We start from the raw sequence: 59,215 nt of genomic DNA on the forward strand, positions 1-59,215 counted from the left end.
AACTCAATGACCCAGTTATGCAACCAAGGTGCAGTGGAATTCCTGGTGATTGCTGAGTGCCAGCGAAATTCTGCGTAACAGCTTGCGCAAAAAGTGACTTTTCACACACACATACACACACACATAACCCCTCTTCTTCTGTGTTAATCCATGGGACACAGCCTGACCCACATACAGAAAATCCCCCCAGTCCCCTTGAGTAAGTTTCACATAATTTAGTTTCACAGAAGATTAACCTCTTGGCCTTTTAGAAAAGTATCGGACAATTTTCTCAAGTAGCCATAGTCTGGGTCAAATGCTGCTGCGAGTCCATGCAGAAGAATAATCAGTACAGCGAACTAACAGCCAGCGTGGTCTTTGATTTCGCCTTTGAACAGATCAGGTTGTAGATCTGAGTGATTGAATCTCCATTAAGTTGAGACATGTGGGAAACAGTTCCCAAGGGGAGTTTGCTGGTGATCCAGTGTCTTTTTTTTTTTTTTTTTTTGGGGGGGGGGGGGGAATTACATAACCAGATTAGAGTAGTTGGTTTTGAGTCTTGGGGGTCACTGGGGCCTGATTACCTCTTTGGCTTTACAAGCTAAAATCTGGATCGCCTGAAGCAGCTTCCCAAACACGGTGGATTCCTGAATGAGCTCCTGTTCTGTGTGAGATTTTCAGGCCACCTGGGAGCGGTCCAAGCTGAGCTTCATGGTCCCCCGATTAGACCAAAAAGTCATGGATGAATGGCTCAAAACCTGGTGACCGCGTGGATGTAAATTTTGCGGCTGTAAATATCAGTTCAAACAACATGAAAAATCCAGAGCCTGTGGTTTAAACCCTCGCAGGGGTCGTTTCTTCCAAAGATTCGGATTTGAAACAACCTTAGCTTGGCTGCCCTTGAACTGAACATGCAAATGTCATCAGAATAACATTGTCATTGGCTTACAGATACTGTTTAACAGTTGTGTGATAAAAACAGTAAAAAGTGACAATGAGGAAAACTGTAGTTGAATTTTTGTAGACTCTGAAGAGCCCTCAGTGATCTGCTGGAGAAATAAAGGCTCCTGCAGCGCCACCTACTGGTTCCTCTTCGACCAGAAAAGTGTTAAAGTATTTGACGATGACTATGACTGCTCCTGAGGACGCTCATAAATGGAGGATCCGCTGTGTAAACTGATAAATGGCAGTATTGTATAACACAGTTGTAATAATAAAATTTGTCTCATAGGACAAGTTGATAAATACAGTACGTTAATAAACACTTTAAAATGTCCTTAGAGCAAATACAGTACAATGAGTTATAAGACATTTAAAACCTGTTTAGAGAGCACCTATAAATGCTGACTACAGGAGGTTAAAGTGAGGAGTTTTGGCTAATCGCACGTCTCAGATGGCAAATATCTGTAAACAAGTGGGAAAGTTTTCATCAGTGAATCTCGGCTGAATAGATTTTGTCGGCGTCTAATACTTTGAGACTGGTTAGCATAAAAGTTCACATGATAGCATGTATTCGAAGCCCTTTGGGGAATTTGAGCTAAAAAAGGTTTGGGGTCAGTTTGACCACAGTCGTAAAATGTCAGGACACATGTTTGCATTGTTTCTAGTGATTCATGAGGTTGTTTCTGCCCAGAAGTTCATGTTGCGAAACAACCACAATCCTTGTCCCAGTCGTGGGCTTTTGTCAGCACTAAAATGCATTGTGGGTGATCTAGTCCCGACCCGAGGGCTCTAAATACAAACGTGAATTAAGCCCAAAGCATGATGGGATTTCATCATTTCAGGGTCACATTCAAGGACACGTGACCTCGCCTGCAACATGCAAATACTGTTAAGCCCTATCTGTAATAAGATAACAAATAAAATATGTTTGCCCTCATAAATAAATGTATCTTTCATATTCCAGTATCAGTCAATCAGATGTGTTTGTTTACTGGGAAACGGAGACAAAATCACAGAGAATTCTGACTAAAAGGACAAGAAAAGGAAACGGATGACCACATCGCTCTACAGGAAACTTTCTTAGTCAAATGTTAAATAAAGCATTACGAGGAATAGAGTCAGGACCCAGTGTGTGTCAGTGTTCAGGTTTTTGTATGAGAGAAGCTGCTCCATGAAACTTTATTAACTCATAGTGAAACAGAAAGTTCCAGGTTGTTCTCTGTACTGTTAACAGTAAGTCTGAGTTAAGCCAACAAAGCTGCACAGGCGTCATTCAAAGTCTGCTACTTCAAAGGAAAAATGAGTTTATTTTCACGACGTTGGCATCAGTGTTATTACTCCACACAGAGAAAAACAAAGTCTGTTAGTTAGTTACTGAGTGACGGGTTCCAACCAGAACACAGATCATATGAACAATAAAGAGGAACACACAGTTCTCCGCAGAGCCTGCATTTATCACACTGCTCAGAGAGAAACTCTGGACTTGTTATGAAGAAAACCAGCTGCAGAATTTGTTTTCAACTCAATTTCAGTTTCGATTTCAAACATTTTAAGGGGTTATTAAAGGGTTTATACACACAGGAACAAGTCAGTATTTCTGAATGTGAGTCATCAGGTGGTACTTCAGGTGCGCACTCTGTAGAAACCTTCTGCCGCAGAGGTGACACTGGTGCAGCCTCTCTCCTGTGTGGCTTCTCGTGTGCTTCCTCAGGTGTCCGCTGTGGGTGAAGCTTTTCTGACAGTAGGAGCAGCAGAAGGGCTTCTCGCCCGTGTGAATCCTCATATGTATCTTTAAGTCTCCTTTCCGGCTGCACTCTCTTCCACAGACGTGGCAGCGATGCAGTTTGACCCCGGCGTGGCTGGCCATGTGTTCGGTCAGAGCCGTCGTACTGTTGCAGTGTTTCCCACACACGTGGCAGCATTTTGAGCCCTTGTGTGATTTGAGGTGCACACTGAGACTTTCGGTGGATTCAAAGGTCTTTCCACACACGGCGCAGAGGACGTGTGCTTCCTTTGAGTGGATGCGAAAAGCGTGATTTATCAAGTGGTGATTGGAGGAAAAAGATTTATCGCACAGATGGCAACGACAGTCAGGTGCAACTGAATTCAGATGAGATAACTCCGTGGAAACGATGAAGGCGCCCTGACTTTGGTCTGACTGTGTTTGGTTGGTAAATCGTGCAGCAGGTCTTTTGTTTTCCCTTCCTTCTTGGACCTTTTCACTTTGGATCAGAGATTGTGAAGTTGAGGCGAGAGGTCGGATGAACTGTACAGTTTTAGCTTCCTCCAGCTCCTGAGACGGCTCCTCACTTTCACTGTTTTGAGTCTGATGTTGCAAAGGCGGTTTTGTGTGCCCCTGCTCATTTTTCTCCCAGACAGATGACTGAGGTAGATACGACTCACCAGCATCCTCAGACTCTTGAGCCGGCTCTCCTCCTTGTAGCTGACTGGCCCAGAGTTCATGATCTTCTTCTTTAATGTGTCGAGGCTCTGGGTCCCACTGACAGATGCTGAGGTTCGGCTCCGGCTCACAGCGCTGCTGCTGCTCAGAGGGAGTTTCCTCTTTACAGATGGACGACTGAGAGAAGTCTGCAAAAACAGAGTGAAGAATTTAAAACTGTATATGTACTATACAAAATGGGCTTTTCACAGAGACGTCTGTTGTTATATTGTGTGAACGTGATTATTATCGTGTGGGATCAAGATTCATGATACGCTGTTTTACCACTTTGTTCTCAGAATAAACAGAAGTTTCAATTTCAAACATTTTAAGGGATTACTGAAGGGTTTACACATACAAATTGTACTTTTTTAAAAATAAAACCATGTTGCTCAGTAAAATGTAAGATTTTCCTTCTTAAAGAACAAACATTGTGGCATATGCAGGGTAATCCTTGTCTCTGATTGGCTATTCCTGCTCCGACCATGCATGCATTCTTCTCCCAGACAGATGACTGAGGTAGATACGACTCACCAGCATCCTCAGACTCTTGAGCCGGCTCTCCTCCTTGTTGCTGACTGGCCCAGAGTTCATGATGTTCCTCTTTAATGTGTCGAGGCTCCGGGTCCCACTGACAGACGCTGAGGTTCGACTCCGGCACACAGTGCTGCTGCTGCTGCTGCTCAGAGGGAGTTTCCTCTTTACAGATGGACGACTGAGAGAAGTCTGCAAAAACAGAGTGAAGAATTTAAAACTATATATGTACGATACAAAATGGGCTTTTCACAGAGACGTCTGTCGTTATATTGTGTGAACGTGGGATCAAGATTTATAATATGCTGCTTTACCACTTTGTTCCCAGAATGGAAGCTGTGATGCATTTCAGGTGATATTAGCTCAGTATGATTGATATACCAGTATCAGTGTATGAGTAACTGCAGTACAGGAATGAAAAGCATCTGTAATTATCTGAAATTATTTATATTCTTCATCTGTCCTGCTCAGTACATATCTTGGTCAAATTTCCTTATTCTTAATGAGTTTAGGGATCAGTGTCATCCTTAATATAAATTCGGGTCTTATGTGTTCATCAAGAAACACTCTTGTCTTATGTTTGTTTCATTTCAATAACTGGTGAATCAGTAAACTCATCCACGCTGGTTGTAGTTTGTAATCGTTTTTAGAACTTTATTCGGTTTCTAAAACAACTAATACATCAATTAAAAAACATATAAGGAGTTAAAGGAACTATTACAGAAAACAAACAGACAAACAAACATGTTTACGGAAGCTTCTTCTGCGAGGTGGCACTTAAGCTTAATTATCCCAGTTTCGTCCGACCATGACAGGTAAAAAATAAATAAATAAATAAAATATATGTACTAAACCGACCTGTTTTCTGCTGTGACCCAAACTCCAGCAGCAGACCTCTGAGCCGTTCAATCTCCTGTTCGGAGCTCGAAGCTTCTTCTTCGTATTTTTCGATCGTTCGTTCAAAGACCTGAAATATCTCCTGAGCGGCAGCTGTCAGCCGCTCGTTTACAAAAGCCCTGAGAAGCAGGCGAGGAGACATTTTAAGATGACCCTTATATGGATGCGATTGAAGCGGATGTTTGAACAGTCAATCTTCTGTGCTGCTAGCTTATAAGCTGCGGAAGTGAGAAACCACAGAGCAAGAGCGTTACCGTCTGTCGCGGATCTGTGCTGCCCCCTGCAGGACAACAGCGGGATGGACGCCATCTGAATGCAGAGGTTTTCCATTTCACGCAGCTTTAGACTTCTTCACCACTACAATTCAGAGGCAAATATTTTACTTTTTATACACTACATTTGTCAAACAAATGTTAAGATTTTCACATTACAATTTTCCTTCCTGTCCAGTGTCTCTAGATTTAATTATTTTGAATTTGGCTTTTTCTGATAAACTGAAGAATTAATTCATTTATGGGTTGAAAAATATTCTCCTACCTCCTAATCTAAATAAGATATTGTCAGTTTATCTAAAAGCATAAATAACCTAAGTCATTTTTCAGTTTTTAAGTTCTTTCAAAAGGTTTCAGTTACTATCTGTGGTACATGTAGAGAGAATTCAGTCAGAAAATGGGCATTCAAGCATTTTTGTCTGCATTGATGCATATGAACATTCTAACCAGCAGAATGTCTTGATCGATGCAGTAGTATTATACTTTGATTAGGATAGACACAATTCAGATTTCCGTCTTACTGGGACAAACTGCAAATAATAACAATCATAGTTCTTAATGATAACAATCTTATCTCATACACAGCATAGTTGGTCCCTTTCCATATCAACAAAAATCATCAGTATGCTTGTATGTATTTGTTTCTTTGTCAGAAACATGTACCTCACCATGCAGAAATGTGTTTTTAAGGAGGGCAGCCAAAATGAAACTGGGAAATCTGGGTCAAAGAAAGCATCACAGCTGATAGAGAGCAACAAATAATAATCTAATAGTAACCTTTACTCACAGCACTCCTCTTGTCAGTGTCGACGGATAACGAACCATGTTTGTCCAACGATTTCCACAAAACAAAGTCAATGTGGACAAACCTGTAGGAATGACATTAATTGGTTAATAAAAGGTCCTTTTTAAGAGGAGCCTGAGTCGTGACCTGTGCCCGCCGCTGCCAGTTCTCTCACTTGTTCACACACTTGACCATCTGTCCCACGCTGAGCTCAGAGGAGATGAAAGGACAGTCGTGATGTGAGCTGTGCCTGGTACTGTGCTCCTCCATCTGCAGCAGGTACAAACAGGCACACACAACAATGACAAGTCTGTAAAAACAGACAGAAAGTTTGAGAATGGCTGCTTTTACTTTCTGTGTTCCTCATAACATTTAATATTCTGCACTCATTGTTTCAAAAATGTCTCAGGAAATCAGTGGGTTCTATTGTCTTGTGTTGGTTTTGGCATGTTATGGGTGTAACTATGTTAAACTGTCTGAAATAAAGGAGCAGCATCATAGGCATGTACCATAATGTTCCAACGTGAGTAACTGGGCATTTGCATACATTTCTGATCACCACTAGAGGGAGTCAAATAATTTAAGATACAACACAGAGAAAGCAGTCCCATTTAGAGCTTCAGTAAGTGTTTTACATGAGGCTACAATATGGACAATACCATAAAATCTACTGTGATTTATGTTTCACTGCGACTGTAGATTGTTCTTTGTTGTCTGTTGTGGACCTCAGGAAGACTAGTAACCCTTTAGTGGAAGCTAATGTGGATCCAATTAAAGAATTCAATTTACTGAAATGCATTAAATACCTACAAAAAAACAAGATGAATGGATGAAACTTGAAAAATGCCATGTCCTCTATTTGTTTGCCTCTAATATGCTTAAACAAACTCCTGATTACTCAGTCTGTAATCCCATTCACTCCCACCAAAAATGTCTTCTGAGCTGGGATTGAAGTTAGGCGTCAAATGGTTATAGAAATTTGTGGAACGTGTTCTTGATGAACAGAAATCATCTTCTCCTCTGTCACCATGCTTGAAAAATTTCCGTTTATTTGCTATATGTGCTGTAATATTGTGCCAAACCTTAATGGAGGGACTGCAATGACATGAACATGACGCTCTGTGCAGTCTCCCTGAATTATTGCAACTGTCAGTTATATTCAATATACTCAAGATGGATCAGTCATATGCAATTAGTGGTTTTTTTATGTGGTTCAGTGGTTCTCTGTGGGGGTTATTTTATTTTATTTATTTATTTATTTTATACATGCTGATCTAGGGTTGGGCTTTACAGATGACCTTAGGCAATACATGCTGTGGTATGTGGCACTGATCCATGCTATTGTATGTGCTTGCCCTATAGAAGTGATTAAGCTAATAAATCAATGTCAAATTCTTCCTATATTATGCACGTTAACACTGTAAATCCTGGTATGCGCAAGTAAAACTACCTATGCTGTTATTTACAGAGCAAGTGGGAAAGCTGTAATACTTTATTTAATCCATGCCTGTCACTGACTGTTTTATTTTTGTTGCTTGTTTAACTGTATTATTGGCTGGTGTTGCTTAAGTTATAATATTTGCTTTAGTACACTTTTGTTTACTTGTTTTCAATTCATAAAGAGAGTCTGTTTGAGGAAAAGAGCCTCTCTCAGTGGTGAATTAAATTGAACTGGCAGTATACAAAGTAATCCAAAGTAGCCCGAGCTTCAACATTAAAGTGATGTACAGATTAAAGCAATTATAATCCAATAATATAATACACATTACTCTGAAATGGGCCATTCTGCATAATAAGTACTTTGACTCTTGGTACTTTAAGTATAACCTTATGCTAATACATTAGTACGTTTTCATCAGTAAAATTTTGAACGCAGGACACTGTCTACACTGTTGTACTGCTACTTTTACTTTGGTAAAATATCAGAGTACTTCTTCCACCTCTGCATCTCCTTGGACTTGAACACACCTCCAGAGTAGTGGGAGTGTCTTCCTTGTTTCAGAGATTGTAGAAACAATCAAGATGATTCACCTGCTATCGGGTTCCAACAACTTACAGTATCAAACAAGAGACGGACAATTATTTTACTTTGTCCTAAATAAAAATGCGAATGACTTATTTAACTGAGCTGCAAAGCTGCCCCAAAGTAAGCTTCACGGTTTTTCTCCTCAAACTTGTTTGCGGAAGTTGTGTTATTAAACACTTGTGCGCATGCGCATGCCATGGCGTGTAAACGTTGTCTTGGAGGAAACTGCTTCAATCCTCTCCACTATCTTTGGTGCGGCAGCGCAGCACGGTGCGAAAGGGCGCACAAGTGTAGTCAGCCAGCGACCCAGCAGCAATGTCGGAAAGTGGGAGTCAGGAACCCGCCGTGGCCCCTAACGGCAGCGGCAGCCCGGCAAAACGGGCACCCAGACCGCCCGTCGGCAACAAAGTGACCGTGGTGCTGGGGGCTCAATGGGGCGACGAGGGGAAGGGAAAAGTTGTGGATCTTCTGGCTCAAGACGCGGATATGGTGTGCAGATGTCAGGTTGGTTAGCCCCCATGCTGCATTCACTTGTTATGCGTGCGTTCCCAGTTTAAGCTAGTTACCGGAAATCCCGCAGGTAGCTAACGGCGGCTCGCGAGCGAAAACAAGTCAAGTTAGCTGTCAGTTCCAGGAGGCTAGCGACAGTTTGCTAGCTAACCAACATCTCAGTCAGCGCGTTGTTATCAGTGTTTTGCTAATGTCACCTTGAATTCCTGCTAGCTGCTTAGCTCCTCAGACACCAATAATACTGTGATGAATTGTCTCTGTACATGACAAGAAGGCTGAACGTATCTTTGGCTAACAGAAGTGACCCGGTGCATCACTCCCGACGGGGCTCTTTTTGGCCCCCATCAGCGCGGTCAAGCTCCGCAGTTAACGCTCAGCTCGCTAGCAGGAGTCGACTAATGCTGGCAGCAGGTTTAGTTTTAAGACAGTCTGGCTGAATAAATCATTACATGAGGAGTTTAATTACAGAGCCGGGAGATGTTAATGTTATAGTGTATCATCTGGGATTGTAGTCATTACAGTTCCCTGATGCCTTCAATGCTGTCTTTTCCTCGTTTTGAACGCTGCTTTAGTTTAGTTTTAAAGTTACACAAATTGTGAACTAATCGCGTTATTGTAGCTGACTTAAATGAGCAGTGAATGTCTGTACTTGTCCATTATATTTCGCCACCTAATTGTCTTAGATATTGTACAGAAACTCCAAAATATTCAACTTTATTTTGTCCCTGGAGAGCAGCTGGTTTTACAGCAAGGCATAGTACAATACTTCAAAGAGCATAGACAACCAGCACAGTAAGGGCTCACCATCATTAATGACATAGCTCATTGTTATATCATGCAAAAACACCACACAGCCAAGTGAGTAGCCTTAAGACTCACTAACTGCTCCCTCAGCCTGCATTTAGAAGAAAAATGGCCATTGGGTGAAGGTTTGTACCTGGTAGTGAATCTGAGCCGAGAGCCTGAAGGCAACATATGAGCGTAGGGGATGGACGCTGTCAGATAGGATGGGTGAAGCCTTCCTCCCTTCCTACCTGTCTGTAAAACAGGTCAGATAGCATACTCTGCTGTGCTCTTACATCATCTTATTTAGTGATATTTTTGGCCGTGTTGCCGAGGTTCCCAAACCAGCAGATTAAAGAAAAAGTTAAATCAGACTCTATAAGATCTACAGAGTAGGATCACGGTCTCTTTTCAGTGGTTTTTCACAGGACTTCATGACTTTATGGAAGTCAGGGCAACTGGTGTAAAATCATTACAAACGTTGGGATCATTATGGATCATGATGGATTACTGTGGCTTTTTGGCACACCCTCTGTTGAATGAGTGACGACTGAAAAATGTAATCCAAGATGGGGCCCGATTGTTCTGCACAGGAGGAGAGCAGGCCCTGGGCATTTCCTAGCTTTGGGATGTCTTGGCTACAGAGCATTCGTCAAATGATCTATGAATTATGAAGCCAGTGTGTGATTTTTCACTTCTGATATGTAATACATGGTCAAATTTCAGTTTTCCACCCGAATCAGTTCAGCAGATTATTGACCTATATGTGTTGTCCTAATCCTGCAGGCTGCTGCACTTAAACTTATCCATACACACCTCATGCACACTGTCCGGCTTTGAGGGGCCCATACATGCATCCCCTTATCACTTCAGACTGGCTGGACAGGGACACGGGCAAAACAAGACAACAGAGCACATACATTGATAACATTTACTTAACGACGTCAGAATGTCCAAACAGACGTGGCTTTCTCACCAAAGCCAATCTAACGTCAGGATTTAAGGGGTGTGTTGAAAGTGCGTGCAGCTGTAAAGTGAGGCTTCGTCTTAAATGGATTGTGGATGATCTTCTATAGGTGCTCTGGAGTCACAACACACGCAGTATAATGAGAGTGGTGGTCGAGCTGATGGCGAGATGTTATTCTTCACCTTCAGTGTTTCAGCACTTAAAATTATTGTGATTGTTGTTATTTATCTTATCAAGCTATATGACCTTTCCACTAACTCTATATCTGGACTCGGGCAGCATGCCGGCGCTTTGTGTTGCGTTTGCTTGCACCCTGGTTTTCTCAAGCAAAACGGGCGGATAGGAGACTCTGAAGTGCCTCGAGTCGATGTCCTTTGCCCACTGTGTGCTGGGAGGATTCCTGTTCCTGAGACAGTGAGCGTGAGCAGTGTAGGGAGGACGGAGCCCCAGCTTAAAATGTTTAAAAAGCTTCGGCTACGATGGCCTCGAGCCACATACTTGAACCACATCTCCTCCAAGGAAGCTGGAACCTGTAGTGGACTGCTCATATTTGGTCTTCTGGTCTCTCGTGTGGTTTTTAGCTGTATACAGTCGACTTGTCTGGACTCAAAATAATAGTAACCTTATGTTCTGGCAGTAGTAATTGTCTGGGCAGTAAAACGTGTGAACTCGTAGTGAGTTAGCACAACAATTTGGAGTACTTCCTATTTTTGTTGAACAGGCTTCAAACCCTCGCAGCCTCAGTAGTTTCTGTGGACACTTCGCTGTTTCTGAGTCTGACTCCGACTGAGGAAACAAGCTGATCTGAGCTAAAAGCAAACAGGCGATAAAGTCAGAATGACAAGCTTACTGTACGAGACTACTACAATGTTTTTGCGTCTTTTAACCTTTTTACCACCAATACCAAAATACATTTTCTATCTTTCTATCTATCTGTCTGTATATTTTGCCTGTTACTGTGCAGTCGACGGCATAGAAACAGGCAGTGAGAGAAGACAACAGACGTTTCCGGCTGGAATTAACCGCTCGTCCACTGGGACGCTCTCTAGCAGCAATTTTAGCCTTGTTTAATTGAACAAAAATGTTTAGCTTTTCAAATATCAGATGTCTAAACATCATCTGATCGCAATCAGCCGTACAACAGAACCATGGCTCAGCAAGGTCTAAAAATGGCAAATTTAGGATGTAAATCAGAAGCTGTTTGATCAAAGAAGAGTAGGAATCAGTTTTAAACACTTTATGCTAGAGACACTTTTCAGTCAGTACCGAAGCGAAGCTTAACACGAGAGCTGTAACAATTACTCGATTAATTAAACAGTCAAGTAGTTTTGAGCCATTTTTCAAGTCCATTCCAGCTTGTCAGCTGTGAGGACCGTAATGATGGAGAAGATAATTGGCAGGTGAATCAATAATGAAAATAACTGTGAGTTGCAGCCATCCTTAACACCATCCCTTAGCCTCCTCAATAATGCAGACGATCTTGCTAATCTTTGGACTGCTCGTATGAACTCTGCGGATCAGGCGACTATTAGTTGTCTCTGTTGAAAACAAGTTGACATAACAAGGATTCTCCTGAGTCTCTGAGCTTCCTTGGTCCTGCTGTCCTGCCAAGGCAGGAGGCGGGCAAAAATAAACCACACTCTGGCAGCGGTCCTGCACAGCGGCCCCTCCATACATTATGGCGTGTGTGTGTCTGCTGGAGGCTTGGTGGTGTATGAGTGAGTGAGCAGTGAAGGGCTGCGCTGATCTTTTTATAAAATGAGCTTTGCCAGCAGTCTTGCTTGGTGTTTCTTACAGTCCAGACCTCTCAGATCCTAGAAGTCCCAGTTGAAGTTACAAGAAAAGAAAGCACGGTGTGTAGCTGAGGGGACATGTTACCATCAAAACACATCTCAGGGGGCTGATGGCATGGCTGGAGGGCCAGTAGCCATTACTGTGGAATATCATATATCCACATCATGCTTTAACAAGTAAAAGGTGCAGATATTTGCTTATTAGCCTCCGTAAGGGCTCCAGTATACTCACTTCAATGTTGTGTTTGGCCACTGGTCAGATAATCCAGAACAAAGTAAACACAAAATGAAAGTTAAACTTAAAAGTTAAAGAAAGTTAACTATGTTGACTGCACTGAACTGATTAGTCAAGTGACAGAAAATGGCTCTGCAACTGTTTTGGTAACCGATTAAGAGTCGCTGCAGTTCCATCAGTGGATCTGTCCCTGTGCCTGTTTCATGCTTTTGTTGTGCATTGAGTGTTTCGTGTTTAAATTTTGTGGTCAAGTCAACAAACTTGGCGTTCCCCGCAAATGTTGGGCTGCACCAAGACTACTTACTGTACGTGGGGTTCCTTTCTTTGCACAACAGCATCTCAACCATGCAAACTGAGTGAACTGTTCCTGTCAGAGAGTAGATCTTTTAGGTAATTATGTATTCAGCTTGTTGATAAGAAGCATACTTGAAGCAGGCCATGGGGCTCTGAAACAGGCCGATCAAGTTAAACGGTTGATGTTTCCTGTGTGTAGGAGTAACTCTCGGAGGAACCTGATCATGTTTGTCCTCTGGGTTTAGTCATTTTTTTGTGCTTGTTTGCTGGAGACTTTGTTTAACAAAGATTGTGTCATAATAATACCTGTACCACGAACGGATTGAGCAGATTGATGGAGTTGCTGTGGAGATGTTCAATGAAACCAAGGTCTGGTTTGGCTAACAGCGACTGTGGTCTCGTTGGCCCTCTTTCAGGCCATTTTGGTAACTTGAGCTTGTATGCACAAGACTTACAATGGTCCATTAAAAAGGTCAGATAAGTGTTATACACAACGGTCAAACCTGCAGAGAATTTATCAGATAACTGGAAGTACAATCAGTTTCATGTTAAACAATACTGAAGACGGGAGGTTGTTACCAACATCAGGTCTTGAACTCGAAACCTTGAACCTATTCAGGACGTCGTTTGTGTGTTCACCGTGGCACCCTGCTGCTCAGAGACACAGCGTCGTACACAACACGCGCGTTTGTTTGATACAGGATGATGACCAGACATTGAATATCTGTTTGCTGCTCCTGCTTCTCAGTTACATGATTGTCAGTGGATTATCTTTGGGTTTTGGCCTGTTGGTTGAACAAAACACAACTTTTGACTGTGGACTGAGGGAACTTATCACTGACATTTTTACTGTTTTCTTATGGTTTATAGACAAAACAATTCATTGAGACAGGCTACGTGGAATCAAGTGTGATATAACCGTCTGTCTTGTATTGCAGCCCCAGAACAGTTCAGTCTTTTCCAGTTCACTGCCACAAAAAGATGAATCAAGAGTCCGCCTTATGGATCAAATCTTCAAGTCCTTTAATTGTAAAAATGCAAGAAATCTCAGGAAGAGCAACAGAGGAGGGAGCGTTCCTCCAGGGCGGACTCATGCAGTAGATGTCGTGTGTACGTAGACCACCAGTGAAATTACAGTACAGACAGACTGTAAACACATGTGGAGAATATGTCTCCATCTGTTGTGTGTGGAAAATCACTGAGCAAACGAACTCAACGAGCAGCTCATCCCTCATTCCCCAACACCACTTTGTTAAATCCAGTCCTCTCTCCGGCTGTAATCTCAAACACGGTGAATAATAATCAGCGTTGTCGTAGCCGAGCACGAACCACATTTCGATAGCAGGTGAGTGTCAGAAGTAGAGTTTCTCGTGATGGCGTTAAGAGGCGGATCACGGGACTGTATGAGAGTTATGTTCGGTGGGGGATGGGATGGATCGTAAAAGTATTTAAAAAGGAGCGGCATCTGCCCCCCCCCCCCCCCCCCCCCATCTGTTCCCCCTCGCCACCTTCAGGGTACTGCTGTGGCCAGGAATAACCCCATGTGGTCAAAGCACATGCTGGGCTTGATTTATGTCCGCAGGCTACAGCGTTAGGAACACATCCCGGTTACAGGACGGACTAAGTTGAATTGGTGCCTCAGGTAGCGAGCAGTGACGCAAGCTGCAGAGGCATGAATGGATCTGCAGCTGCCTCCTCATCGCCGCAGCATAAAACAAAAACACTTCATTCATCTCTTCCTTTCTCACCTCGGTTTTTCGTGCTCTGCTTGCGTTCTTTTTACCGCTGATTTCACCCTCTGCTTTCCATCCGTACGACCATGAGCTGCAGAGTATAACCTCTCAGGCTGTGAAACGTAAAGCAGGTCAGGCTGCGACGTCCTCGGACTCCCTGTTCCCCTTCTGGGCTCCACTTTAGTATTTTTATTTCCATTGTCAGCTGTGCTAAATCATGTGCAGGCCTGCGTGCGGCGTCTACATCAACACCCAGCAAGCACGTGTTGTCAGAGTTCAAAAGAGTCTTTAGTCTTTGCCTTGAAACTTTGTTCCTCTTCATTAATCTAGCGGTCCATTGGCTGCCTCCTACACAGGAGTGTTTGCATTTTCATCTCTCCACATTTGGGCTTGTGTTCTGCTGCTGCCTGAATTGTTTACAAGCCTTATTTTAAGGAAGGATTAACCATCGAATCAACAGAAGATTTCAGTTTAATGTCTCCTTTAGTGTCTATAAACAGATGTTTGCATATGTATGTAGATTCTGTAGGCAAGGAAGAAGATTTTGGTGTCATAATCGTTCTGGTTTGTGCAAACGAGGAATCCGTCCAACTCATCGGCTATTGTCTGATGACTGTGTGGTCCTTTTTAAAAATGTGTCTGCATTCATATGCAGATATCTGTTTGCAGAGATAATGTGGAGTTGTTGTCGAGTGTGAAGGTCAAGTAAACAATGAGAAGTGCATGGAAGAGGAAGTCTTGGACAGGACATCCGCTGGATACACCAGAAGCCCTGAAGGATGGGCTGATGGGTTCCTGGACTGATCTGTTTGTTTTAGCTAGATTAAAAAGTAATCTTGTCCGGTCATATTATTATTAACGCTCTCCCAGGTGTCAGCAGGCGAGCCAGAGAGAAGATGTCAGCCACCTCTTCAATTTAAGTGCATGCAGTTTAGCTTATTTTGTCACCGAGGTTGAGCTGCTTGTTTACCACCTCGGTGACATTGGACCTCATGCAAAAACCACATGCACGACCAGATTTGTTCTTAAGTGTCTTTAGAAGTGATTTAAGGAGAATCTGCAGCGTTGAGCGAGTGAGCGAGCCACACCTGCTGTACGAGTCGTGTACTGATCGTCTGCCTTTCTCTTCAGTTCACCATCATGGCTGAGCTGTCCAGAATGAACTTCCGCTGCACCAACATGTAACATCACCTTCTGAAGGCTCTGATATTCTCGTCTTCTGTCTCATGACCGCCTCTGATGCTTTGGAAAGGTTCCTTCTCTGTTGCTGTCATAGCTCTGCTCTGATGCCACGTGTTTGACAGCTGTGCTTTTAATGTTTTATAACGACTGACTCTGCTGAAGGGGGAATCGGGTGGAGTTGGGAGCAGGAAGGGTTTTGGGTGTATAACCTTTACATGATGTGTAATCCATAGTGCCAGCAGTCAGTTTTACTTCTTCAGTTTTACTTACATTCATCAGTAGGACACCTGAGTGCACATTGAGCACACATCCTAACAGACGGCCAGTGGTTTACGCACGATGCTTGTTGCTACTCGCCAAACTATTTGGCCTTCCAGCTCAGCCAAACAAAGTTGCAGAGCCTCCATTAGCCTCCTGCCTCTCTGTGTTTCTGTGTATCTCTGCTCATCGGTCTCTGTCTGCTCTCTGCAGGGTGGCAACAACGCAGGCCACACAGTGGTGGTCGACTCGGTGGAGTACGACTTTCACCTCCTCCCCAGCGGCATCATCAACCCCAAGGTCACCGCCTTCATCGGTGTGTAACGCACACACACACGCACACACCATTTGCTCGCACACAATTGCGCACAGGCCGTCGCTCCAAGGCCATCTTTCCTCGCTATGTTCCTGATGAATTGATCGAGACTCCTTTTAGCCCAACACTCGTCATCGGCAGTTTTCACGACTGCTCCAGCGAATGTGATCAGCTTGACTCAGAGCCAGCCTGCAGGCTGCATCACATCCACTCGTCTGCAGTAACTTCATTAGCTAATGGTGTCTTACTCTTTCTTTCTGGCTTCCAGCCCTCCATACATCTGCACTTTAATATGTAGGGCTGTATGATCTGTCAATACCTAATCACATTTCTCCTTTTTCCTCTTTGGTATATGGCACATTCATGCTTTGCTGCAGGCTCAAACACTGAAATTCATGCAGCATGGTGTGTCAAGTGTGACATGCACTCTAGACAGATGGAGTTGCAGTGCATTTTGCACTAGCCCCACCCAAATTTCTTCTCATCACTTTCGTTTTATTAGTTGATGTGTTGATTTTGAAGACTTAATCGATGGATAAATAGGACAAATATTACAAAAAACGTATTTAAATTGCATCCATGTACAGTTTTTTTCACGTTTTTTTACTTAAAGGAGCTGCATCAGCCACTTATTTGTGCCTTTTCTCCATTTTCACTCCACTTTTTGTCACGAGAAGCTTCTTCCATTAACCCCAGCAGCAGATACTATGAACAGCATTTTCATGACAATATGTTCACTTTGGTGGAAGCTTTTATTCCAAAGTACCCCACAGTACTACGATATAACTGTGTACTTGAGCGCTGTCAGCTCTGTGAAGGCACCTGCTCTCAGCTAATTCATGTTCTACACATCGAGCTTTTGAGAGGCAGAGGCTGTGAAATGCAGGTGCTGAGCTGAGGTGATTATTTTGTGTAGACGTAGATGTGGTCTGAGATCACCATTTTGGGCTTTTTTGGGCTTTGGAACGTGTTAAGATCCTTTTTAGCAGAACAGCAGGCTGGTCTGTCATTCATGGTTGGCATTTTCTTCTCACTGCTGTTCATTAAAAGCTGCAAGCAGATTATTTCACAGTGAATGGAGACCAAATTGGAAATATAAAGCATTGGCATCTCCTCATTGATGATGCCTTTTCTTGTGTATGTGGATATTTATAGCCGTGCTAGCAGCATGGTTTCGTGGATGGCAGTGTTGGTCTGTCAATTGCTCCACCGCTTTGGTCCAGACGGAAATATCTCCGCAGTAATTGAATGTGAGGCGGCAGACTGTTGCTCTTTTTTTAACTCACATTAAATGCACAGAACAGACAATGAGTCAACCAGGTATTCTGGAACAACAGGTCTCTGAATTCACTCAGGCGTCAGTGCGCTGGTTTCACATTCAGTTTGCATAAAGCCGTTGATATCTTTCCCCAAATCTGGACAGTGCTTTGTTAACCTAGAGTACAATACTACAAAATAGAAGAAAGTTAACCTAATAGAAAACTTTTCCTCCTGTCATACCTCTACTCGATTATTACTGTATCTGCTGTAAGAAAAAAGTCTTCTCTTACAGCAACGGCTACGTATTGATTATTATTGGTGTTACTTGATACTGCAGAAACATATTTTACCAAATCGTGAAAGAGAAGAACAAACAAACACTGATTACTTGTTCTCTTAGTGTTACTATAATGGTTTCACTGTCCCAGACTGGATGACGTTTTTTTTGTTTATTTTACTGTCGCTCTCCTTCCCGCCTGTAAAAGTACATTCATGGCCTCCAGCACTGGGAGCAAATCTGTTCCAGTCTTTGCTGTTCTTGAGCTGAAAATCTGCATTCCCCCCACATTTGTTCCTGCAGTGTCATTGAAAGAAAGTTTGCTGCTTTTTCCACATTTCTTACATTTAATTGGTCAAAGTAATTACCTTACCTCCTCCAGTTGCAACCCAGTTAAAAAGATAATTAGGGCCAGCTGTTTGAATACCCCTGTGAACAGGCATCGTTTGGGCCATTTCTGTCTGTACAGTACATCCCTTAACATCACAGTTAGGCTGTCAGTACGCACCTGGGTGCAGTTAGACCAGAACGCCAGAAATCAGAGTTAACTGACAAAAATCCAGCAAAACACAAAAGCTCCTAAAAGATCTCAAAAACACTTTTTTTTCTGTTGCTTCTTTGCAGCAACGTCCATATTTGAAGCATTGTAATCCACCACAGGGTCATTGGTTCTGCTGATATTGAGCTTCAGGTGATTGTCGTTGCACCGTGTGATGAAGCTCTCCATCAGTCCTCTGTACCACTCTGGAAAAATAGTCTCAAAGACTGTAAACTTAAAGGTCACACAGCTTTTTTTTTCCTCAGGTAATGGAGTAGTGATCCACCTTCCAGGCCTGTTTGAAGAGGCAGAAAAGAACGAACATAAAGGAAAAGGTGAGCGATGCACAGGTGTTTTAAACGCACACAACATTTACCAGAGAGTCACAGGACGGGCTGTGTTTTAATGTGTGGAGGCTCAAAGTGTATTTGTGTGTGTAGGCCTAAAAGACTGGGGCAAAAGGTTGATCATCTCAGACAGAGCACATATCGGTGAGTCTTCCCGAGTCTCTGGACTCTTTTTTTTAATCTGTGTGTGGATGTATGCATTCAAAAATGTGTGTGCGTGGATGTGTGAGCCCTGCTTTATCTGAGGTGTGTGAGAGTGTGTGTCCCCTCTCTGCCTCCTCCGCAGTGTTTGACTTCCACCAAGCGGTTGATGGCGTTCAGGAACAGCAGAGGCAAGAGCAGGCGGGCAAGAAGTAAGAGACCTGTTGCTAAAAAATGGCTGCTGCGCACACACACACGCACACACATGCGCACACACACACACACACACACACACACACACACACACACACAGTTATCTTGGATCTAAAGAGTCCAGGGATGTGTGAACATCTTTTGTCACAACTTCCATCTGTGTTTGAAAACGAAACTCCAAACTAAAGATGTCTGATATCCCGACAACTTTCAACCTGGACTGCATCTCCTCATCAGGCGTGTCCTGAAAGATTTCAGCGTGACAGACAAACGTGAGAAGACATTTTCTGTGTTTACAGACCCTTTTGTCCCATGTTTTTTGTATCTAAGTGGGTAATGGGGACAGGTCTTTTTGAAATTTGTCCAGTATTGAGTGAGAGCGCTGCAGCCACAAAACAGGCTGCGGTGTCATCCCTCCAGGGGTTTGCACACAGTCAATGTACGTCCACTGAAAGTGTTTGTTTCTGCCACTGACAGGCTCAGATTGTTAGAGTCTGACGACATTAAGGAAAGGATCCTTACAGACCTTTTTGTTAAAGAGCTAACAGAAACATCCATTATCTATCGCTCTCGCCAAAGCCACCAGACTCCATTTACAAAAACAGTGATTTTATTATCGTAAAACACACTTCATTCAAACTCGACTGTCTTAGTTCGTCTTTCCTCTGTTCCAACAATCACATATCACATCCATGACATAATGTAAAGGACTCCGCCTTGTGGGGACCCTCTGCGTGCACTCTACCAGGTGAGCTCTGCTTCCAATGTGAGATTTAGTAAGTCCTATGTCCTTTAATCTGGATGATTCTGGAGAATATTCATGACTCATAGCTTTGCTGCAACAACACTGTTCCACATATACACAAAGGCTGCACAACTAACATACAATAATCCTGATTGTGTTGCTAAATGTGTGCAAATGTGAGGTGAAATGTCAATATTATTTTAATTAAGATGGAACAGAAAACCTTGTTCCTCCTGTGTTCATTTACTCATTTAGTTTCACTTTTATGTACAGAAATGTATTTCCACAGTGACACACGTGCTTATAATCTCCACACTGCCTGCTGTGCTCCGTCACTGGGAGACTGAGCAGGTTTATTTTTATTTTACTAACATATGTGAGGAATGTTAAGCTGAGTCTGTGGGGCATTCAGAATATTAAGCTGGAGAGAGACTCAGTGTAGTCCTGTCAAAGCCGGGTTGTCTTTACCAGCTCAGCAACCAAAGCCCCAAACACCCAGCAAGCTACTGTGTGTGTGTCTATGTGTGTGTGTGCATGTGTGAGAGAGAGAAAACACATGTTCATTAAAAGATTTCAGCAGATTGTATGACAGGCTGGCGGACTTCCAGCATCTGCAGGCATCTTGCGAGCTCTGGATCGGATCAGACGAGTTTGGTTTAGCCTGAATTTAGCCTGAACTCAAGTTCCACCGAGCTGCTAAACACATGACAAACTCCAAATATGAAAGTATCTGATCAGAGTAAAAGAACGGTTGAAACCAACTCGTGTTATCTGGTGCATCACTGTGATCACTGTGATCATTCACAATAAGCATTCTCACAGTAGCTATAGAGACGTCTATACAAACAAAGACGGGTGTAGAATTTCCTCTCTTGCAAATGCCAAAAAATCACTGCATATTTATGTATCAGGACTATGATTTTCTTTTTTTTTCTTTTTTTTTTAATCATCTCACAACCCCCGAGATTTATCTCTGACCCTTTGAAGGGGCCCGATCCCTACATTGGGAACCACTGGACTGAACTGCCTGCCTGTATATAAAGTAGTTAAAGCTAGCTGCACCAGCCGCAGCTACAGGATGACACTTGTATGTATTTTAACTCTCTGATAATGTAATATGTGGCCATTTATCAGTCACAGGGTACAGTACATCTGCTTTTGATATTCAAAGCACATTTTGCTGATATTTGTGTACTTTCATCTGGATAAACTTTATTACAAGTACAGAGAGTACACCACAGGCGACAGGTCTGAAAAACATGTCGGCCATCACTCTTTGCTCTGAGCACACTGGTGATTGGACGCTGCATGTTTCACGCTGCCTGGTGCTGATGATGAAACTCGGTAACCACAGAGGATCTTTGGCTATTTCCATTCAGTGGTTTGCATGCAGGGTAAGCAAAGTTTGCTGTGGCCGCTCTTCCTTTAAATAGATCGAGTTACAGGAGGTGCTTGTTGATTGTGTCATATGTAAATGGTTAACCAGTATAACGTGTTATTGGAGTTGTCTTTCTCTGGTACTCTGTCATGTATAACGTGTGCAACAGTGTTGGTTAAACATCTCCAGAGATTCAGGTGATCGTCAGTGTCTGCTGGAGTCTAGAGATGTAGAAAATGAACATTTCTTCAGTCAGACATGGCAGGTCTAATGTCAGCTTGTTTTATCTTAAAGCTCCAGAGCTGTCCCATGAATTCATGCTTTTCCTACAGGTTAAAACTTCTGTTTCTGGGTTCGGAGATGTTAAAGAGTTGCACAGTAATTTAGATGAGAGACGCACTGAACTTTGTAACTGTAAAAAGACATGCTGTCGACTGAGACCACATGCTAATGCTACTTCTGTCCCCCCCCCCCCCCCCCCCCCCCCCGTCTCGGCCCCGTCCAGCCTCGGGACAACAAAGAAGGGGATTGGTCCGGTGTACTCAGCCAAGGCAGCACGTAGCGGTCTCAGGATATGTGACCTGTTGGCTGACTTCACTCAGTTCTCTGAAAGGTTTGTGCCAATAGAACAGGATTATCTCTGTCTGGGGTTTTGATGATATCTGTGTTTAATTATGTTTGCCCAGTGTGCCAACGGTAACGCTTTCCACAGACCTTCAGGCGATGAGTTGAGAATAGGTATTTAAGTATTGTTTGTTTCATGTCAGCAGTCAGACTGGAAACAGCTCTGCATTAAAGCATCGCAAAGGGCTGCATTGGTGGGATATACAATCCAGGAAGTCCAGTTTGAGCAACAGATCTCAGAGTTTCAATGGTTTATCAGATACCAAAACACCAACACTTAGAGCGTTCAAAAAATAGCTTCTTTTCAGTCATTTGTCTTGTTTGCCTAATTTTCACGGTTCTTCAGATGCGGTGAAAACACATAAAATGGCTCATTGAGGCCAGTTTGTTCCAGAGGTTAGTTTCTGGGGCTCCGTCGTGTCTGAGGCTCTAAGGCAGAGTAAAAATAGCAAGATATGTTGTTTGTGAGCCTCTTGTGTTGATAATCTCATTACAACATGACGTATAATTGTATCCTAGCAGCCCAGTTGGTGGATTGAATGACAGTGAGAGGAAATTGATCAAAGCTGATCGCTGTTCGGCTGTTACAGGTATAAAGTATTGGCCCAGCAGTACAAGGCTATGTACCCCACTCTGGAGATTGACATAGAGGGAGAGCTGGTCAGATTAAAGGTAATAGAGATCAAACAGAAAAACATTTCTAGACACATCAAACTGTCTTCTTTTAGACTAACATTGTGTTGTTTTTAGGACTACGTGGAGCGCATCAAGCCCATGGTGAGAGACGGGGTGCACTACATGTACGAGGCTCTTCACGGTCCTCCGAAGAAGATCCTGGTGGAAGGAGCCAACGCAGCACTGCTGGACATAGACTTTGGTCAGTACATCGCTGTGTGCGCACGCCTTACTCTTAACTTGTTTGGTTCTGTTTCTAATTTCCAATTATCCTTTTGAAAATAAGCCAACGTCTTTGTGCTCGGAGAGTAAATGTCATTTCTAATCGTCGAGCACTGCTGAGTGCATTTACAGTGACCTGCTGCCGTTTCTCCCCGAAACACTTAAGCTTTGTGATGCTCTTTACAAAAGCCTGCTTGGAGATCAGACTAGAAATGATGGTAAGTTTACTAACTGCTACTGAAGTGCTCTGGCATCCGAGCTTGACGTGCACGCTCACAGTTGCACCACTTAATGCCACCTGACTGTGCATGAGCACGAGGGCGACCTGCATCACCAGTCTGTCAGTCGGTCAATCACAGATACAGAGTAATCATTAAATCCAGAAATATTCTCCAAAGGTTGCTTGAAAGCTTGACAGTTGTGTTTTTCCTTTGAGATAATGACCCACAGATGTAACATGCTAATCTTCCAGACGTTATATATCACTGTAACGCAGCAGACCTGTCATTACTGAGAGCCGCGACAGCACCGAGCGGATTAAATTACAGTCGAGGCTCAGCGCTGCTTATTATCAAAACACCATGCTTGTAATAGCTGTGGTGGTATCAGGGCACAGCGTCCTGCGTGTCCTCTATTTCTGAATCTGACTGGCTCTATCTATGCTTAATCAGAAGCTGTGGCAAAAGTCACAGCAGTATAAAACCCAAACTTCATCTCTATCATTTTACATTAAGCTCACGTCTTTGCAAGACTCTTATCAAGACAAGAATTTGGGAGCATGTAGGACTTCAGCGTTTAGCCAAAGAGCACTTTGACTGGACACATGACTGCTGCTGGACACACTGGCTACTGTAGACACCGAACCTGTTCTTTGTTGATTACACAACAGTCTCTCTGAACACCGGGATGATCTGCATGCCTCCAGCATCTAGGCGTGGGACCCAGTCTTTGTTTGCTTTCATTGCAGTAGTTGAAAGACAGTTTCTAAAGCACACCTTTTCTTGAATATCTGAGGTAGAGCTAAGGTAAGTGGTTATCACCTCAGGGACATCCTTGGGCATGGTTAAACAAAAGACAGACCAGTGAAGTTTCTTTAAACATAGCTGAGCGTTTTGTGCTGTTTCAGAGTGTCAGATGGGCAAGGTTCTTTCTTTTCAGGGAGCTCGCTTATCTAGAAACCAGTTAGCCTCAAGCTGAACTCAGTCACAGCGAAGTCTTTGCAAACATTTCAATTCATCAAGTAAACTTGTTGGTGGCACACAGTTCATGGAAGCACTTAAGGTGGTTTTAAAGTAAATTAATTTCATCAGACATTGTACTCCTTCTCAGAGTCGGAACACACACACACGGTTCACGTAGCTGTAGATTCAGGGTGATTTATCTTGCTGTCTCTAATGTCCATCATGGGTAAACGTCCAATAAATCCCTTAAGGAATCAGAAACAAAGATGCCTTGTAACGCCAGAATTTGCCTGAGAATCATGATGTTTTAGTCTTCAGTATCAGAACAATCCAGTGACAGCGCTAACAGGAACTGCTAACAGCTAATTCGCCTTGATTATAATGGTGCCGGTTTCCCAAAATGCTAACAATATGAAATTCGATTCAAGTAGAAACCATAGCCACATCCCCCAAGGCATTATGGGAACTGCTGTTCCAAAACTTGAAGCCTAATTCTCTGCCAGATAGATGAAAGACAAAGACAGATAATACTGGTGAGAAGATTTTCCCGATTTTGTCTGAGGAGGGGCCACAGTGTCGGACTTGGAAAGCCCCCGCTCTTGACAAACCCTCCCACGTTTTGGTTCAGTTGCATGCTCGTTCAGCCAGTGTCAGCACAGTATGGAGGGAAGTGTGATCAGCGTTGTCTCCTCGTGTCATTGCAGGGACGTACCCGTTCGTGACATCGTCTAACTGCACGGTGGGCGGGGTGTGCACGGGTCTTGGCATGCCGCCTCAGAACGTCGGGGAGGTTTACGGCGTCGTCAAGGCGTACACCACCAGAGTCGGCATCGGAGCTTTCCCCTCAGAGCAGAGCAACGTGAGAGTAACTTATACTGACATGTACAGAAATGCAAACATGACATAAAGACATGAGGGGTATGTCTCTTGAGTCGTGCTGGGACGTGTTCTGTACAGTACACAGCAGAGGGTGAGTAGCTTTGTTTTCAGACAGCACCACCCAGAGGACGGTTTGCTACACTGCCAAAATAACAAGAAAAAAAAAACTGAACTATCCCTTTAAACGTCTGAATGTTTTTGGTGTCTGACTGGTTGACTGGACCATCACTCAGGTCGTGCAGAATGAATAAGATTGACATAAAAACATGCACAAGTCAGTGAGACTCATGAACCGTCTCTGCTCATCTTGCTGTCTTCAGGACATCGGAGAGCTCCTTCAGACTCGGGGGAAGGAGGTGGGCGTGACCACAGGCAGGATCAGGCGATGTGGTTGGCTGGATCTGGTGCTTATCAAATATGCCCACATGATAAATGGCTTCACCGCGTGAGTTCAGTGTGCACGTGTTTCATGTGTGTGTGTCGGAGGTTTCACTGCAGTATTATGTTTTTTGTTTTTCCATGTTTTTGTTGTCTCATTCACTGATTTTATATTCCCTCTCACTTATATGGTTTGTTTTATCTGTTGTATTCAAAGCATATCTTTCCTCTCAGAGATTGATTAGTCTCTGGGTGTGCACTCCAATAACTTTCCCGTCCCCTTTGTCCTCCCAGTTTAGCTCTCACCAAACTGGACATACTTGACGTGTTCACCGAGATAAAAGTGGGCGTGGCGTACAAAGTCAACAACCAAACTATACCTCACTTCCCAGGTGAGCCGGCGTGTGACTGAGTGCTTCTTGTCTAAGTGGTCAAATCAACTCCAGCGCATATAAAGAGAATAATGGAAATTTAAAGACAGCCTTCCCTTTTCCCTTTTCCCTTCACATAACCAAGCATGTGTCTCAGATGGACGAATGTGTTGAGATTCACATTTGATCACACTGTTGTTGATGTTTGACATGAGTTGATGCCTCTCTGCTATCAGAGGATGTGGTCTGACCTGTCGCTGGTCTGCCTCCAGCTGTTCCTCTTCTTCCACTCCGTACCATTATTTATAGAGAGCTCCGTTTCAAGGCAGAAACATATTGATCTGTTGTCGTAGCTGTTTGCTTGCAGTCTCCTGTAAAGCTAATGGTGTGATATTACCCCTTCGCCCATTGATTCTGTGCCAGCCAATCAGGAGGTGCTGCAGCGTGTGGAGGTCCAGTATGAGACGCTGCCGGGCTGGAACAGCGACACCTCGGCCGCGAGGAGCTTTGACGAGCTGCCGGAGAACGCGCAGAAATATGTCCGCTTCATTGAGGAGCATGTGGGAGTGCTTGGTATGACCACACACACACACACACACACACACACACACTCAAAATACATGAAATTTAGACCAGATCCAAAATGCAGCTGACCCAAACTGGTCCGACAGAGAGAGCAGACTGACAGCAGCATCATGCTCACAGTTCACTCTCTCCAGTATTAGACATAATCACTGCTTTCTGTTGTCAAACTGGCTGATATTTGTTGGTAATTTTGCCATCTACAGCTCAAAACCCTCAATACCTCCGATCAGCACGGCTTTTCTCGCCAGGGTCCTCTTTTATTTTTACTCATTATCTTAGTTCAGTCATGGCTGGACAGGCGTTCAATAGGTCAAGCTCATGTAAATGTTAAGAACGCCCTCTACTGGACCACAAGGCAAACAACGGCAGTCGGTCTGAAAGGGGAGATCATTACTGAGCGATGCCTTTTTCATTTTAACATGAACCAGGTACTCAGAAAACTGCACAAATCAAAGCCCAAATAAAGCTGAAATGAGCTGAAAGTTGCCTCCAGATGTTGAAATCAGTCAGTTTCCACTGCTGAACATTTAACTGTAAAATTCACACTTGTACTCATTCAGTTAAAGCTGCATGTATATGTGGATTAACAGTAACCAGGTTACGACAGTGCATGTAAACACATTCTCGATTGCCTGCATGTAAACACACTGACTGACACACAGACCTGGGACCTGCGGCGACAGACCAGGACGGCCTCCACAGTAGAGAAATGAACCCAAACCTCTGCTTCTCTGTTCCCTCAGTCAAGTGGATCGGAGTGGGCAAGTCTCGGGAGTCCATGATCCAGCTGTTTTAGACGAAGGGAGGAGAAACGCAATCAAAGAGGATGCACAGCAGCGAATCAACTGTACCCTTCTGCCCCTCCCCCCATAACACACACACAACCTACCTGTCTCAACTCTCCGACATGAGAGACATGATCATCATGTCCGCTCTTAATGCTTTATCACTGTATGATCAGACTGTCCCCTGTTACAGACCGGACCTCCCCGGATCAGACTGACCTCCCTGTGTGAATGGTTCCCAGCTGGATTTTTAACAGCTTTGAACTTTAGGATAACAGTTCCACAGTCAAGTCCCTCTTTGGTTTGTCCCCGTTTATATCGTAGCCATTTACTTCAGACGTACAACACACTGCCATCAGGTCTGAGAGAGGACATGAGGGAACGGACTGAACACACACGCACACACACACACACACTGATGCAGACACGGGATATCTGCCCGCAGGAACTGTCCACAGACGTTTGGTCGGTCGAACTTTGTGTATTTTTGTTAATCTATGCTGTGTTTTAAATGCGCTGTGCCAGTCTGGTGTAAATCACTATCAGAGTTTTAACCTCGGCACTTTAGATGCTCTGGACTATTATCTGCTTTATGTTTTATTCTGCCAGGTTTTACAGCACATCCTGACATGATAAAGGGATCGCTTAATATTTGTAACGTGTCTTTTTGTCTTTGTTTTTTCGTCATCCAGCAGATGTCTGGAGGAAAGACTTCTTATGTTGCCTTGTCATTCAACCAAAAAAATTGTTCTTTTAAATTTCCTGTAGCGAGCGACTGCTTCCACTGAAGGCTGTGTCCTGTTCTGTGAGCGGGTTCATGTTTTCAGTTTAATTTTAGCAGGTGAGTTTTTCATACCGAGAATCTGGTAAAAATTAAGGAGGCCAACATCTTTCTACTCACATCCTACTGTTTTTTTTTAATCTTACGATTACCATGATTTTAAGTTCCATGTAGAGGAGGGCAATACAAAAGTGTAAATATGGATTTATAAATACTGTATAAAATATTTGGTCATCTTTCGCCTTGCTTTTTCCAGTCTTCTGCCATTGCAGGAAAAAATTAAATAAGTTTAGTCTCGGGTTGCATTTTGCTGTCAGAAAATAAAAGCTGGTGCTCCTCACTGTGTCACCAACGGAAAGCCAATCAGAGCGAGCTGGTGGTGTGATGTCACAGCTGGACAAACGGTAATGGGACGAACAGGAACGTGTTCCCCTGACTGCTGGACTGGCAGTCACATCATTTAAATAGCCTTTACTAAGCTCCTTTAAGAGTGTTATGAAACCAGATACACATAAACTGTGTGTAGCTCCTTTAAAATTCACTGACTCAGTTGTATCAGTGTCATTATTGGATTTTAATTAGATGTAACTGCCAGTGATGGTGCCTTTCCAGCCATTTTGCCAACGATTGTTGATAATATCCAACCCTGAATTACAACTAGCAGACGGAGGCTGTGTTTTTCCAGCTCGGTTGCTCATAATTACAGTCTAAATATGACATGAATGTGGTTTTAAATGCATTTTGTACACTGCTGGATATGGGCTGTAGATACCTGGATTGTTCTGTTGAATAGGTCCTCCAGTGATTTAGCTTCACTCCTGCAGAAAGTTTTTTTTTTTTTTTTTTAATGGTCAAAATTGAAGTGGCACAGGCCAATATGTCCTGACTTTTAGTCCCTAGCATGGGGTCAAGCTCCTAATGCTGTTTCCTATACTTTCCAAGCATTTCCCCAATGCATCCAGTGCTGCTCAGTGGTGCCTTGGCCAAGTTCACACCATGTTGGATGGGAGAGATGGCAAAGATTCCCATGTTAACAACTGAGCATCCACATGATTTTATAAATGAAGATGGTGGTAAAAACTTTATTTTATGATTGCAGAATTGATCATAACAATGTGCACTGATGGTGTAGCATCTAGATTACATTTGGGTTTAATAACATGCGCAGGCTGGCTGAAACAGGTGGCCATGTTTGGTTTGGGCACTTCCATATTATGAAGAGGCAAGTCGGACATATGAGAGCTTTCAGTAAAGTCCCAGTTGTAATTAACACCTGGATGTTGGCATGAACATTATTTACAAGCCAGTCATGAGTAATTATTTCAGTATGACATGAATGTGGCATTAGACCATATTTTGGCCATCTCTGCCAGAGCAAGACGTGCAGCAGTTCATGGGCTCTTTGTGACGAGTAATCCTCCTTTAATGAGCCCCTAATGGCATCTTGTTTGGTTAAAGGTGGAAAACTGGAAACCAAACACCTCATAGAAAAGCTGAATAAGGTTTGGTGAAAGAAATTGTCCCAAAAGTTTTTTTGTAGACATGCACCTGTTGTGCCAATTTGTCCCAAAAATATAATTCTCACTTGTTACGGTAATCTGAATGCACCGACAGATATTTCCACATGTTCCACAGGAACTAGTTGCAGATGCAGCTGAATGTGTTTTTGCTTTTTAGAAACTTTTTACACATCACACATTTTGGGGGGTTTTATTCCAAAACACAATTAATTATAATCATGATGACATGAACAGATTCGATACCAGAAATTTTGAATTCAGTATGTCAAAAGAAAGCGCGAGTCATCAAGTCAGTTTTGCCAGGAAGCATTTAGTCAAATGATTGTTTTGGAATAAACCTCCTCTGTGAATACTGTAAAACAGTATCTGATCCACCTCTTCTCTGGTGACCCAAGCATGACCACTCAGTCTGAAGTATTTCTCTCAGGACATTGATCAGAGGGGATTTTTTTAGTTTTAGTTTTTTAAATGTACTCTTCATGCTGGTTTTGTCTTGAGGTTGTGTGTAACGGCTGAAAACAGCTCTGTGCCCTGTGTAATCTCAACAACTCTTAAATTTAAAAGGTTTTCTGAATCCTGGGTTTTGTTGAAGCAAAGCTGCTCCCATTGATAAAGAGTAATGTTCATTCAGTGTTGGACACACTGTTGCTCCTACATGCCCCCTCCTGGTGGTAAAGAGGCATGACAGCAGGATCATTCACTCATCTGTCTACTCTACTGAACAGTCTGTTTGGTATCGGTTTGTCATTATTTCCTAACTGCGGCACTGTTTTTCCTCTCTTTTGCTGTGTAACAATGAACATTTATCCCTTTACATGCTCACACTGCCAACCTGAAAATCTGCAGTGTCCATTTCTGTCTTTTCTGCTTTCATCCTCTTTTCTTTCCCTTTATTTTGAGCTTTTCCTTCCTTCTTCCCTCCCTGCGCCCATTCAGTTTAAGAGTTGACTCCTATCTGACATCTGGTTAAGACTAAATGAATGTTTTTGGCTATGTACGCACAATATACACTCAAAAACATGCGGGTTTCCCCTTTATTTACAGTAAAGTAATTTTTATGTTGGAAAAAACACATTTCCCAAAAATTTATTCTGATGGTATTTGGTGTCTGTGGAAACTTTGAGATGTCCACAAGAATTTAAAATAAAGTTCTGTGGGTTTGAACAATGTTTGGCTACAGAGCATGAGTTTGTAATTTAAGTGGGCTCTAAGTGATCAAAACACACACAACAGCTAATATGTAGCCATCAAGCTAGCTAATGATATATGGTATATACCGAGCTAGCTATCAATATATCTAGCTATTGTCATATCTAGCCATCTAGTTACAGTATTGAGCTAGCTATCTAAGAGCTAGCTACGATATCTAGCCGTTGAGCTAGATATCAAGCTAGCTATCGATATAGAGTAAATATTGAGCTACCTATCAAGTTATCACATTATCAAGCTAGCAATTGATATAACTTTAATTTTAGATATCTAGGCATCAAATTAGCTATCAATATGTCAGTAACTACTGAGATATTTAGCTATTGAGCTAGCTATCGACCTAGTTATCGATATACAGTATCTATCGAGAGAGCTGTCGATCAAGCTAGCTATCATAGAGCTAAATAGAACTATAGCGATATCTAGCCGTCAAGCTAGCTACTGATCTGTCCAACCACCCAGCTAGCTATGGAGCTAACTAGCTAGCTGCCAGTATCTATCATTCTGTCACACTAAAGTTGTAAAAATATTCTATACGTATGGCATAAATTTAAACTAATATTGATGTTTTTCCGTAGCTGGGCTTTTTAGGTGGTTAAAATGCATTTTGCTGCTGGCCCCATCGACATCACTACATTGCTTCGTTTCCTACACCGACACTCCCGTTACTTCTCCGAACTGTGGGCGCGCTGACTGCCAACTACTGCAGGTAACACTGGACACATACAGCGCAAATAAAAAACAAAACAAAACAGAATTAGCCCTTTAGATTGTTGGTTGTGTTGGTACCACTTTATAATAAGGCAACCTTTATAAATGCTTTATAAGTAATTACTAATGGTTGTATAAATGGTTAATCCATTAAGTTACGTTTTAGGGTCAGTTACAAGCATTAACAAGAAAAAGTTTCGGGTTGCCAGGTTGTGGAAAAAAAAAAAAAAACCTTTAGCATTTCTATTGCATCTATTAAGAAACTGTTTTGTGCCATCAGGGGTTTATTATTGTTATACAATTTAGTTTCTCAAAAAACGATTATTAAGCCTTTCATTTTTCATGTATCTGTTAATTGCTATAGTGAGCGCTTGTGGGTCTTGGGGTCAACAGCTTACCCATCAATATAGAGGCAAGTCTTCTTCATGAGCACTAGAGGGAGACATTCGACTATAAATAAGTCTGAATGTTAAACACTTGTTAATGAACTAACAGCCCAACTGAGAGTTGTTCTCTCCTCAGGAATCTTTTATGGACGATATCAGAGACTACAGATGGTTTTAAATGCATTATTAATCCACAGAAAGCCAAACAAACCGCACACAGATAAAATCCAGCAGTGGAAAGCAATTAAGTACATTTACTTAAGTCCTGTTAACTACAATTTTGAGATACTTTGAGTAGTTTTACTTTCTGCGTCTTTACACAGTTCAGAGGTAACTCTTGTGCTTTTTGCTTCGATGCACTTATTTGATGAGCTTAGTTATTCTGCAGATTCAAATTTATAATATAAAATATAAACAACAAATAAATTAGGATTTTATAAAGATTTTATTGATCCCTGGGAGGAAATTCACAAGCTACCCAGCAGTATATAAAATAGTTAAAATGAGCCCAGAATACACAGAATGGTACATACTCTGAAGTGAGCCATTCTTTTACTTCAGGGACCTTAAGTATATTTTGATGCTAATAATAATAGCAATGCTAACAGTTGTAACAGAGTCTTTTTTTTATTGTGGTATTACTGCTTTTCCTTAAGTAAAACATCTGAGTACTTGAGTTCCACCGATGCAAACACCTGTCTCTCTCTCACTCTCCTCTCTGTGTTCACTATTAACACTCTCTATGACCACAGCTTGTCTTTAACCACAGCCTCACCTGCAGCTCATTTCCCTGCCTTCACCAAGCTTCCTGTCCCTATTTGCCTACATCTGAATGCACCAACAACCTCTAAAAAACCCACAAAGTCTTTCACATGCAGAATTCACCCAGATGCGTCCAGCTTTCAGGAACAGGATGAGCGCTAAAGCGTCTTGGCTGATTTTCCCTAAACTGGATGTTCATTGCGTGGTGAACCGAACTCCACAGCTGTCCAGAGTGAGGTCATCCCGTTGAATAAACTGTGTCACCTTGAAGCACACACAAAGCACACACGGTGGCTTCTGGCACGGAGCCTAGCCTTCCTCAGTGTTGTGTGACTATGTTGATGAGAGGCTGGACGGCGTCACAGCGGGCCGAAGGGCACCGCTGCCCCGCGATTTGGGTCGGGGCTGCGCTAAATTTGTGACCAGCCACCCCTCCGTCCTCTTTAACCCTCATCATCCATCACCTCCTCCCCCCTTTTTGCACAACTCACTCAACCCTCTCTACCCTCCAAACTCAAACCCCCCGTAACCCACCACCAACCCCTTCTCTGCCCCCTCCTCCCTCCGTCATTTGAATCCCACAGTGAGGCCTCTTTGTCCAGTGGCTGCCGCTGCATTGTGCTGCAAAGGGAAGCAGAGTAAATGAACAAGCAAATGAGTTCTCTCCTTCAGCCAACTGTGGTGCTCGGACGCACACACACACACGCTCTGATGCACTCACCTACATGCATCCTTACACAAACACACACACAAAGATTCATGCACCCATTCAGGAAGGCATTTTCTTTAACTGAATATTTTTCATTTGTGTGCCCATGACCTTTGACCTGTAAATAAAGGCTTTTTCCATGAAAGGGAAATGCCAAGAGATACAGCAGTGTGTACATATCATCACATCCAGCATGTCCTCGGTCAGTCTCTGAGCTCTGCTGCTGCAGAAAAAGCTGCTTTTCACTGCTTTACCTTCACGTAATATAAACATTTTGTATGTCTTATTGATTTAAACCTGCAGTATTTGCTTTTTTTGGCCACTTGAGTTTCAGTGTAGTCAGCTGCAAGCACAATGCTGACATATTATCACCTTATAAAGTGATGTGAGACATGGAGCAACATTAGCATTCATTCACAGTCATGTCTGTAGCCACCTGATGAATGCAAGTCTAATACTTCTTCTCCTTCCAGCTCTGTTCTGGTCTCCACAAACTCCTGAGGGGAAATATGTGGCTCTGCTGCAGCTCCGCTATGCTCAACAGGTACATGTGGCTGCTAATGTTGCCTGCCGTTTGGTGCTGGCCCTGTAGCAAGCAGTCAAATTTATGAGTGTTTTAATGAAAACAGCTGCACCTGCTGCAGCTGGCAACGTGATGACCTAAATCAGGAAAGCTGTGGAACAATGGGCTGAAAGACCCTAAAAGAATCCCTGTAGGGACGTCACTATGAGCAACACCTAACACACAGTCATTTGGTGCATTGTTGATATAAAAATATTGACAGCACTAGCAATAAGTTACAAAGAAAATAACACAAAACGCATGATCAGAATCACCAAAAACATGAAAATCAGATAAAATATCATAAGGTGCCACCTTAAAGACATATTATGAGTAGTCTCAACCCATCACGTGAATCTTCAAACAGTTACTTGAGACAAAACACAAACAGATTCAAATGCATACCCCTAAACATCAGCAGTCAGACGAGAGAGAAACTTGTGCAGCCATCTTTTAAATCCATTTTTCGCCATTTTAAACCCAACTGTTCCATCAGCTGTGGAGGGTTATGAGAGCTCTCAGTTTCGTAAAGCAGGATGAGTTCAACATTATTCACTCTCTCGCAGAGTTAGATGAATATCAGTACCACTCTTGTGTCTGCGTGGTAAATATGAAACTTCTGCCAGGAGACTGTTAGTTTAGCTTAACACAAAGGCTGGAAACAACTAGCCTCGACTCCAGGAAGTGACTGCTCTGAGCCAAGAAATAGTCTGGAACATAACAACCCATGAAGCCGCAACTTATTGTTGTAAAACTTGAGTTTTTGTTCAGATTAAACAAATGTGATTCAACATGTTAACTGGTGCTGGTTGGCAGATTTTGTTACCTTTGGACAGAGCCAGGCTAACTGTTTCCTCCAGTTTCCAGCCTTTATGCTAAGCTAAGCTATATGAAATGGACATGGTGTAGATAGTGGTATCAATCTTCTCATCTCACTCGATATAGCCATATTTCCAAAACTGTCAAACTATTTCTTTAAGCCGCAGTGATGACATATTTAACGCTGTCTGCAGTTAAGGTGATAATATGCATTTGATGAGTTTACCTCCGTCTCCTGTCATCTTCTCTCTATTAAAGTGGTCTGACTTGTGTGCAAAGGTCAACTAGCTTGTAACATTTGAGTCACACGTGTGTTTTTGTTGGGTCACATTTTCCGACCGTTCTCATGTTTAAAAGGGACATTCCACCCGAAAGCAAGTTTAAAACGCAATATGAAAAAGCCGTCCGTTCGCTCGAGCTCGGATTTTTTTGCTCGTTTGCTCAAGGTCTTAACTCCTGCAGCCAAACCATGAAAAACTCAAAGGTTAAAGGTCATGTCAATGTTGTGCTTTTGCTCTCTGAACCTGGGTGATTTTTAGTTCTTTATGAAATTCAGCACACTGTCCCTCATCTCCTCCGCCTCATCGTGCACCACCAGTATCATTAAGAGGCTGGTTCAAACCCACATATTCCTCAGGGTGATGTGAGTGTGTTTGACAGCTCTGCACCACTTCTACGGTGATCTTGAGCAACCTGAAAAACCTTTTCGTGATCTGCTCTGCCGCTGACCCACGACTCTACCCTCTCTGTGGAATGCATGGCTGTAAAAAGCCTGTAAAGTTGTTTTTACTCACTATCTTGACCCTCCCTCACCTGCTTCAATTCTTCTCTCCTCCTCCTTTTCAGCCTCTCCCTCCTCCCCCCTCCTCGCTTCTCCTCACCCCCTGAACTGTGGCCGCTCTGTAAAAGAGCCCAAACACAGCAGATGTGTGACGGCCGACACCGTCAACAGCTGTCGGCTCCTATATCAGCTCTTGTTTGGTCTCTAACCCCACGCACCGACCTACAGTGTGTATGCTCCAGAAAACGATCGGCAACAGTCGTGGCACAAACTTCAAGAGATCCAACCTGCCAGAGAGCGAAAGATTTGGGGGGGGTTTGTGTGGGAATGAAATTTACCTTAATTTCTAGGAAAAAATACATAAGCTTCCTCAGGTTCAGTTTGATTAAAAGCAATAAAGAATTAATCCTTCAATGTCCCTAACATCTTTCGCAATAGTGAAAGAGACGAATACTTGTTCCACCACTGAGAACTGCAGTTATGAACTAGTTTTCACGTGTGTGCTCGCATGACAGAACGCAAATGTGTTTTATTTCATGCCATTGCAAGCTCCAGAATACTTCCTGCTTGGCTTAAGAACCTTTTTCTGATCTTCAAGAGGACTAATTGCTACAGTGTTTTTCTCTATTTTCCCTGTTTTGTCAGAAAGCTTCAAATGGGATGCTCGTAGGATAATGAACTGAACACCCATCCGCCAACGCCTTTTGATGTCAGAACTGGGGGCAGCGTCCAAAACCCACAATCAAGCATTCATGCCCACTTCCTACAGCGAGTAGCCAGGTGTGAGGAAGCGACAATGAAGGTGGGATCTGGAGCTCTATTTTTTTATTCTTCACACAACTACTTCTATTTTCATGGGTCCGCCATGCCTCTGTATGACAGCTTCTCACCCCACCTTCTAGTGTGGTCATTGGGAACACTTTTGTCTTTGGACGTGTCCGGATGACACTAACTAGTTTGTTTGAAGTATAGCCCGGCCTAAACTCTACTTTATCAAACCTCATTGTTTCTTTCTGGCATCCATCCCCTGCTCAGCATCTGGCTGCCATCCAAGGCCTTGCTGCCCATCCCTGGCAGCTCCATCCAGAGCGCGTTACCCCTACTGCTTCCTTTCCCTAAGCTGAAAACTCACTCATGTCTGGCTTTTACCGTGGCCCATGCCCCAACTTCAACCCTGCTCCCGGTCCCAGCCTGTAAGCTTCGCCCCCCAGCCCCGACCTCAACTCCAGCCTGGGGTCCCAGCCTCTGGCCCGGAGCTTTTACCTTCTCCCCAACCCAGCTGCTGTCGCCTTCCCAGCCGTCCAGCTCAGCATGTGAAGCCTAGCAGCTGTTGATCAATGGGCAGCCGGGGCCAACGCCTGCCTGTCCCCTCCCCTGACCTCCTACCATTACACACACACAGACACACACTCACACAGATGCACGCACACACTCCCCAGGGAGGCAACAGATGGGGGTCAGCCAGAGGAAAGGGGTGTGGTGGGCTACAAAGGGCCGGGTTAGGTGTGTGTTTGCGCTAGTCTGGGTTTGTATCTGTGTGTTTCCATGTGTGTGTTTGTTGAATGGCTTATTACACAATGAGATGGCTGGATTCAGGCGTGTTTGTTGCATGTGTGTGATCTCTGAGGGGCTGTGGCTGGACATTTGCTAGCCGCGTGTCTCCAGTATGGACAGGTGTTGGCGTCAGCAGTGTCCAGACTCGTTTCAGCAGCTGCTGTCACCCCTCTTCTCCCCCGCTTCTCTCCTCTCATCTCTCCCTCCCTCCCCCCCGACAGATGTAGCCACACCACCACCACCTCTCAGCTTTTTATGGCCCAGCCTGTTTTGACTTTAAATATTTGCCCAGGAGGCGCTTGTTCTGGTGAAGGGAGGGGGTTGAAGAAGAGCAGGGTAGGCTTGCAACCTGACACACACACAAACATTTTCTCTGTATATGAATATGTACACCTATGAGCACCTCTTCTCATGTAAACACACCTGTATGGGCAGAGGTTGAAGGCTGGTTTTTCCTGTTTTAGTCTTACCAGGATAAAAGCACTAACGGCTAACAGGGACACAGAAAGCAGTTCACTGACTGGTCTGTGACCCTGATGGTGAAGATCAGCTGGCGACTGGGAAAAACACCAAGAGCTGACAGCTGGTAGCAAATGGATCTTCAGAGAATTAGGAATTTTTTTGGCACCTCTAAGAAACATCACCTGTAGTAAATGCAACAATGTGAACATCTTGCAGTTTTCAAATAATCTTCTAATAAACTTCAAGTCCATTATTTTCAATGTGTGCTGATAAAGTCTTTAAGCTGAGATAACTAAGACGTGACCAGTGTTTGAGTCATCATACATAATATCAGCAGTTAACTTACAGGAAGTGTAATTATCTAAGAAATAGGTTTAAAGGTGTAATATATAAGAATCGGGCCACCTGTTGAAAGTCACACCAAGCAAATAGGGGGCAGCAGAGTAACCGCTAACTGCTGCTCATTATAATCTTTGCTCTAGCTTTCTTTGGCTGTAGCTGCTAGCTGCTGTTAGCTAGTTAGCTCGGTTAGATGTGCAGCTAGAGGCCCTGTAAACAGACTCAAATCCAGATCAGGAGATCAGAGGGGTCATTGTTTACACCACCCCCCAACAGAACCGGGTTCAGCAGCCTGTCAGTGAATGCCACCAGACTGGGACCAAACACAGCCTCCGAGCCCAACGGGGGCCAGTTTGACGACAGGGGAAATGGCGTCAAGGTAAATTACTTTATTTTGTTTCAAGTCAAGCTGAGTTTGAATGAAGTTAATTCAGGTGTGCAGTTGTATTTTTGCGCTTGTGATACATAATAAACTCACTGCTCGCATACATCTCCCATCTCCCAAACTATCAGGGGCTATGCTATTAGGCTAACGCCTCTTGAGGTAGTGGTATTACCAGACAGGACAAGCCATGGCTAGCTGGCTAGCATACTAACCTCAGTGGATATCTCTGTAACACAATACATAGGTGTCTTTGACACAGTGTCAGAACTGTTTCTTCTATGTTGGTGAACATAGCGCAGCATTTAGCTGCTAAAGAGCCAGACAGTTTTCTCAGGAGCTGGTGGAGACCAAAACAGAGCTAAAAGGAGAGTGAATACTGGGCTTCATTAGAAACGAGAAACAAGACTGAGGGAATACTAATGTTGTTCCATCTCTGCTGAAGATAACTGTTGTGTTCACGGCTCGTTCTGCTGTCCCAGACAGTCAAAGCAGTTGACTAACGCTGCTTTAAAGAATACTTCACCTCACCAGTCTATGTTAACCTGTCAAAAAAATCAGATAAATGTAGAGATCTACTTCCTGATTTGACAAAACAATCTTTCTGTAACACTTACTAGCTTTTTCTTAGTTAGCTCAGCGTGTAAACTCCAGATGTATGTATGTACATTCCTGATCCTGTGTGTGTATGTGTGTTTTGCTGTATGTGTATGAAAGCATGGAACTTCCTGATTCTCTATCGGACTACGCTGTAGAAAGAGTGCAGAAACGCAGTATATCATCTTATGTGCACATGAAAATCAAAGGAATTTATGATTCCCTTTGATTCTGCACTGTAGTTTGCCGCAAGTATTTCCAAATTCTCCATGGGTTTAAAGCAACTGCACAGCAGACGTGCAGCAAATAGCTAAACAAAAGAAGAATCAATGAGTGGCTACACCTGTTGTCAACGTTTTCATATTTTGCACGGGAACAACAGCCAAAACACCAATAGGCTAAAACTATGCATCAACAAACGCTAATCTCAAGGTGACACGTGCGCTGTGAAGAGGCTGTTTTTCCAAAACTCTCCAAGGAGCGACTGAAGCTTCAGAGAGAGAGAGAGAGAGAGAGAGAGAGAGGGGAAGAAATGCAAAGAGACAGAAAGACGTTAGAGAGGAATGTGGATATAAAAGAATGATATACAGTTGGGGCTTGGAGTTGAAAGATAATTAGAACAGCAGTGAAGGATTCTGCTGCTGATCCCAGAAAAAACACCTCCGCCAGCTGGGTTCAAAGTCCAGGAGGGAGAAAAGACAAGGAGGAGAGAAGACAGAGAGGGAAGAGAGAGGGCCACAGGAAGGGAGAGATTTGGGGATCTAGCAGAAGAGTGGTGGAGCGCACCTTGTTGTGCCATCTGGGCTGACTCCTCCACCACAAACACACACATCTCTCCTTCCCCTTCTCCTCCTCCTCCTCCCAGCCCATTAGGACGGAGGATTAAGGTGGTGGCAATTACAAGACGCAGCCGACAGGAGCGTACCTGGCAATACATTTAACTGTCCAGGGGAGGGAAACGGGAGGGAGGGAGGAGAGGTGGAGATAGAGAGGTGGATTGAGAGGGAGGCAGCAAAGGAGGAGTAACAAATGAGATGGGTGGGAAAGGCAGATAATTAGAAAAAAAGACGACACACACACACACATCAGGATTGTTGTGATAACAGCGAAAAGAAACTTTCCTCAACGCCAGCTCGGCCGACTCATCTTCAAAAATGGCCGAGTGAGCAAGTGAGTGCCAAACAGATGCTGGCACAATTGCTGCTATGCAACCCCCCCCAACACCACCAACTCTACCCCTCACCCCCCCCCCCCCAGCCAGCCAGCCAGCCAGCCAGGGGGGGCTTCGGCTATGGATGGCGCCCATATGGCCGCAGCTGATGGGGGTGATTGTCGGTATTGTTCACTTTGTCAGCGATCCTGGGGATGCGGGAGAGAGCTAATGATAATGCAGAGTGCAGATGTGCTCTGGAGCAGCCCAGTCGTTAAGCAACAACAGCTTGTGTTTTGTGTGTGTGTGTGTGTGTGTGTGTGTGTGTGTGTGTGTGTGTGAGAGAGTGAGAGAGAGTGTGTGTGCGTGTGTGGGTTCCTAGGATTGTGTGTGTGTGTGTGTGTGAGAGAAAGAGAGTTACAACCACAGCTGCTTGCCAGCCTGTCTGCCTTCTTGAGAAGACCTTCTGGAAGATCTACAACACACACACACACACACACACACACACACACACACACACACACACACACACACACACACACACTCACACACTCTCAGACTCACAACCATCCATGTCACATGCACACACAGACACACCCACACAGCTGTTTTTTTTAATGTTGATCTGCACGTTTCAACATTCAAAGCGCTTCAAAGCTCAAACTTTTGGGTAATTTTCAGTTTTTTATCAATAGAAACTTTTTGAAGTGGTTGAGCAGCAACAGTTCTTTCATTTTTAGATTTCCAGTGAAGCTTTTTGAGCAACATGCTGCTCCCCAATTCACTCAAAACAAGGAGGTCCCTGAGTGCGAAGATGCATTGATCTTCATGTATCAGATTTGGTATCGGGAGACATAAGGATTGATTGTTGCATCCCGGCTGGATGTAGTGGAGCTGGTTGAGTTTGCATGTTCTCCTTGTGCACCGGTCGCTTACAGTCCAAAGACGAACTGGAAACCTCAGTGTGCGTGTGAATGCTTGTTTGTCTATGTGTGTTATCCTATGATAGACTGGCGACCGGTCCGTGGTCGTACCCACCTCCGACTCGACGTGTGCTCGGAAATGCTCCAAGCCCTGCACAGTATAAATAAGAGCTGTAAGTAAGTGGAGCGAAAGCTTTCCACTTATCTCTAATACTGCAGGTTCCTTTCACCAGCCCATGTCCTGATTCAGAATAATTGCTTCCATGTAAGAGGAAAGAAAATGGGTCACCAAGATGATTCGTTGCGTTACCTCGGAGACTTTCTGTTCAAGGGAAGCCCACATACACACCTCTGTGACAGTTAGCAATACAACGATTCAATAGACCTACCGGATCTGTGTCAACACTGACTTTATTGAACTGATTTGCATCAGGTGACCGTCGAACAATAAGCAATGTTTCTTAGTCACTGTAGTTGTGAAATTAGAAGATAATTTCATTAGCCTCCTACAGCTAAACCCTGCTCTTGACCTCACGCGTGAAACAACAGATCAGTTGTGCACAGTGAGATGAGAGAGTGAAAGAGAAAACAGGACACGGGTGTCAGATTTATACTCTGTATCGGCCTGTTCCCTGAGTCCAGGTATCAGAGTTGGTATCAGGGGAGGAAAAGACAGATCAGTGAATCCCTCGAGACGCTGAAAAACATTTAATTCTCACAAGCTGTTTTGCAGCCGGCCCTGACCTCTCGCCTTCCCGTGTGAGGATTTCCCCACAGACTCACATGTATCACATTTAATCAGGTTTACTGATTATGTTCCTGATTAGTATGGTTTAGCCCACCGTTGAGACTGTGAGCTCTTGATATAAAAGCACCGCTAAAGCTCAGATACTTTTTTTTTTTTTTTTTTACTGTTTTTGCCTAATGACCCTTAAAATGGTGCAGCCTTTACTCATCACGCCCTGCATATGTCAATGAGATGTGGGCAGTTTGGCCAAATAATGACTTTCCCCTCTCGAAGTGCTTTATTTGAATGTTTTAGAGGCCTCAAGAGGTCAAGCTATCCAGTATTAGTCTACAGTCATGCTAACATGCTGCAGCAATGCTAACATGCTGATGTTTAGCTGATGTAATGTTTTCCATGTTTAGCATGTGGTAAGCATGCTAAACATTTGCTTACAGCTGAGGCTGATGGGAATGACATTAGTTTTGTATGTATGTGATCAATAAAGTGATTACAGTTTATCCCAAGAGAGACATGAATGTCTGTCACGAGGGTGATGTCGTGACAATAATCCCATTAAATGTCAAAGTAGAATTTGACCTGCTGGTGGTGGATCGGTCACTGATCACCAGAGTCAGTAGGAGTCAGTCAGATATTTCAGTCTGGATCAAAGTGGTGGACTGACTGAGCTGCCAACACTGACATCCTGTGTGCAGAGTAGAAAAATGTCAGAGAAAATCCATATATTCATGTAGCAGACCCATGTTTTCTCTTCTTCTGATCTTGTTCCTTTTTTCCTATCTTCTGTTACCACTTTGAGGGGTCCTGACCCCCTGTTTGGGAACCGCTGTCCCGCATGTGGCAGACCTGATGATATACGGTGCATTGATGGTGATGAAACGGAGGTTTGTTTCATTTGTTTGCACAGATGCAAAATAAGGAAAAAATTAAAGCTGTGGCGAAAAAAAAGAAAGAAAGAAGGAACTCTTTTTCCGTCTTTTAGTCTCCTCTCCTCCTTTCCACTTCTTCCCCACCACCATACAGATGGTCCCAAGCTGCCTTCAATAATCCAATGCACAGCCATGCCAGTACACCCCAGGCTACACCCCTGATGCTACACTACTCACACACACATACAGGGAGACAGTGCCAGTTCCCTAGGCAGGACCCCTGTCTCTCTAGCCCAGATTGGATCAGTTTGGTTCAGCATGGAGCAGTAACACTGGGCCTTAGGGCTCTACATGGGCCTGCAGGGTCCCACGTTGGCCTCAAGTAGCTGGGGCTGCAATGGAAAAAAGCTCTTGGGCCTGATTGTGTTATCTTTTGATGGCGACTATTGTTATTATTACACAAGCTGGAGTGGCCACATGTTTTCGTTTTCATCTCTTTAAAGGCTGGTCGTTTGGAGGCGCACAAAAGCTGACACAGACAATAAAAACAGAAAGAAAAGCAGTGAAAGGGAGACGAGCGAACGCTGAAAAGGAACTTCCCAAGAGGAAAATGAAGAGATGGAGAGCAGAGGCGAGGAGTTTGGCGTTTCGCAGGAAGGAGCAGAAAAAGAAGAGTGTGAGGGAGGGCGGATGGAGGGTGACGGAGGCAGAGAGAGATGGAGGGATGGAGGCAGATAGAGAAACAGGAGGGATGGAAAAGAAGGATGGGTACGCAGAGGGAGGGATGGATGCGGCGGATGGGGGAGGGATGGAAGAAGGGATGGAAGGAGGAATGTGACAGATGGGTCGTGCCTGGCCAGAGCTGGGAGGGAGCGGAGAGGTTGGCATCACAGGGTGAGAGAACACACACAAGCACACACACACTCACACACACACACACACACACAATGATCGCACACATACATGCATGTGCGCCAGTTAACTCCTCTCATGCACATTCTCTGCTGTCAGGAGTGTTTTCGATGTCTTTCCTTGTGTCAAGAAAACGTCGACCATATGATAAATAGACAAATGGATGGCGCGGCGGACATCTTTCGACATACTGTTTGCATAAATTTATTTTGTGCGCTTGCAATCAATCTCTGTGTTGGCAGGCTAAGATAATAGTTCAATATGCTGGGTCTAATTTGTGCTTCCACATCAGAATTCCTCAAAGTTGTGCTAAAAATTCAGAAAAAAAATGCGAAACTGTCAGTGAGATCAGCGTGACCTGAGGTATGAGAGTCTTCATCCTGTCATCACATGTGCGGCACTTTGAAGTAAAACTGCAACATGCACATGCTGCTTCGCACATTAGCACTGGGCAAAATCTGAATTCAATTTGGTTTGACTTGGAATATGTTGCTGTTAGTTCTGCTTTTAGCCCAATAACGACATTTTTAAATGGTGCTAATTGACCCATACCATATCATATAATATCATACAGTGTCATATTGCATCATATCAGCGTATGTTATAGTATTAGGTTGTGCCATATGGGGCAATATATCGCGTAATGTATTGCACCATATTTCACTGTATTATATTGATACATAAATAGTGTGTATTAAGCAGCCAGTGTATACGCTCCAGTGTCATTTTGTGAAGACAGTTTTTCAGTTGCAGTTAAATTTGCTGTGTTTTGCATTCAGTCCTGTCTGCTCAGTCGCTCACACATTAATTATCATGTGGTATTGTAACATATTGTACTGTATCACACCGTGCCGTATTGTATCGTATTACACTGCATGGCATTGTAGCAGAAGGTAGGTGTCGTTCAGAACCAATTCTCAATTCAGAGGATGAGGTGCATTTTTTAGGGTTTTTATCTGCTGCCATGCGTCAGTGTTATGCGTAACACCTTGATTGTGTTACATGCAATTTACAGTTTGCTTCTTTTTTTTCATTTTGGAATAGATTTTAGATCGAATTTTTTTTTTTTTTTTTTTTTTCTATTTTGGGTTTCTTCATTTCTTTTGTGTTATGTGTTTATTTTGTTGTCTGTGACAGAATCAAATCAACTCATTCACCCGTTCAGAATCTATTGAGCCACATAACGCAGGGTTGAGATGAGATGATACCTGCTGCTGTCGCCAGCTGCTGAGAAACTTCTCCAAAACGCGTCAGGAAGAACTTGAATGTTTCACTCCAAAGTTTCAAAACTTAAACTTATATCAAGGTTATTTTAAACTGACAAATGGATGTCAGACACATACTGCTCCTTATTTTTGCTGATTTGAAAACGTACTGCATCTCGACAGCGCTGTGACACATCAGACCGACTGTGAATTTTGCCATTTGTCACCCTTCCCGTGGTAAGATGCAGCGCACAGTTTATGATGCTAACAGGGGTATGTGCTATTACCCAGAATGCCGTGTGTGTCCCTTTCAACATGTCTCCACTGTGTTTCAGCAGGAGGAAAGACACGACAGGGAGAATGAACTTGACTCTTCCACAACACCACAGCTGGCTGACTGCTGCTCGCTTGTCATGTGTGTGTGTGTGTCTGTATGTGTGTGTGCTTATACATGTGTACAGCTCAGCAGGCAGGTGCAGCAGATGTCACACACACACACACACACAGTAACACTGTTAACATCCACGCAGCAGCAGCCCGGCAGGTTGAGTTAGTGACACTAAAGGACCCGTCCCTGCGTGACCCCGTCAGGTCACCATGGCGATGATAAAGTGCTGAGTCGTGCACATGTGTCCCCGTGCCAGCAGTTTCCAACAACACCCCGAACCCGCCCTGGTAGTGCCCCTTATCTGGCAAACACACACATACACACACACACACAGCTGGGAGAGGGTGGCAGAAGTATGGAGGGATGAAAAGCGGAGGTTTCATTTTCTTTCTGCTTCATTGTTGCTTTAACCTTAAATCCAATTAATTTGCTGTTCATCCCAGACGCCTCTTCTTCGAATGAATCCTCCTGATTGAAAGATTTATCTCTCCCTCTCTTTTTTCTTTGTCTACGTCTCTCTTATGTTGAGAGTTCATGGCTGCTCTCCTTCCATACAAGAATCACACAAAGGACAAGTACTGTTTAATCCCTTCGTAGCCCAGCCCTAAAGACAGACCAGCTGGAGGCCTTTGTGTTTGAGTATGAGTGTGTGTGCATGTGTGTATGTGTGTGTGCTGCATGACAGGTTATATAAACCGGTGGTCTTCGTGTGTGTGTTCTTGCAAGTGTGTGAGCTGCTGAATGACGCTCTTATCTGAGTGTATGTTGATACATATATTTGTGTGTGTGTGTGTGTGTGTGTATTTGCAGGTGTATTACTCAGGTCGTGGGGACATAAATCCATTTTCACAGTCACATTGTGGGGACTTGAGTTTTGTCCCCATAAGGAAAGCAAGTCCCCACAACTGTAAAACATGAAATTTTATGGTAAAAGTTTGGTTTAGATGGTGAGGGTGAGTCTCCAAGAGATGAATGCAAGTCTATGTAATGTCCCCAGAAGTGATGGAAACACAACTGTGTGTGTGTGTGTGTTAAGAGCAGTGTAGGGGGTTGCAGCAGAGGGGTTTATGGGTAAGTAGTATTTGGGGCCCCCCTCTCACAGAGACACACAGATATTCAAGTTCGAGTTGCGTCGCCTTTTGTTTTCAGGAAGGGGAGGAGGGTGCAGTGGGTGGCTGGATGGCTGGATGGATGGATGGTTTGCTGGGACACTGTGCCCCCCGATTTTCCCAAAAAAAATATCCCCCCTTTTGCCTCCCTCCCGCTGCCCTCCCTCCCTCCCCGGCCAGTGTAGTGCCACTGTATTGTCTGCTCGCAGGCGGGCCGCTTGTTGCTTGCCTTCTGTCCTGCTGTGCTGAGTGCCTGACAAAGGGGCTCTTTTAAATATGCAGACAATCCTCGATCACTTACACACACATGCACACGCACACACACATGTTTGTCCCTGCTTTCCTCTTTCTCTCTCCGTCAATTCTTCCACAGCTAGACCTGGTCTGGGAGCGTTTCCTTTTTCACGGAGAATCAACAAGTCTCAGACATGAAAAGGATGCAGGAGGCTTTTCTCCTCGTTGGCGCGCCACAACTTTGAATGAATGCAGCGTTGCCTTATGAACTGGCCGTCTTGTCAAGGCAAAAAGCTGAAATCGTGTTTGCTGTGGGCTTTGCTGCAGAGCTTTGTTCTCATTGTACATGTAACAAGCTTAATTGTCTATGCACGCGAGGATCCGTACTGTAAGAGGCTCTTGGTCGCGCCATAAAAAACAGCAATTCTTGACTATTTTCCACACATCATACAGAAACGCACCGCAACAAGAAGCTAGATGTATGAACATGTGTGTCTGACTGAGCTTTCAGATGAAAACAGCTGTCTCGAGCTGATTTTGGAAGTTGCAACAAAGTTATGGCGGCCGTTTCCTCAGCCAAACCTGCAGATGTCAGTTTAGAGGGACGAGCTGGAAACTGGTTTGAAAATATGGCACAACAGTCGAACATCAGGACGCTTTGAGTCCACGACACTTCTCTCTTTATCTCCTCCTCTGCTCCTCCCCCCCACCCCCACCCTCCCTCTCCTGGTACGGGAGCCCTCCTTGGCAGCTTGGCAGAAGCTGCTCCCTCACGCTAAGCAGCAGAGTACAGGGGCCCAGGCCCCAGACAGGAGCCCAAGCTGGTCTCAGCCTCCCAACATGTTGAGCTGGCCTGCCTTGGGCACAGCCAAATGGTTCTGCAGCTGCCCCTTTGTCCCCCTTCCTTAAGTAAACAAAGGACAGAAACAAATTAATGACCTACATTCACAGCAAACCTCGCACGGCCTCCTCGCAGAGAGAGAGAGAGAGAGAGACAGCAGTTGTCTATAAGCAGATGTTCACTTACAACGCTGCAGATTGCAATTAATGATCACCAAGCAGCGCATGACCAAAGGATGGGATTGTTTTATTTTCCACAGCAGCTATCCTAATGTCTGCTGCCTGTCTGAAATGCAGATGGAAAGCAGTGCTGAGAGCAGCTACCTCAAAAAAACACACTGACTTTTTGGAAATCATTTCAATTTCAAAAGGAGACACCTTCCAGAACTGAAAAATATAGTATCATGAATATATTTCAAATGACTCCTCGCCTTCAAATGCCACTTAAATCTCATCGGATGGGATTCGTGTGAGGTTACGGGTTTTAGATGTTCAACTTTCCGCAAAACAAACTGAAATCTTTTCAACACTTCTGAGTCTCTTAAACCAATAGTAGGCATTCTTCAGACAGAGGACAATGTCATAAAGATTAGGAGTGAGCTTATCGCGTGAGTGTGCGTTGGGGGCTTACTGGAGAGACCATCTGTGGCCTAATGAACGCTGCTCCTTGGCCTCAGAGTGCAGGGGCTCTTAATGCATCTGTAAGAGCAGGTTTACTGAGCAGCAATACATTAGCTAAAGCTGATTTCTTTGCTGGAAAACTGTACTTGAGGAGCTTTGGAATGAGGCAGTGTGTGTGTGTGTGTGTGTGTGTGTGTGTGTGTGTGTGTGTGTGTGTGTGTTTTGCAGGGGCTTGGATCTCAACAAGCTGCTGCACATTTTCTTCTCAAAAGCAGCCTACACCTCAACTGGTGCAGCAGATATATCAGGAGTTGTACTCACACACACACACACACACACACACACACAGCGAGCGTGCAGGCCATCATGCTGTGTCCAAGCACGGCTCGCTGTAGAGCTTCTCACACACACACACAAATATGTACACACACATGCACGTACACAACTTCCACCCACATCGCAAGTCACTGAGGAACAAGATGCCAAAACCTCCTGCAACCTGTGAGTGTGTGTGTGTGTGTGTGTGTGTGTGTGTGTGTGAGCTGTCACTAAGACGAGGCCGCACACAAACTTTCTGAATTGTCCCCAAACAAAACTGTGCTTTTAAAGATGTTAAATTTGTATGTTCAGTTCCCTTTGTGATTTTAATGGCAGCAGAGGAACCCAGCATCAATGTGAGCAGAAACACAGATTTATTGGAGGTAAAACGACTCGTTATGGTGGAAAAACAAGCCGTGGCTGCTTTTATTAACGAAATGAAAAAGCAGAACTTCACACGCAGGCTGAACTTCAAGATTCTTATAATTTATTGCAGTTTGCACACAATTTAAAAATGTCAACAACAGCACACCAAAAAATTACAAAACTAAACACAATTAGAATTTACTCCCCTTGAGAAAAAAAGAAATCAACCCAACTATGATTGTCAAAGCTAAAAATGACTAAATCTGAAAAAGGAACAGAAAAGAAAAGCAAAGAAAAAATTTTAATCTCAAGAGGGAGCAAATATATCTGAATCAAAATCTGCTTGTTTTTTTTTTGTTTTTTTTTCCCAGACAGTGATTGTCCTTTATCGAAACAGACTCATTTCACGCCCCCCCCCAACCCCCCCACCCTCCACCCACCCACCCACCCGTCTGCCTTTTCATAAACTGTCTTTGACATTTGAACATTTTATTTTTATACCTTGCTTTAAGGAAAAAAAAAAATTCCCCCCCCCCCTTTGTTTTCAAGTAAGCACAGCAAAAAAGATGGAGATGTCTCGTCAGGGTGGTTACTTCACAGCGTCTTGAGCGGCTGACATCGCTCCCACGACTCCACCCCACACTCACACTTCAAAAATAAAATAAGATAAAAAAAAAAAAAACAGCCCGGACTACAGCAGTTTAAGGCGGTCAAGTACAACCAGAGGAACAGAACAAAAAAAAAAACCAAAACAAAAAAACAGCAGTAATGATGAAAACAACAGCAGGATGGAGTGAGCCCATATGCAGAGACGCTGCCAGTGAAGAAATAACGTTTTCGAGAAGACGACGATGAGACGACGCGGTGCAAACTGCCGCAGTGTCACCCACACTGTTGCATTGGCAAAGCCCGTAGGTGCCACCAGATGACAGGGCGGCACACACGACCACCCCACCCACCACATGCACATCAATGGGGGGGCGTGCGCACATACATACACACACATGTCCGAGTGGGGAAAAGTGGAGCGTTCATTTTTCGGTGTCTCTGTGTCAAAGGTTTTTGGATTGTATAAACGCTTGACCATTACTCTGAACTTGTAACAAAAGAAAATCTGAGTTAGGTTAAAGAAAAAATATGAAACTGATGTAGCCCCAAACCGACATTCACGTACAAAAAAAAAAAAAGTTTTCCAATCACATGATCAAAATATAATAAGACATCATTTTCTGATAAATTCAATAAATTGCATGAATTACTACATGATTTGAAACGACTATTTCCCGATGCTCTACAGTATCAAATACTTCCGTAGCGTCAAAAACGTTTTTTTTTTTTTAATAAAGGCATCTTTTCAGCAAAAAATCTGATTTTATGTCTTTAAGCTTAAAAAGGTGCGTTCAGGCATGCCAAGTCTCTTCCATCGATCTCAGGGTGAGCATTACGTTCAAAGAGGGAAACACGCACGTACAGACATCTCATCACATTCACACCACTGCTTCCGATGTGACATGCACTGCGCTGAGCTGAGCTGAGCTGAGGTGGGTTACAGCGCTGAATCAGCTCGGCGCAGCTCGGCTCGACGTGACGCAACGGTGCGACAAAGATATCTGACCCTTCAACTTTCAGCAGGACAGCTCAGATTCAGCTTGTCTTTTTCTCTCTCCCCCCCGTTACTCTTCGCACTTCAGCCGAGTCAGAGCCGCGAAGCTGCACTCGACAGACCTGATAGAAGTCTCCAGGGAGCACAGATAATTAAGAAATGGCTCGACCACGTCTACGGCTGGAGAGGACGGACACATGAGAGACGGAAAACTAACATACAGCAGTGGAGAACTTTAACGCCTGAGGAGGAGGAGCAGGAGCAGGAAGTGCTGGGTGGACATAGATCTTCAGTAGGTTAAATTGACTGGTCGTAACCAAGCCACACGCTCATAAACACACACGCAAACACACACACACACGCAGCAGAGAGATCAGTGCATATAGACACAGGCTTAAAATGCTTCATCATTTCGCTTCAACATCCGACGGAAACACATTCGGTAACATTCTTCTAGGAGCCCATCGACAGACCTACGACGAGTAGAAAAACAAAACAAAAAAAAAAAATCCAACTTTTCACTGTCAGAAGTGTTATGTTCACACGTTTCCCCCCGATGCAAAAACCACAACTGAAAGGTTTAAGACGAAATCAAATTTTCATGCATTTTTTTCCACAGTCGTGAGAATAATATTCAGTTTTTCAACAGACCGCACCCTGGAGTAGTATTCACAAAGAAAAGAAAAGGAAAGCCCATTGTCAAATATTTGATCAATTACAATGTGTACAGTAATACAGCAAATTCACATTTTTATTTTAAAATATACAGGTTTGGACGTCATGCAACAACAGCGGGTCCCATTACAAAAAAAAAGTAACAAAATAATCAGAATAATAATAATCATTAATTTAAAAAAAAAAAAAACTGTAACGGATTAAAGATCTAAAACTATAGCAGAACAATATACAACAACCTTAAATTAAATACCTTTTCAACAAGAGATGTTTTAAAGACTGCCAGCTACATTTAAGAAAAAATCTATTAATAACAATAATAATAATAATAATAATTATAATAATTTGTAAAGGTCATTTCATTTTTAGAAAATACTTCAAATTGATTGGAAGTGAAAAAAGGAGGCTGTGCATTGCATGAGTGCCATCAGTTTGTCTGTCAGTCAGTCAACTTTACCCTGAACACACAACACCAAAGAGCTTAACGAGAGAAGCGGGGAGCGCTTCGCCAACGACACCTCCACGCCAGTAGAAAATAAAATTAATACACACAAAACACACTCATACACACTCACGCAAGTCAGGTAAAATTTTTGCCAGAGTAGTGCAGTATCACACACGCACGCGCGACACACACGCTTCTTCAAACCGTGTGTGCGCGGTGGTATCGACTTGTGGTGATCACAGTACCCGTTTAGTGTATTGTAATGCTTTTTCACTTCAGTGTGTTCGACCTGAACTCCTGCAGTGGTGTTTGCTGTCTGGTGAACTGGGACCGGTAACGCTGGCCAGCGTCGGAGTGTTGTGTCTGAGATGAAACAGAGTGAAAACTCTTCGGAAAGGCGAGACATTCTCACTGGGACCCATGTCCTCAGACGCAATGAAAACCACCAAACAGAACTTATGCCAAATAAAAATAAAAAGTTCAGAATAAAATAAAATAAAATTACCCCAAACAGCAACAACAAAAAAAAACTCAGTAGTAACATTTTCATGTGCTATTAAAGTGCAATTGAATGAGATTTTGCGACACACAAGAACATGACTCACTTGAACCCCGAATATCAAACTTTGCCACCTCCCTTTCACCTCCCCATGCCTCTCTGCCCTTCTTTCACTCTCCACTCTCCTTCCCTTTATCAAACCCAGCAGTCTGTTTCTACTTCCACAGTTCCTGGGAACTGTCCTCAATCGCCCAATCCCTGACATTGGGCAGTGCCAGCGGTTCGCTCTTCACTGACAGCGAGTTGACCAGTTCGCAATGGAACTTGCGAATGTGTCGGTAGAGGTCCCCGGACTGTGTGAAGCGCCGTTCGCACCACTTGCAAGCGTGGGGCTTCTCACGCGTGTGCACCACCGCGTGGCGGCTGAGGTTGTGTGAGTATTGGAAGCTCTTGCCGCAGGTGGTGCAGGTGTAGGGTTTCTCACCGGAGTGTGTCCGCTCGTGGCGCTTCAGCGTGTACATGCAGGAGAAGGTCTTGCTGCAGATGGTGCAGGTGGGCACGTTGACGTCTCCGGCGGGCTTGGAGCGGATGCCCTCCTGCTCCCTGAAGTGGGAGCTGAGGTGAAGCTGGAGGATGTGCGGGGAGGGGAAAACCTTGTTACACAGCGGGCACATGAAGATCTGGGTGTGCTGAGCCGACAGCATGTTGGAGACGTAGGGCAGCAGGGAGCTATCCATGCTGGCCGCCTCGGCCTGGGCGCGCTCGCTCTCACCCCCCAGTATGTCCTCGTCGTCTGCCGTGGCCGAAGGCTTCTCGTCCCGCTCCAGCTCCGAGGCCAGGGAGGCCTCTCGCAGAGCGGACAGGTGCGCTTCCAGGCCGAGCCGCCGCTGGGCCGACAGAGGCCCCCCGACCCCGTGGTGGGTCAGGCCCCCGTTGGTGCTGGGAACCGTCGCCTTGGTGATGCCGCTGTGCTCCATTTCATAGTCCCCACCTCCCAGCTCCTCTTCCTCGTCTGAAGCCACACCCCTCTCCACCTTCACCCTCACAGCCAATGGGCTTTGGAGGCTGTCCGGCGTAGCTGCCCCGCTGAAATAGGACTGGTGGTGGTTACTGTGGTTGCTACCGGCAATCGGCTTGACTGACAGATCCAGGACGCAGTCGGCCGCATCGTTTGACACCCTCCTGCCCCTGTGCCCTCCACGAGAGCTCACGGAGCAGCGGGACCTCTGTGAGAGGGATCCGGTGGAGCTGGTGGGGCTGCCAGCCGGGGAGAGCAGCTTACCTCCCTCCCCCAGCCCTTCCCCACCCTGCATCTCTGCCTCGCCGTGCCCTGGGCTGGTCGTAGCCATGGCTGGCGTCCCTGGTCTGTCTGCAGACGGCAGCCTCAGCCACAGCGGTCCCCCCTCGGCCTTCCCCTCCTCCTCTTCATCGCTGTGCAGCAGGTCGGCTGTAGCAGGCCGGCCTGTAGAACCATCTGATAGACTATCAGCCTTGTCGGAGCAGCTGGACCCGCCATCTTCCTCTCTGCGCGTGCTGTCCGCCTCCGCCGTGGCCTTCTGCTTCAAACGTTTCTTACACACCTTGACAATGTCATACATGTGCAAGTAGCTGGCTGCTGCCAGCACATCCTCTACGGGAAGGTCCTGGAACTGCAGCTTGCCCTCGTACATGAACTCCAGGAGCAGGGAAAAGGCCGGGGCTGTGACAATGTCGCTGTTGAGGTGCACCACGTCTCTCTTGTCCAGCTGGTCCTTGTAGAAGAGGTGAAAGTACATGCTGCAGGAGGCCAACACAGCACGGTGGGCCCGGAACTGGGCATCGCCCACCAGCACCGTGGAGTCGCACAGAAAGCCCTGGTGCCGCTGCTCGCTCAGACACTGGAGTAAATGTCTGCTGTGGTCTGGGAACTCCATCCTGCCGTCCTCATAACCTGCAGCCACACAGAGACACGGAGACAGAGACCAAGTTAGACACACCTGATCGTGATGTCAGACTTTAAATTTACACCTGACGTGGGTTTTTAAACACGTTTAGCAAGATTTTAATTAAGTCTTGCACTTATTTAAGAAAATATTTGATACATACAGAAACAAAAAAGAAATGTAGGTGGAAAGCAAAACCTAGAAAAGACTGTTTAAATTCAACGAGAGCGGAAACAGAGATTCTAAGAAAAGACAAGACAACAAACTTCACTTCATTTTCAAAATGAAAAAACGCGTCTGAGGGAAAATTCAAGTTAAAGTACAAATCATGACATCGATTTTATCACCACTTAGGCTTTTGTGTTAACACGCAATTTCTGCAAACAAATTTCACTTAAACAAAACCAATTAAAATAAAAACAGAGACACGCACGGGAGAAGCGACAAATGCCAAGAACACATATGGTAGGAGATGCTGAAAACAAACGACTAAGACGAGAACGTGCAAGCGAAAGGAAACACATCAGGAGAAGGTGGGTCAGTAAAAACAGGAAGACGGAGAAGTAAAAGAAGAACACTCCTCAACGCGTCAAATTAAAATAAGACAGAAAAACACAACAAAACACGCAGCAGAGACACTCCGCGTATTTAAAACCCGCTTGTAATTTTCATTTATCCGTAAAATGACCTACGCACAGCCACGATTCTTCCTCATTATCACAACGTCAACAGAAATATTTCTGCTGAAATTCAAAAACACCTTTCAGGTGACCGCAAAGTCGTGCGACGCTGCCAGACGCTCGCCTTATTTCTACCATTATTTACTGTGTTTAAAACAAATAAAAAGAAAAGGGGAAAAGGAGACAAACTGGTGGTAATTACAGAATTAGACAGAAGAGCAGCAGTTACAGATTTAAGTAAATAAAGAATAATCACTGATTCAGTTTTTACCCTCAGAAAGACTTAATCTCAGGTAAAGCAGCAGCGACAGATTCTTCTACTCTGCCTCTCCGTTCTCTCTCTGTATCTCTCTAACTCCTCTGCCTGCACTCCTGGATTGTCGCTGCTCCTACGCTGGTTATTTTTATTAACCCACTTTGGCCTGGCCTGGCACAGCCCTTTTAGGTAACCGGCTTTCAGCTGCACACACTGTCCTCACGTACACAACGCGCACACACACACACACACATAGTACCAGCCTACCTACCAACCACCTCCACAGGCTAAGTCGAGCAGGAAAACTGGCCAATTGAAATATCGCCGTTGAAAACAAAACGGCTTGTCCCTCGTTTAACCTGCAAGCACCGGCTTTAGGTGTAAGATTAGACGGGGGGGGGGGGGAGACAAAAAACTTGCAGCAATGCTCTTCAGGTTCCTTAAAAAAGAAAAAAAAAGATTTGTCTGGTTGATAAAATAAATGAACAACTAATTAGGCAAAATTTCAGATGGCGGGAGGCGATGACGAGAATGAAATCTGTAAAATCGTTAAGTCCCACCTGTTAACCAAGTCGATTTGTCCTGCCTGAGAAAATACATCGGTCCCGCTCTGCACTGTGTTAACCAAAGCAGTTAAATCACCTCATTTGAATGAAGCTAAACCAAGAATGTCGGTGTGTGTGTGTGCGCGTGTTGTGTAAATGTGTGTGTGCGCTCGCCCTCCGGCTCGTTCAGACTGCTTTTAATGAGGGGGCTTACGGGGACAAGGGTGTACCACCTCCCACCCCCCGAACCCCCCCCCCCACCCCTCTGTCCAGCCAAACCCCTCTGCCACCTCCTCCTTCCACACACACCATCCGTCACTCACACACTCCTTCCCATCTGAATCTTACAAGAAAAACCCCGCACATCCGCCCCATAGTAGAAATTGCCCTCTTCCTCAACCCCCACCCACCCTCCGCCCACCACCACCACCACCACCACCCAGAAGAGAAGATTTACAGTACAATCACTGTAAGTGCCCTGCTCGTCACAGCATCAATCCTAATCCTTAAAGATGGCTAAAAATAAAGACGGCGGTGGCGGCGGTGGGGAGGGAGCCATCGGCGGAGGCTCAGGAGGGCAGCAACCCGTCACCCGGCCCGGCCGGCCAGCCAGCCCAGGCAGGGGTCTGAGAGAGAGAGACGCACAGAGGGGCAGGGAGGGAGAGGGTGAGAGAGAGAGAGAGAGGCTGGGACGGCCGGGGAGGGAGGCTTACCCACATCTGATCCAGCTGACGGGGGCCATATGGCAGCTGCTAGCCAGATAAAGAGATTAAGACTAGGAGGGAGTGCGATTACAGCTGTCTAGCCAATTCAGGCAGCTCAAATCTGCAACTTCTAAATTAGTCTCCTCTACTCCAGCCGACAGGAGGAGAAAAAAAAAAAGAGGGCAGAGTAGACCGCACATGCTTTCAAGTAATTTTACAGCGAGTTCGATTCAACTGAAAGGAAAAAAATGATTCGATGATGAGGACTTAATAACTGCTCATTTAAATTTTCGCTCAAAGTTCGGCTTTATTGAGTAAAAAATGCGCTCATTTTTCTTTCACTCAAATTCAACTCATAAAAAAAAAAAAAGACTCGATTTCTTCTTTTTTTTCCCATTGAAATGACGGTCAAAAAAGCATTACATTTAACGATGATTTCACTGACGAGTAAACTGGCAAGAACAAAAACTAACTTTGCCTTCAACAAACGAGTATCCCAACGCCTGACACACAAATAGGAAACAAGACGCAAAACAATAGCTAAGTTTTAAATGCAGGTCTCTGGACGACAAACTAAAAACACAGCGGGAGCGTTCCCGGACTGCAATTACGCCTCAGACAGGCAGCACCAACACGAGTTTACTACTGAAGCACTCACCAGCAGTTTCACACAGCGCTCACACTGACACACCGGAGATCCCCACAACAAAACAAAATAACTACTCCACTACCCCAGACTCTCCGACTCTACTCACTCCATCTCACGCACACACACACACACACGCACACACACACACAAAACAATACCTGCAGCAGTATGCATCAACTTGATTAACTCCACTGTAGCAGAATAGCTGGGCTCTCTGGCTGGGAATGGCTGTGTATCTCTCTCTCTCTCTCTTTCTTTCTTGCTCTTTCTCTTCCTCGCTCGCTCTCTCTGAATCAATGAGTGGGTAGAAGAGGAGAGAAGAAGAAGAGGGAGGCAGGCAAAAAAAAAAAAAACACGCTGTTCAAACTGCGAGGGACAGATGCAAAGTGGAGGAGATGTTGGAGGGGGAACGAGATACCACCTCCCTCCTCCTCCTCCTCCTCCTCCTCCTCCTCCTCCTCCTAACTGGCGCTGATCGGCAGCCACAAACACACACATACACAGCGTGTGCGTGCACACACACACACACACACACACACACAGAGCACTAACTCTCCCAGGCTGCCGCTGAGACTCACAATAAAGGACTGGGGAGGGGTGGAGGCGGTGGAGGGATGGAGGAGGAGGAGGAGGTGGGGTGGATGGCAGCCTGTCAGCTGCTCTGACATCATCCTCAGATGGAGATGCTACCTCCAGCTGTGCTCTTTCTACAGCCATATGCTGCCTCCTCTACACTCCTGCCACCAGACTCCTCTTTCATTCTACCAACACTAACACCACGCAACTTTGTCTTTCTGTCTCTCTTTCTCCCGTTTTCTCTCTCTCGCTGGGAAAAAAAAATCCCCGGGTCTGCTAAATGCAGTGGGGATGCTGATTTGGGTTTTTTTTTTTTTTTTTTGGAAAACAGAAAAGAGTTTACTCACCAAATCAAGCAGCCACAACCACCCACTGCTACCAAAACTATCGAGAAAAGGGAAAGTTTACAGGGTAGGTACAGAGGTTTTGAGAAAAAAAAACCCTCGTTCCAACCTTTTCCAGTGTTGTGAATGTTTTTAATCGTCCTCTGTCCGCCTTTACGTCTCTGTCTCCTTCCAGTAACCATAAACAAAGGCCAACACAGCACATTTGCAACTGACAGACGCACGCAGCTGATATTGTTTCCCACTTCTTTACGGTTCAGCGCCGCTGCCTTGTCTTGCATTCATTCATTCACTCACTCATTCATCCATCTATCTATCTATCCATCGCCCCCCCCTCCTCCCTGCTCAGACCCTTCAGACCACTGACAGGAACAAAAATGAAATGAGGAAACAATGGGAACAAGTCATAAAGAAAGAACCTAATGAGTGCAAATCCTGAACAAAAGGTATACAAGCCCTTAATAAGCCGGGGAGAAACTTATTACAAGAGCCTTATTTTACTTTCGTTTTAGTGTAAGTGTGCACGTTTCAAAGATATTTAATAAAGCCTATAGGCACAAATCCACTTTCATTTTCAGTGTTATTTATTTTGCGGCTGTCTCTCGCAGAAAAGCGTTAATAAAGTTTAAAAGACTAATAGCACGTACACACATAGGAGTAAAACACCGCCGCGTGCTGATGTTATAAGATTAATGAAAAACAAATATGAACGAAAATGTTAAACTCATGAGGCTTTTATCACAGACACACGAACACTGAGGAATATTACAAGAATATTAAAGTTATTTTTCTTTGTTTTATAACGCGCAGTGATGAGCAACACGTGAGTGTGCCCGACATTTATAATTACTAACAATTCTGGGGAATATAAAAGAACTTTTCCTCGAAGTTTTCCGGTAACTTTGCATTAAAAAAACTCCCAACTTCTACAATCTTCAATAAGCTTAGGTTAAAAAAAAAAAAAAAAAAAATCGGCCGCGCTTTAAAAGTCGGACACATGAATTTATCCGACTTAAACTTTAATTAACTTCACCGCTGGAGTTTCTGTTAGCATCTTTAATTACAGCGTTAGGAAGTCGTGTCAGGCTGCTCGCCGTACAACCACTGATTGCACTATTTCTATTTCTGGTTCACTTTGGCACGTTTTAATACCGTGACAGCGCCACATACGACACTCCGACTCACATAAGTCAACGATGCGATCGATAAGTCGCTTCTAAATCACACTAATATGTCCCTTAACTTCATTTAAAGCTGCCACAAATTGTCCAACCGCGACGTGTTCATGAGCCGTGTCCCGGCGAGCGAAAATTAGCATAAAAGTCAAAGTACTGCTGACAGGCGGTGAGACTGCCGTCCAACACACTGACAACACAAGAAGCTTGTAATTAATTTCTTAGCAGAAGACACAACAAACACAGAAAGAGAGAGACACACACACACACACACGGAGACACACTGACCCACGCAGCTAGCTATAGCCCGACCACGGCTAACAAAAGTAGGCGAAGAGGCTACAATATTGAGCTATTTACAGTTGTTCGGAAGGCCCCGGTGCTATGACAACAGCTGCTAAAACACCGCGGAGGGAGAGCTAACATAGCAACTATTGGTGCGTGGAGACAACACAGTCATGCTAAGGAAGGTTTAGCTACTTTTTCCCCTCCGTAACCCACCCTCTCTCTCTCCTGAGCCTCCTTTAATCGGACTCCGGTATTAAGAGGCAGCACTTACAGACAACACGGTCCAACGTCTTCCCCGCTTCCTCCGTCAAATCCCTCTTTTTTTTCCTTCGGAGACAAAACTAGATTGACTTTGGACTAATTTCCATAACAGGCTGCCGAGGCGAGCAGGCGGAGGGACGGGGAGTCTAGCACTCTGCGGCGGCCAGATGTTTCCGAGCTGTTGCTGCTCAACTCGGGCTGGGAAAGGAGGCGAGTTGACTGGCACGGCACGGAAGCCAATGGTGCCGGCGAGGAGGAAAGTGAAGGCAAATTGGAAGCGGCCCTCCAACAGAAGAGAGGGAGGGATATGTCTTCTTCTCTCGTCGGCGTAGGTTGACACCAGGCAACAACAACAGCAGCACACACACACAGTGAGAAGGCAGGAAAGAAGAAGCTGGGCCAAACCAACTGGTTCTGCGAGTCAGTGAGGCGGACTGGCGCAGCGGAGAGCGAGCGAGTGGAGAGCGGCGCGGTGCGGCCTGGGTACTGTAGTCCAGCTGGAGCAGGAGGGAGGCGGAGCTGATGTGAGCAGGTGCACCACCTTGACAGGAAAAAAAAAAAAAATGTTTTCCAGCGGTGCTGGTTAATGCTTAGCGGTTCGTTGCTGGAATAATAACAGCTTTTGCTCAGAGTCTTTGCTACTGTTAAAAAAATCTTACATCTTAATTAATGATAAAAAACAGGTGCACTACTTCCAGAGGTTAGGCAACACATGGTCCCCTAAAGGCTGTTAGGGTAGCTCCTGTTTGCAGTTAAGGGAAAAGGCTGATGTTATTTCTGAGTTTTAAAAACAAT

General features: G+C 44.4%; 3 protein-coding genes across 8 annotated transcripts; 1 reads left to right on the forward strand and 2 right to left on the reverse strand.

The window, feature by feature from the left end:
* Positions 1 to 808: 808 nt before the first annotated feature.
* Positions 809 to 5,028, reverse strand: LOC143327802 (uncharacterized). 2 transcript variants are annotated; one of them, XM_076742292.1, is made up of 3 exons: positions 4,754 to 5,028; positions 3,896 to 4,087; positions 809 to 3,510 (listed from the first exon to the last, which is right to left on the reverse strand). In XM_076742292.1, exons 1-3 carry the CDS (start codon positions 4,932 to 4,934, stop codon positions 2,510 to 2,512), a joined length of 1,374 nt encoding a protein of 457 aa, XP_076598407.1. In that variant the 5' UTR covers positions 4,935 to 5,028; the 3' UTR covers positions 809 to 2,509. The 2 variants fall into 2 exon arrangements, with proteins under 2 accessions (XP_076598407.1, XP_076598408.1); XM_076742293.1 differs by lacking the exon at positions 3,896 to 4,087 and having other exon boundaries at positions 1,937 to 3,510; positions 4,754 to 5,003.
* Positions 5,029 to 8,116: 3,088 nt separating this feature from the next.
* adss2 (adenylosuccinate synthase 2) lies at positions 8,117 to 30,012 on the forward strand. The gene is made up of 13 exons (XM_076743026.1): positions 8,117 to 8,378; positions 15,843 to 15,945; positions 18,287 to 18,355; positions 18,461 to 18,511; positions 18,654 to 18,720; positions 21,350 to 21,457; positions 22,059 to 22,140; positions 22,219 to 22,345; positions 24,251 to 24,405; positions 24,746 to 24,870; positions 25,098 to 25,195; positions 25,598 to 25,747; positions 26,503 to 30,012. The coding sequence occupies exons 1-13, from the start codon at positions 8,190 to 8,192 to the stop codon at positions 26,553 to 26,555; spliced, it is 1,377 nt and encodes a 458-aa protein (XP_076599141.1). The 5' UTR covers positions 8,117 to 8,189; the 3' UTR covers positions 26,556 to 30,012.
* A 17,885-nt stretch (positions 30,013 to 47,897) lies between these two features.
* zbtb18 (zinc finger and BTB domain containing 18) lies at positions 47,898 to 58,851 on the reverse strand. Of its 5 annotated transcripts, none has more exons than XM_076742421.1 (2): positions 58,431 to 58,851; positions 47,898 to 52,950 (listed from the first exon to the last, which is right to left on the reverse strand). In XM_076742421.1, exon 2 carries the CDS (start codon positions 52,931 to 52,933, stop codon positions 51,236 to 51,238), a length of 1,698 nt encoding a protein of 565 aa, XP_076598536.1. In that variant the 5' UTR covers positions 52,934 to 52,950; positions 58,431 to 58,851; the 3' UTR covers positions 47,898 to 51,235. The 5 variants fall into 5 exon arrangements, with proteins under 5 accessions (XP_076598536.1, XP_076598534.1, XP_076598535.1 ...); XM_076742419.1 differs by lacking the exon at positions 58,431 to 58,851 and adding an exon at positions 55,935 to 58,402; XM_076742420.1 differs by lacking the exon at positions 58,431 to 58,851 and adding an exon at positions 54,439 to 54,657.
* Between the last annotated feature and the right edge of the window lie 364 nt (positions 58,852 to 59,215).

Source organism: Chaetodon auriga, chromosome 11 (assembly GCF_051107435.1).
Source record: "Chaetodon auriga isolate fChaAug3 chromosome 11, fChaAug3.hap1, whole genome shotgun sequence".
Lineage (NCBI taxonomy): Eukaryota > Metazoa > Chordata > Actinopteri > Chaetodontiformes > Chaetodontidae > Chaetodon > Chaetodon auriga.

Excerpts from the sequence above, each read along its gene's own strand:
- zbtb18 (XM_076742419.1), bottom strand. The coding sequence starts at position 56,493 with ATGGCTGTAGAAAGAGCACAGCTGGAGGTAGCATCTCCATCTGAGGAT. Across the intron at positions 52,951-55,934 it reads GTTGATGCATACTGCTGCAG|GTTATGAGGACGGCAGGATG; the intron begins GTATTGTTTTGT and ends GTGTGGCTGCAG.
- LOC143327802 (XM_076742292.1), bottom strand. The coding sequence starts at position 4,934 with ATGTCTCCTCGCCTGCTTCTCAGGGCTTTTGTAAACGAGCGGCTGACA. Across the intron at positions 4,088-4,753 it reads TGGGTCACAGCAGAAAACAG|ACTTCTCTCAGTCGTCCATC; the intron begins GTCGGTTTAGTA and ends CTGTTTTTGCAG. Across the intron at positions 3,511-3,895 it reads TCAAGAGTCTGAGGATGCTG|ACTTCTCTCAGTCGTCCATC; the intron begins GTGAGTCGTATC and ends CTGTTTTTGCAG.
- adss2 (XM_076743026.1), top strand. The coding sequence starts at position 8,190 with ATGTCGGAAAGTGGGAGTCAGGAACCCGCCGTGGCCCCTAACGGCAGC. Across the intron at positions 8,379-15,842 it reads ATATGGTGTGCAGATGTCAG|GGTGGCAACAACGCAGGCCA; the intron begins GTTGGTTAGCCC and ends TGCTCTCTGCAG. Across the intron at positions 18,512-18,653 it reads CTCAGACAGAGCACATATCG|TGTTTGACTTCCACCAAGCG; the intron begins GTGAGTCTTCCC and ends CCTCCTCCGCAG.